Source organism: Moschus berezovskii, chromosome 2 (genome assembly GCF_049115385.1).
Source record: "Moschus berezovskii isolate FMDL1 chromosome 2, NW_MosBer_1.0, whole genome shotgun sequence".
NCBI classification, from domain to species: Eukaryota; Metazoa; Chordata; class Mammalia; order Artiodactyla; family Moschidae; genus Moschus; species Moschus berezovskii.
In genome coordinates, this window is record NC_142461.1 from 140,433,419 (window position 1) to 140,504,535 (window position 71,117).

Genomic DNA, 71,117 nt, shown 5'->3' on the forward strand with positions numbered 1-71,117 from the left:
GGATAATTTTGTAGTGTTTCTCGAATTGCGGCGGGAACAGGGGCTTCTTCTCGAGTTGCGAAGGGGACCGCAGGAACTCACTCCAGTTAATTCAGAGAAGTCAGGTCCCCTTTTGTCTTGGAAGGGGAACTTCTGGAATACTCTTGAGCCCTTTAATGGGAATAGGGCCTCTTGTCGAGTTGAGTCCATAAAGTGTGTTTTCCTCTCCACTGGGGACGGATGTTAGGGAGCTTTCTGAGTGGCATAAAGTGTGTCAAGTACCGTTTTGCCTTTCAAGCGGGAATGTGGGATTTCTCTTGAGATTCTGCAGCGCAAGATTACCTCATCTTGCATTAAGGGGATAATTTTGTGGTCTTTCTCGAGTTGCGGTGAGAAGCAGGGGGTACTTCTCAAGTTTTGACGGAGACCTCAGGAAGTCACTCGGGTTGCTTCAGGGAAGTCAAGTCACCTTTTGTGTTAGAAGGGGAACTTCCTGATTACTCTCGAGCCGTTAAATGGGAATATTGCTTCTTCTCGAATTGTGTCCATAAACTATGTTCTACTCTCCACTGAGGACGGATGGTAGGGAACATTCTGAGTCGAACAAAGGGAGTCAAGAACCCTTTTGCCTTGCAAGCGGGAATGTGAGATTTCTCTTGAGATTTTGACGTGCAAAATTTCCTCATCTCACATTGCGGTCAAACTTTTGTGGTGTTTCTCGAGTTGCGGCGGGTAGCAGGGAGTACCTCTCTGGTTGTGATGGGGAACTCTGGAACTCACTCGGGTTGCTTCAGGTAAGTCAAGTCCCCCTTTGTGTTGGAAGGGGAACTTCCGGATTACTCTGGAGCCCTTAAGTGGGATATTTCCTCTTCTCGATTTGAGTGCATATAGTGTGTTCTCCTCTCCATGGGAACGGGGTGAGGGAACTTTCTGAGTGCCATAAAGTGTGTCAAGTACCGTTTTGGTTTTAAAGAAGGAATGTGGGTTTTCTCTTGTGACTCTGCAACGCAAAATATCCTCATCTCCCATTGAGGGCAAAATTATCTGGTGTTTCTCGAATTGGGCTAGAAGCTGGGGATCCTACTCGAGTTGCGACGCGGACCTTAGGAACTCACTCGAGTTAATTCAGGGAAGTCAGGTCCCATTTCGTGCTGGAAGGAAAAATTCCGGATTACTTTCCAGCCCTTTAATAGGAATAGGGCCTCTTTTGAGTTGAGTCCATAAAGTGTGTTCTCCTCTCCACTGAGGACGGATGTTAGGGAACATTGAGTCGCCTAAAGGGAGTCTTCTACCCTTTTGCCTCTCAAGCGGGAATGTGGGATTTCTCTTGAGATTCTGCAGCGCAAAATTACCTCATCTCGCATTGAGGGGATAATTTTGTGATGTTTCTCGAATTGCGGTGGGAACTTGGGGTTCATATCGAGTTGCGAAGGGGACCTCAGGATCTCACTCCAGTTAATTCAGAGAAGTCAGGTCCCCTTTTGTGCTGGAAGGGGAACTTCTGGAATACTCTTGAGCCCTTTAATGAGAATAGGGCCTCTTGTCAAGTTGAGTCCATAAAGTGTGTTCTCCTATCCATTGGTGACGGATGTTAGGGAGCTTTCTGAGTGGCATAAAATGTGTGAAGTATCGTTTTCCTTTTCAAGCGGGAAAGTGGGATTTCTCTTGAGATTCTGCAGCGCAAAATTTCCTCATCACGCATTGAGGGGATAATTTTGTGGTGTTTTTCGAATTGTGGCGGGAAGCTGGCGGTAGTTCTTGAAGTACGAAGGAGACCTCAGGAACTCACTCGAGTTACTTCAGGGAAGTAAGGTCCCCTTTTGGGCTGGAAAGGGAACGTCCTTATTACTTTTGAGCCGTTTAAAGTGAATAGGGCCTCTTCTCGAGTTAAGTACATAAAGTGTGTTCTCCTCTCCAATGGGGACGGATGTTAGGGAAATTTCTGAGTCGCATAAAGGGAGTCAAGTACCCTTTTGCCTTTCCAGAGGGAATGTGGGATTTCTCTTGATATTCTACAGCGCAAAATTGCCTCATCTCGCATTGAGGGATTAGTTTTGTGGTGTTCCTCGAGTTGCGGATGGAAAAAGGGGGTACTTCTCGAGGTGCGATGGAAAACTCAGGAATTCGCTCGGGTTACTTCAGGGTAGTCAAGTCCCCTTTTGTGTTGGAAGGGGAACTTATGGATTAATATAGAACCGTTAAATGGGAATATTGACTCTTCTCGATTTGAGTCCATAAAGTTTGTTCGCCACTCCACTGAGGCCGGATGTTAGCTAACATTCTGACTCGCATTAAGGGAGTCAAGTACCCTTTTTCCTTTCAAGCGAAAATGTGGGATTTCTCTTGTGATTCTGCAGCGAGAAATTTCCTCATGTCGCATTGAGGGTATAATTTTGTGGTGTTTCTTGAATTGCAGCGGGAAGCTGTGGGTACATCTCGAGTTGCCAATGGGACCTCAGGAACTCACTAGAGTTACTTCAGTGATGTCAGATCCTCTTTTGTGTTGGAAGGGGAACTTCCGGATTACTCTAGAGGAGATAAATGGGTATATTGCCTCTTCGCCATTTGAGAGCATAGAGTTTGTTCTCCTCTCCACTGAGGACTGATGTTAGGGAACATTCTAATTCGCATAAAAGGGCGTCAAGTACCCTTTTGCCTTTCAAGCGGGAATGTGGGATTTGTCTTGAGATTTTGAAGTGCAAAATTTCCTCATCTCGCATTGAGGGGATAATTTTGTGCTATTTCTCGAATTGCGGCGGGAAGCTGGGGGTAGTTCTCGAGGTACTCACTCGAGTTCCTTCGGGGAAATCAGGTCCCCTTTTGTGCTGGAAGGGGAACTTCTGAATTACTCTTTAGCCCTTAATTGGAATAGGGCGTCTTCAGGCGTTGAATTCATAAAGTGTGTTCTCTTCTCCAAAGGGGACAGATGCTAGGGAACTTAATGAGTGGCATAAAGTGTTTCGAGTACCATTTTGCCTTTCATGCGGGAATGTGGGATTTCTCTTGCGATTTGTAGAGCAAAATTTCTTCATCTCGCTCTGAAGGAATAATTTTGTGGTTTATCTCGAGTTGCGGCGAGAAGCAGGGGGTACTTTTCGAGGTGCTTGGACCTCAGGAACTCGCTCGGGTTGCTTCAGGGAAGTCAACTCCCCTTTTGTGTTAGAAGAGGAACTTGCGGGTTACTCTCGTGCCGTTAAAAGGGAATATTGCCTCTTCTCGATTTGAGTCCATAAATTGTGTTCTCCACCCACTGAGGAAGGATGTTAGGGAACATTCTGTGTCGCACAAAGAGGGTCAAGTACCCTTTTGCCTTTCAAGACGGAATGTGGGATTTCTCTTGAGATTTTGCAGCGCAAAATTTCCTCATCTCTCATTGAGGGGATAATTTTGTGGTGTTTCTCGAATTGCGGCGGAAAGCTGTGGGTACATCTCGAGTTGTCAATGGGACCTCAGCAACTCACTAGAGTTACTTCAGGGAATTCAGGTCCGCTTTTGTGTTGTAAGTGGAACTTTTGGCTTACTCTCGAGGCGTTAATTGGGAATAGGGCCTCATCTCAATTGAGTCCATATGGTGTGTTCTGTCAATTAAGATTGATGTTAGTGAAATTTCTGAGTCGCATAAATTGTGTCAGGTACCCTTTTACCTTTCAAACAGGAATGTGGGATTTCTCTTGAGAATGCAGCCAAAATCTCCTCATCTCGCATTGAGGGGATAATTTTGTGGTGTTTCTCGAATTGCGGCGTGAAGCTGGGGGTATTTCTCGAGTGGCAATGGAGACCTCAGGAACTCACTCGAGTTATTTCAGGGAAATCAGCTCCTCTTTTGTGATGGAAGGTGAACTTCCGGATTACTCTCTAGCCCTTTAATAGGAATAGGGCCTCTTCTCGAGTTGAGTCTTTAAAGTGAGTTCTACTCTCCAATGGGAACGAGGTTAGGGAACTTTCTGAGTGGAATAAAGTGTGTCAAGTACGTTTTGGTTTTCAAGAGGGAATTTCAAGAGATCTCTTGAAATTCTGCAGCCCAAAGCTACCTCATCTCGCATTGAGGGGATTATTTTGTGTTGTTTCTCGAGTTGCTGTGGGAAGCAGGGGGTACTTCTCGAGATGCGATGGGTAGCTCAGGAACTCGCTCGTGTTGCTTCAGGGAAGTCAAATCCCCTTTTGTGTTGGAAGGGGAACTTCTGGATTACTCTCGAGCCGTTAAATGGGAATATTGCTTCTTCTCGAATTGAGTCCATAAACTATGTTCTACTCTCCACTGAGGACGGATGTTAGGGAACATTCTGAGTCGAATAAAGGGAGTCAAGAACCCTTTGCCTTTCAAGCGGGAATGTGAGATTTCTCTTGAGATTTTGCTGCGCAAAATTTCCTCATCTCGCATTGAGGTCAAACTTTTGTGGTGTTTCTCGAGTTGCGGCGGGAAGCAGGGAGTAATTCTCTGTTTGCGACGGGGAACTCTGGAACTCACTCGGTTTGCTTCAGGTAAGTCAAGTCCCCCTTTGTGTTGGAAGGGGAACTTCCGGATTACTCTCGAGCCCTTTAGTGGGATATTTCCTCTTCTCGATTTGAGTGCATAATGTGTGTTCTCCTCTCCATGGGAACCAGGTGAGGAAACTTTCTGAGTGCCATAAAGTGTGTCAAGTACCGTTTTGATTTTAAAGAGGGAATGTGGATTTTCTCTTTTGATTCTGCAGTACAAAATTTCCTCATCTCCCTTTGAGCGCAAAATTATCTGGTGTTTCTCGAATTGGGCGGGAAGCTGGGGATCCTACTCGAGTTGCGTCGCGGACCTCAGGAACTCACTCAAGTTATTTCAGGGAAGTCAGGTCCCATTTCGTGCTGGAAGGAAAAATTCCGGATTACTTTCCAGCCCTTTAATAGTAATAGGGCCTCTTTTGAGTTGAGTCCATAAAGTATGTTTTCCTCTCCACTGAGGACCGATGTTAGGGAATATTGAGTCGCCTAAAGGGGGTCTTCTAAACTTCTGTCTCTCAAGCGGAAATGTGGGATTTCTCTTGAGATTCTGCAACGCAAAATTGCCTCAACTCGCATTGAAGGGATAATTTTGTGGTGTTTCTCGAATTGCGGCGGGAACTGGGGCTTTCTCCAGTTGCGAAGGGGACCTCAGGAACTCACTCCAGTTAATTCAGAGAAGTCAGGTCCCCTTTTGTGCTGGAAGGGGAACTTCTGGAATACTCTTGAGCCCTTTCATGGTAATAGGGCCTCTTGTCGAGTTGAGTCCATAAAGTGTGTTCTCCTCTCCATTGGGGATGGATGTTAGGGAGCTTTCTGAGTGGCATAACGTGTGTGAAGTATCATTTTCCTTTTCAAGCGGGAATGTGGGATTTCTCTTGACATTCTGCAGTGCAAAATTTCCTCATCTCGCATTGAGGGGATAATTTTGTGATATTTCTTATTTGTGGCGGGTAGCAGGGGTTACTTATGCATTTGCAAAGGGAACGTTAGGAACTCTCTAGGGTTGCTTCAGGTAAGTCAAGTCCCCTTTTTTGTTGGAAAGGGAACTTCCGGGTTACTCTTGAGTCATTAAATGGGAATATTGCCTCTTTTCGATTTGAGTCCATAAGTTGTGTTCTCCTCTCCACTGAGGACAGATTTTAGGGAACATTCTGAGTCGCATAAAGGGAGTCCTTAAAGTGTGTTCAGCTCTCCCTTGGGGACGGATGTTAGGGAACTTTCTTAATGGCATAAAGTTTGTCAAGTACACTTTTGCCTTTCAAGCGGGAATGTGTGATTTCTCTTGAGATTGTGCAACTCAAAATTTCCTCATCTCGCATTGAAGGGAATAATTTTGAGGTGTTTCTGAAGTTGCGACTGGAAGCAGGGGTTACTTCTCGAAGTACGACGGGGACCTGAGGAACTCACTCGAGTTACTTCAGGGAAGTCAGGTCCCCTTTTGTGCTGGAAGGGTACTTCCCGATTACTCTCGAGCCGTTAAATGGGAATATTGCCTATTCTCGGTTTGAGTCCATAAATTGTGTTCTCCTCTTCACTGATGACGGATGTGAGGGAACATTCTGAGTCGCATAAAGGGAGTCAAATACCCTTTTGCCTTTCAAACGGGAATGTGGGATTTCTCTTGAGATACTGCAGGGTAAAATTTCCTCATCTCGAATTGAGGGAAAAATATTTTTTTGTTTCTCGAATTGTGGCGGGAAGCTGGTGGTACTTCTTGAGTTGCCAATGCGACCTCAGGAACTCACTAGAGTTACTTTGGGATGTCATGTCCCCTTTTGTTCTGGAAGGGGAACTTCCTGATTACTCTGGAGCCCTTTAATGGGAATAGGGACTCTTCTCGAGTTGAGTCCATATAGTGTGATCTCCTCTCCAATGGGGACCGAAGTTAGAAAACTTTGTGAGAGGCATAAAGTGTGTCAAGTACATCTTGCCTTTCAAGCTTCCATGTGGGATTTCTCTTGAGATTCTGCAGCGCAAATTACCTCATCTCGCATTGAGGGGATAATTTTGTGTTGTTTCTTTTGTTGCGGCGGGATGCTGGGGGTACTTATGGATTTGCAAAGTGATCGTCAGGAACTCACTCGTGTTGCTTCAGGGAAGTCAGGTCCCCCTTTGTTCTGGAAGGGGAACTGCCGGATTACTCTCTAGCCCTTTAATTGGAATAGGGCCTCTACTCGTGTTGAATCCATAAAGTGTGTTCTCCTCTCCAATGGGGACATATGTTAGGGAACTTTCTGAGTGGTATAAAGTGTGTCAAGTACCCTTTTGCCTTTCAAGCAGAAATGTGGGATTTCTCTTGAGATACTGCAGCGAAAATTACCTCATCCACCATTGACGGGATAATTTTCTGGTGTTTCTTGAGGTGCGGCTGGAAGCAGGGGTTGCTTCTCGAGTTGTGACGGGGACCTCAGGAACTCTCTCGGGTTGCTTCAGGGATGTCAGGTCCCCTTTTGTGCTGGAAGGGGAACTGCCAGATTACTGTCAAGCCGTTAAATGGGAATATTGCCTCTTCTCCATTTGAGTCCATAAACTGTGTTGCCCTCTCCACTGAGGACGGATGTTAGGGAACATTCTGAGTCGCATAAAGGAAGTCAAGTACACTTTTTCCTTTCAAGCGGGAATGTGGGATTTCTCTTGAGATTTTGCAGCTTAAAATTTGCTCATCTCGCATGAGGGGATAATTTTGTGGTGTTCTTTATTTGTGGCGCGAAGCCAGGGGTACTTCTGATTAGCGAATGGAACGTCAGAAACTCTCTATGGTTGCTTCAGGGAAGTCAAGTCCCCTTTTGTGTTCGAATGGGAACTTCCGGAACACTCTCGAGCCTTTAAATGGGAATATTACCTCCTCTCGATTTCAGTGCATAAATTGTGTTCTCCTCTCCTTGAGGACAGATGTTAAGGAACATTCTGAGTGGCCTAAAGCGAGTGAAGTACCCTTTTACTTTTCAAGCGGAAATGTGGGATTACTCTTGAGATTCTGCAGCACAAAATTTCCTCTTCTCGCCTTGAGGGGATAATTTTGTTGTATTTCTCGAATTGCAGCGGGAAGCTGGGGGTATTTCTCGAGGTGCGACGAGGACCTTAGGAACTCACTCGAGTTACTTCAGGGAAGTCCGGTCGCCTTTTGTGCTGAAAGGGGAACTTCCGGATTACTCTCTAGCCCTTTAATTGGAATAGGGCATCTTCACGAGTTGAATCCATAAAGTGTGTTCTCCTCTCCAATGGGGACCAATGTTAGGGAACATTCTGAGTGGCATAAATTGTGTCAAGTACCCTTTTGCCTTTCAAGCGGGAATGTGGAATTTTTCTTGAGATTGTGCAGCGCAAAATTTTTTCACCTCGCATTGAGGGAAAACTTTTGTGGTGTATCTCGAGTTGTGGCAAGAAGCAGGGGGTAGTTGTGAAGTTGCGCGGGGACCTCAGGAACTCGCTCGGGTTGCTTTAGGGAAGTCATGTCCCCTTTTGCGTTGGAAAGCGAACTTCCGGGTTACTCTCGAGCCTTTAAAAGGGAATATTGCCTCTTCTCGATTTGACTCCATAAAGTGTGTCTCCACCAAATGAGGACGGATGTTAGGGAACATTCTGAGTCGCATAAAGGGAGTCAAGTACCATTTTGCCTTTCAAGCGGGAATGTGGGATGTCTCTTGAGATTCTGCAGCGCAAAATTTCCTCATCTCGCATTGAGGGGATAATATTGTGGTGTTTCTCGAATTGCGGCGGTATTCTGCGGGTACTTCTCCAGGTGCTACAGAGACCTCAGGAACTAACTAGAGTTACTTGAGGGAAGTCAGGTTCCCTTTTTTGCTGGAAGGGGAACTTCCGGATTACTCTGGAGCACTTTAAAGGGAATAGGCCTCTTCTCGATTTGAGTCCACAAAATGCGTTCTTCTCTCCAATGGGGACAGATGATAGGGAACTTTCTGAATGGGATAAAGTGTGTAAAGTATCCTTTTGCCTTTCAAGCGGGAGTGTGGGATTTCTCTTGAGATTGTGCAGCGCAAAATTACCTCATCTCGCATTGAGGGGATAATTTTGTGGTTTTTCTGGAGTTTCGGCGGTAAGCAGGGGGTACTTCTCGAGTTTCAACTGAGACTTGAGGAACTCAATCGAGTTTCTTCAGGGAAGTCAGGTCCCCTTTTGTGCTGGAAAGAATCTTCCAGATTACTCTCGAGCCGTTAAATGGGAATATTCCCTCTTATCAGTTTGAGACCATAAAGTGTGTTCTCCTCTTCACTGAGGACGGATGTGTTGGAACATTCTGAGTCGCATAAATGGAGTCAAATACCCTTTTGCCTTTCAAGCGGGAATGTGGGATTTCTCTTGAGATTCTGTAGCGGAAATTTTCCTCATCTCGCTTTTAGGGGATAATTTTGTGGTGTTTCTCGAATTGCGGCGGGAAGCTGGGGGTACTTTTCGAGGTGCGAAGGGGACCTCAGGAAATCACTGGAGTTACTTCAGGGAAGTCAGGTCCCCTTTTGTGGCAGAAGGGAACTTCCGGATTACTCTCGAGCTGTTAAATGGGAATATTGCCTCTTCTCGATTTGAGTCCATAAAGTATGTTCTCCTCTCCTATGAGGACGGATGTTAGGGAACATTCTGAGTCACGTAAAGGGAGTCAAGTACAGTTATGCCTTTCAAGTGGGAATGTTGGATTTCTCTTGAGATTCTGCAGCGCAAAATTTCCTCATCTCGTATTTTGGGATAATTTTGTGATGTTTCTTTACTTGTGGCGGGAAGCCGGGGGTATTTCTGGATTTGCGAATTGAACGTCAGGATCTCTCTAGGGTTCCTTCAGGGAAGTCAAGTCCCCTTTTTTATTGAAAGGGGAACTTCCGGGTTACTCTAGAGTCATTAAATGGGAATATTGCCTCTTCTCGATTGGAGTCCATAAAGTGTGTTCTATCCACTGAGGACGGATGTTAGGGAACATTCTGAGTCGCCTAAAGGGAGTCAAGTACCCTTTTGCCTTTCAAGAGGGAATGTGGGATTTTTCTTCAAATTCTGCAGCGCAAAATTTTCTCATCACGCATTGAGGGGATAATATTTTGGTGTTTCTCAAATTGCGGCGGGAAACTGGGGGTACTATTAGAGGTGCGACAGGGACCTCAGGAACTCACTCGAGTTACTTCAGGGAAGTCAGGTCCCCTTTTGTGCTGGAAGGAGAAGGTCCGGATTACTTTTTAGCCCTTTAAAGGGAATAGGGCCTTTTCTCAAGTTGAGTCCATAAAGTGTGTTCTCCTCTCCAATGGGGACGGATGTTAGGGAACTTTCTGAGTGGCATAAAGTGTGGCAAGTACCCCTTTGTCTTTCAAGCGGTAATGTGGGATTTCTCTTGAGACTCTGCAGCGCAAAATTACCTCATCTCGCATTGAGGGGATAATTTTGTGGTGTTTCTTTATTTGTGGCGGGAAGACGGGGGTACATCTGGATTAGCGAAGGGAACGTCAGGAACTCTCTAGGGTTGCTTCAGGGAAGTCAAGTCCCCTTTTTTGTTGGAAGGGAAACTTCCGGGTCACTCTCGAGTCATTAAATGGAAATATTGCCTCTTCTCGATTTGAGTCCATAAGTTTGTTCTCCTCTCCACTGAAGACAGATGTTAGGGAACATTTTGAGTCGCCTCAAGGGAGTAAAGTACCCTTTTGCCTTTCAAGTGTGAATGTGTGATTTCTCTTGAGATTCTGCAGCGCATAATTTCCTCATCTCGCATTGAGGGGATAATTTTGAGGTGTTTCTTGAATTGCGGTGGGAAGCTGGGGGTAGTTCTCGAGTTGCGACACGGACCTCAGTAATTGACTGGAGTTACTTCATGGAATTCTGGCCCACTTTTGTGCTAGAAAGGGAACCTCCGGATTACTCTCAAGCCCTTAATAGGGAATATTGCCTCTTCTCGAGTTGAGTCCATAAAGTGTGTTCTCCTCTCCACTGAGGACGGATGTTAGGGAACAATCTGATTCGTAGAAAGGGAGTCAAGTACCCTCTTGCCTTTCAAGCGGGAATGTGAGATTTCTCTTGAGATTCTGCAGCGCTAAATTTCCTCATCTCGCATTGAGGAGATAATTTTGTGGTGTTTCTCCAATTGCGGCGGGAAGCTGGGGTTACTTTTGAAGTGCGACGGGGACCTCAGGAACTCACTCGAATTACTTCAGTGAAGTCAAGTCCCATTTTTTCCTGAAAGGGAAACTTCCAGATTACTCTTGAGCACTTTAAAGAGCATAGGCCTCTTCTCGATTTGAGTCCACAAAATATGTTCTCCTCTCCAATGGCGACAGATGATAGGGAACTTTCTGAATGGGATAAAGCGTCTAAGATCCGTTTTGCCATTCAAGCGGGAATGTGGGATTTCTCTTGAGATTCTGCATCGCAGATTTACCTCATCTCGCATTGAGGGTTTAATTTTGTGGTGTTTTTCGATTTGCGATGGGAACCTCAGGAGTTCGCTCAGGTTGCTTCAGGGAAGTCACGTTCCCTTTTGTGTTGGAAGGGGAAATTCCGGGTTACTCTGGAGATGTTAAATGGGAATGTTGCCTCTTCTCGATTTGAATCCGTAAATTGTGTTCTCCACTCCACTGAGGACGGATGTTAGGGAACATTCTGAGTCGCCTAAAGGGAGTCAAGTACACTTTTGCCTTTCAAGCGGGATTGTGGGATTTCTCTTGAGATTTTGCAGCGCAAAATTACCTCATCTCGCATTGAGGGCATAATTTCGTGGTGTTTCTGGAGATGCGGAGAGAAGCAGGGGGTACTTCTCGAGTTACGATGGGGACCTGAGGAACTCACTCGAGTTACTTCAGGGAAGTCAGGTCCCCTTTTGTGCTGGAAAGGGAACGTCCGGATTACTTTTGAGCCCTGTAAAGGGAATAGGGCCTCTTCTCTAGTTGAGTCCATAAAGTATGTTCTCCTCTCCCATGGGAACGGATATTAGGGAACTTTCTAAATGGCATAAAGTGTGCCAAGTACCCTTTTGCTTTTCAAGTGGAAATGTGGGATTTCTCTTAAGATTGTGCAGCGCAAAATTACCTCATCTCGCATTGAGGGGATAATTTGTGGTGTTTCTGGAGTGGCAGCTGGAAGCAGGGGGTACTTGTCCAGTTATGACAGGGACCTGAGGAACTCACTCAAGTTACTTCACGGAAATCAGGTCCCCTTTTGTGCTGGAAGGAAACTTCCGGATTACTCTCGAGCCGTAAAATGGGAATATTGCCTCTTTTCAGTTTGAGACCATAAAGTGTGTTCTAATCTCAATTGAGGACGGATGTGAGGGAACATTCTGAGTCGCATAAAGGGAGTCAAGTACCCTTTTGCCTTTCAAGCGGGAATGTAGGATTTCTCTTGAGATTCTGCAGCGGAAAATTTCCTCATCTCGGACTGAGTTGATAATTTTGTTGTGTTTCTTGAGTTAGGGGGAGAAGCAGGGGGAACTTCTCGAGTTGCCCCGGGACCTCAGGAACTCACTCCAATTGCTTCAGTGAAGTCAAGTCCCCTGTTGTGTTGGAAGGGGAACTTCCGGGTTACCTTCGAGCCTTTAAATGTGAATATGGCCTCTTCTCGATTTGAGTCCATAGAGTGTGGTCTCCATTCCAATGAAAACGGATGTTCTGAACATTCTGAGTCGCATAAAGGGAGTGAAGTACCCTTTTGCCTTTCAAGCGGGAATGTGGGATTTTTCTTGAGGTTTTGCAGCAAAAATTTACCACATCTCGCATTGAGGGGATATTTTTGTGGTGTTTCTGGAATTGAGGCGGGAAGCAGGGGGTACTTCTCGAGTTACGATGGGGACCTCAGGAACTCACTAGAGTTACATCAGGGAAGTCAGTTCCTCTTTTGTGCTGGAAGGGAACTTCCGGAATACTCTCGAGCCATTAAATGGGAATATTGCCTCTTCTCGATTTGAGTCCATAAAGTATGTTCTCCCCTCCACTGAGGATGGATGTTAGGGAACATTCTGAGTCGCATAAAGGGAGTCAAGTACCCTTTTCCCTTTCAAGCGGGAATGTGGGATATCTCTTGAGATTCTGCAGCACAAAATTACCTCATGTCGCATTGAGGGGTTAGTTTTGTAGTGTTTCTCCAATTGCGGCGGAAAAAAGGGGGTACTTCTCGATTTGCAAAGGAAACCTCAGGAACTCGCTCCAGTTGCCTCAGGGAATTCAAGACCCCTTTTGTGTTGGAAGGGGAACTTCTGGATTTCTCTGGAGTGGATAAATGGCTATATTGCCTCTTCTCCATTTGAGACCAAAAAGTGTGTTCTCCTCTCTACTGAGGACGGAAATTAGGGAACATTCTGATTCGTACAAAGGGAATCAAGTACCCTTTTGCATTTCAAGCTGGAATGTGGGATTTCCCTTGAGATTCTGCAGCGCAAAATTACCTCATCTCGCATTGAGGGGATAATTTTATGGTGCTTCTCGAATTGCGGCGTGAATCTGGGAATAATTATGGAGTTGTGACGCGGACCTAAGCAACTCAATGGAGTTATTTCAGGGAAGTCAGGTCCCATTTTGTGCTGGAAGGGGAACTTCCGGATTACTCTCTAGACGTTAAATGGGAATATTGCCTCTTTTCGATTTGAGTCCATATAGTGTGTTCTCCTCTCCACTGAGGACGGATGTTAGGGAACATTCTGAGTCACATAAGGGGAGTCAAGTACCCTTTTGCCTTTCAAGCGGGAATGTGGGATTTCTCTTGAGATTTTGCAGCGCAAAATTTCCTCATCTCGCACTGAGAGGATAATTTTGTGTTGTTTCTCGAATTGCGGCGGGAAGCTGGGGGAACTTCACGAGGTGCGACGGAGACCTCAGGAACTCATTCGGGTTGCTTCAGGGAAGTCAGGTCCCCTTTTGTGCTGGAAGGGGAACTTCCGGATTTCTCTCGAGCTCTTTAATCGGAATAGGGCGTCTTCATGCATTGAATCCATAAAGGGTGTTCTGCTCTCCAAAGGGGAAAGATGTTAGGGAACTTTCTGAGTGGCATAAATTGTGTCATATACCCTTTTGCATTTCAAGCGGGTATGTGGGATTTTTCTTGCGATTCTGCAGCGCAAAATTTCCTCATCTCGCTTTGAGGGAATAATTTTGTGGTTTATCTAGAGTTGCAGCGAGAAGCAGGGGGTACTTCTTGAGGTGCGCGAGGTCCTGAGGAACTCGCTCGGGTTGCTTCAGGAAGTCAACTCCCTTTTTGTGTTAGAAAGGAACCTTCCGGGTAACTCTCGAGCCGTTAAAAGGGTATATTGCCTCTTTCCAATTTGAGTCCATGAAATGTGTTCTCCACCCACTGAGGACGGATGTTAGGGAACATTCTGTGTCGCAAAAAGGGGGTCAAGTACCCTTTTGCCTTTCAAGCGGGAATGTGGGATTCCTCTTGAGATTCTGCAGCGCAAAATTTCCTCATCTCGCACTGAGGGGATAATATTGTGGTGTTTCTTGAATTGCGGCGGGAAGCTGCCGGTACTTCTCGAGGTGCGAAGGAGACCTCAGGAACTCACTCGAGTTACTTCAGGGAAGTCAGGTCCCCTTTTGGGCTCGAAAGGAAACGTCCGTATTACTTTTGAGCCCTTTAAACTGAATAGGGCCTCTTCTCGAGTTAAGTCCATAAAGTGTGTTCTCCTCTCCAATGGGAACGGATGTTCAGGAAATTTCTGAGTCGCATAAAGGGAGTCAAGTACCCTTTGGCCGGTCCAGCTGGAATGTGGGATTTCTCTTGATATTCTACAGCGCAAAATTACCTCATCTCGCACTGTGGGGTTAGTTAAGTGGTGTTCCTCGAGTTGCGGCGGGAAAAAGGGGGTACTTCTCGAGGTGCGTTGGAAAACTCAGTACCTCGCTCGAGTTGCTTCAGGGAAGTCAAGTCCCCTTTTGTGTTGGAAGGGGAACTTCTGGTTTAATATCGAACCGTTAAATGGGAATATTGCCTCTTCTCGATTTGAGTCCATAAATTTTGTTCCCCTCTCCACTGAGGCTGGATGTTACGGAACATTCTGAGTCGCATTAAGGGAGTCAAGTACCCTTTTTCCTTTCAAGCGAAAATGTGGGATTTCTCTTGAGATTCTGCAGTGAAAATTTCATCATCTCGCATTGAGGGGTTAATTTTGTGGTGTTTCTTGAATTGCAGCGGGAAGCTGTGGGTACATCTCGAGTTGCCAATGGGACCTCAGGAACTCACTAGAGTTACTTCAGGAAGTCAGGTCCCCTTTTGTGTTGGAAGTGAAACTTTTTGTTTACTCTCGAGTCGTTAAATGGGAATAGGGCCTCATCTCGAATTGAGTCCATAAGGAGTGTTCTCCTATCCAATTAAGATTGATGTTAGTGAAATTTCTGAGTCCCATAAAGGGTGTCAAATACCCTTTTACCTTTCAAACAGGAATGTGGGATTTCTCTTGAGAATGCAGCCAAAAATTTCCTCATCTCGCATTGAGGGGATAATTTTGTGGTGTTTCTCGAACTGAGGCATGAAGCTGGGGGTATTTCTCGAGATGCAACGGGGACCTAAGGAACTCACTCGAGTTACTTCAGGGAAATCAGCTCCTCTTTTGTGATGGAAGGTGAACTTCTGGATTACTCTCTAGCCCTTTAATGGGAATAGGGCCTCTTCTCGAGTTGAGTCCTTAAAGTGTGTTCTACTGTCTAATGGGAACGAGGTTAGGGTACTTTCTGAGTGGAATAAAGTGTGTCAAGTACGTTTTGGTTTTCAAGAGGGAATTTCAAGGGATTTCTCTTGAAATTCTGCAGCGCAAAGCTACCTCATCTCGCATTGAGGGGATTATTTTGTGGTGTTTCTCAAGTTGCTGTGGGAAGCAGGGGGTACTTCCCGAGATGCGACAGGGACCCCAGGAACTCGCTCGTTTTGCTTCAGGGAAGTCAAATCCCCTTTTGTGTTGGAAGGGGAACTTCCGGATTACTCTCGAGCCGTTAAATGGGAATATTGCTTCTTCTCGAATTGAGTCCATAAACTATGTTCTACTCTCCACTAAGGACTTATGTTAGGGAACATTCTGAGTCGAATAAAGGGAGTCAAGAACCCTTTTGCCTTGCAAGCAGGAATGTGAGATTTCTCTTGAGATTTTCCCGTGCAAAATTTCCTCATCTCGCATTGAGGTCATTCTTTTCTGGTGTTCCTCGAGTTGCAGCGGGAAGCAGGGAGTACTTCTCTGGTTACGACGGGGAACTCTGGAACTCACTCGGGTTGCTTCAGGTAAGTCAAGTCCCCCTTTGTGTTGGAAGGGGAACTTCCAGATTACTCTCGAGCCGTTAAGTGGGATATTTCCTCTTCTCGATTTGAGTGCATAAATTGTGTTCTCCTCTCCGTGGGAACGACATGAGGGAACTTTCTGAGTTCCAAAAAGTGTGTCAAGTACCGTTTTGGTTTTAAAGAGGGAATGTGGGTTTTCTCTTGTGATTCTGCAGCGGAAAATTTCCTCATCTCGCATTTAGGGCAAAATTATCTGGTGTTTCTCGAATTGGGCGGGAGGCTGCGGATACTTCTTGAGTTGCGACACGGACTGCAGGATCTCACTCGAGTTATTTCAGGGAAGTCAGGTCCCATTCCGTTCTGTAAGGAAAAATTCCAGATTATTTCCCAGCCCTTTAATAGGAATAGGGCCTCTTTTCAGTTGAGTCCATAAAGTGTGTTCTCCTCTCCACTGAGGACAGATGTTAGGGAATATTGAGTCGCCTAAAGGGGGTCTTCTAACCTGTTGCTTTTCAAGCGGGAATGTGGGATTTATCTTGAGATTCTGCAATGCAAATTTACCTCATCTCGCACTGAGGGGATAATTTTGTGGTGTTTCTCGAATTGCGGCGGGAACTGGGGCTTCTTCTCGAGTTTTGAAGGGGACCTCAGGAACTCACTCCAGGTAATTCAGAGAAGTCAGGTCCCCTTTTGTGCTGGAAGGGGAACTTCTGGAATACTCTTGAGCCCTTTAATGGGAATAGGGCCTCTTGTCGAGTTGAGTCCATAAAGTGTGTTATCCTCTCCACTGTGGACGGAAGTTAGGGAGCTTTCTGAGTGGTATAAAGTGTGTCAAGTACAATTTTGCCTTTCAAGCGGGAATGTGGGATTTCTCTTGAAATTCTGCAGCCCAAGATTACCTCATCTCGCATTGAGGGGATAATTTTGTGGTGTTTCTCGAGTTGCGGTGAGAAGCAGGAGGTACTTCTCAAGTTTCGACGGAGACCTCAGGAACTCACTCGGGTTGCTTCAGGGAAGTCAAGTCCCCTTTTGTGTTGGAAAGGGAACTTCCGGGTTACTCTCGAGCCGTTAAATAGGAATATTTCTTCTTCTCGAATTGAGTCCATAAACTATGTTCTACTCGCCACTGAGGACGGATGTTAGGGAACATTCTGAGTCGAATAAAGGGAGTCAAGAACCCTTTTGTCTTTCAATCGGGAATGTGAAATTTCTCTTGAGATTTTGCCGTGCAAAATTTCCTCATCTTGCATTGAGGTCATACTTTTGTCGTGTTTCTCGAGTTGCGGCGGGTAGCAGGGAGTACTTCTCTGGTTGCGACGGGGAACTCAGGAACTCACTCAGGTTGCTTCAGGTAAGTCAGGTCCCCCTTTGTGTTGGAAGGGGAACTTCCGGATTATTCTCGAGCCGTTTAGTGGGATATTTCCTCTTCTCGATTTGAGTGCATAAAGTGTGTTCTCCTCTCCGTGGGAACGAGGTGAGGGAACTTTCTGAGTGCCATAAAGTGTGTCAAGTACCGTTTTGGTTTTAAAGAGGGAATGTGGGTTTTCTCTTGTGATTCTGCAGCGCAAAATATCCTCATCTCCCATTGAGGGCAAATTTATCTGGTGTTTCTCGAATTGGGCGGGAAGCTGGAGATACTTCTCGAGTTGCGACCTGGACCTCAGGAACTCACTCGAGTTATTTCAGGGAAGTCAGGTCCCATTTCGTGCTGGAAGGAAAAATTCCGGAATACTTCCCAGCCCTTTAATAGGAATAGGGCCTCTTTTGAGTTGAGTCCATAAAGTGTGTTCTCCTCTCCACTGAGGACGGATGTTAGGGACCATTGAGTCGCCTAAAGGGGGTCTTCTACCCTTTTGCCTATCAAGCGGGAATGTGGGATTTCTCTTGAGATTCTGCAACGCAAAATTACCTCATCTCGCATTGAGGGGATAATTTTGTGGTGTTTCTCGAATTACGGCGGGAACTGGGTGTTCTTCTCCAGTTGCGAACGGGACCTCAGGAACTCGCTCGGGTTGGGTCAGTGAAGTCAAATCCCCTTTTGTGTTGGAAGGGGAACTTCCGGATTTCTCTCGAGCCGTTAAGTGGAAATATTGCTTCTTCTCGAATTCAGTAAATAAACTATGTTCTACTCTCCACTGAGGACGGATGTTAGGGAACATTCTGAGTCGAATAAAGGGAGTCAAGAACCCTTTTGCCTTGCAAGCGGGAATGTGAGATTTCTCTGGAGATTTTGCCACGCAAAATTTCCTCATCTTGCATTGAGGTCATACTTTTGTGGTGTTTCTCGAGTTGCGGCGGGAAGCAGGGAGTACTTCTCTGGTTGCGACGGGGAACTCTGGAACTCACTCGGGTTGCTTCAGGTAAGTCAAGTCCCCCTTTGTGTTGGAAGGGGAACTTCCGGATTTCTCTCGAGCTGTTAAGTGGGATATTTCCTCTTCTCGATTTGAGTGCATAAGGTGTGTTCTCCTCTCCATGGGAACGAGGTGAGGGAACTTTCTGAGTGCCATAAAGTGTGTCAAGTACCGTTTTGGTTTTAAAGAGGGAATGTGGGTTTTCTCTTGTGATTCTGCAGCGCAAAATGTCCTCATCTCCCATTGAGGGCAAAATTATCTGGTGATTCTCGAATTGGGCGGGAAGCTGCGGATACTTCTCGAGTTGTGACGCGGACTGCAGGAACTCACTCGAGTTATTTCGGGGATGTCAGGTCCCATTTCGTGCTGGAAGGAAAAATTCCGGATTATTTCCCAGCCCTTTAATAGGAATAGGGCCTCTTTTGAGTTGAGTCCATAAAATGTGCTCTCCTCTCCACTGAGGACGGATGTTGGGAAACATTGAGTCGCCTAAAGGTGGTCTTCTAACCTGTTTCCTTTCAAGCGGGAATGTGGGATTTCTCTTGAGATTCTGCAACGCAAATTTACCTCATCTCGCATTGAGGGGATAATTTTGTGGTGTTTCTCGAATTGCGGCGGAAACTGGGTCTTCTTCTCGAGTTGCGAAGTGGACCTCAGGAACTCACTCCAGTTAATTCAGAGAAGTCAGGTCCCCTTTTGTGCTGGAAGGGGAACTTCTGGAATACTCTTGAGCCTTTTAATGGGAATAGGTCCTCTTGTCGAGTTGATTTCATAAAGTGTGTTCTCCTCTCCATTGGGGACGAATGTTAGGGAGCTTTCTGAGTGGCATAAATTGTGTGAAGTATCGTTTTCCTTTTCAAGCGGGAATGTGGGATTTCTCTTGAGATTCTGCAGCGCAAAATTTCCTCATCTCGCATTGAGGGGATAATTTTGTGGTGTTTCTCGAATTGCGGTGGGAACCTGGCGGTACTTCTCGAGGTGCAAAGGAGACCTCAGGAACTCACTCGAGTTACTTCAGGGAAGTCAGGTCCCCTTTTGGGCTGGAAAGGGAATGTCCGTATTACTTTTGAGCCGTTTAAAGTGAATAAGGCCTCTTCTCGAGTTAAGTACATAAAGTGTGTTCTCCTCTCCAATGGGGACGGATGTTAGGGAAATTTCTGAGTCGCTAAAAGGGAGTCAAGTACCCTTTTGCCTTTCCAGCTGGAATGTAGGATTTCTCTTGATATTCTACAGTGCAAAATTACCTCATCTCGCATTGAGGGGTTAGTTTTGTGGTGTTACTCGAGTTGCAGCGGGAAAAAGGGTGTACTTCTTGAGGTGCAATGGAAAACTCAGGAACTCGCTCGGGTTCCTTCAGGGAAGTCAAGTCCCCTTTTGTGTTGGAAGGGGAACTTCTGGATTAATATCGAACCATAAATTGGAAATATTGACTCTTCTCGATTTGAGTCCATAAAGTTTGTTCGTCTCTCCACTGAGGCCGGATGTTAGCTAACATTCTGACTCGCATTAAGGGAGTCAATACCCTTTTTCCTTTCAAGCGAAAATGTAGGATTTCTCTTTTGATTCTGCAGTGAGAAATTTCCTCATCTCGCATTGAGTGTATAATTTTGTGGTGTTTCTTGAATTGTGGCGGGAAGCTGTGGGTACATCTCGAGTTGCCAATGGGACCTCAGGAACTCACTAGAGTTACTTCAGTGATGTCAGATCCCCTTTTGTGTTGGAAGGGGAACTTCCGGGTTACTCTCAAGGAGATAAATGGGTATATTGCCGCTTCACCATTTGAGACCATAAAGTGTGTTCTCCTCTCCACTGAGGACAGATGTTAGGGAACATTCTAATTCGCATAAAGGGCGTCAAATACCCTTTTGCCTTTCAAGCGGGCAAGTGGGATTTCTCTTGAGATTTTGCAGCGCAAAATTTCCTCATCTCGCATTGAGGGGATAATTTTGTGCTATTTCTCGAATTGCGGCGGGAAGCTGGGAGTACTCCTCAAGGTGCGACGGGACCTCAGGAACTCACTCGAGTTCCTTCGGGGAAATCAGGTCCCCTTTTGTGCTGGAAGGGGAACTTCTGGATTACTCTTTAGCCCTTAATTGGAATAGGGCGTCTTCAGGCGTTGAATTCATAAAGTGTGTTCTCTTCTCCAAAGGGGACAGATGTTAGGGAACTTTCTGAGTGACATTAAGTGTGTCGAGTACCATTTTGCCTTTCACGCGGGAATGTGGGATTTCTCTTGCCTTTCTGCAGAGCAAAATTTCCTCATCTCGCTTTGAAGGAATAATTTTGTGGTTTATCTCGAGTTGCGGAGAGAAGCAGGGGGTACTTTTCGAGGTGCTTGGACCTCAGGAACTCGCTCGGGTTGCTTCAGGGAAGTCAACTCCCCTTTTGTGTTAGAAGGGGAACTTGCGGGTTACTCTCACGCCGTTAAAAGGGAATATTGCCTCTTCTCAATTTGAGTCCATAAATTGTGTTCTCCACCCACTGAGGAAGGATGTTAGGGAACATTCTGTGTCGCACAAAGAGGGTCAAGTACCCTTTTGCCTTTCAAGCGGGAATGTGGGATTTCTCTTGAGATTCTGCAGCGCAAAATTTCCTCATCTCGCATTGAGGGGATAATTTTGTGGTGTTTCTCGAATTACGACGAGAAGCTGTGGGTATATCTCGAGTTGTCAATGGGACCTCAGGAACTCACTAGAGTTACTTCAAGGAAGTCAGCTCCCCTTTTGTGTTGTAGTGGAACTTTTGGTTTACTCTCGAGGCGTTAATTAGGAATAGGGCCTCATCTCAGTTGAGTCCATAAGATGTGTTCTATCCAATTAAGATTGATGTTAGTGAAATTTCTGAGTCACATAAAGGGTGTCAGGTACCCTTTTACTTTTCAAACAGGAATGTGGGATTTCTCTTGAGAATGCAGCCAAAAATTTCCTCATCTCGCATTGAGGGGATAATTTTGTGGTGTTTCCCGAATTGAGGCGTGAAGCTGTGGGTATTTCTTGAGTGGCAACGGGGACCTAAGTAACCCACTCGAGTTACTTCAGGGAAATCAGCTCCTCTTTTGTGATGGAAGGTGAACTTCCGGATTACTCTCTAGCCCTTTAATGGGAATAGGGCCTCTTCTCGAGTTGAGTCCTTAAAGTGAGTTCTACTCTCCAATGGGAACGAGGTTAGGGAACTTTCTGAGTGGAATAAAGTGTGTCAAGTACGTTTTGGTTTTCAAGAGGGAATTTCAAGGGATTTCTCTTGAAATTCTTCAGCGCAAATCTACCTCATCTCGCATTGAGGGGATTATTTTGTGTTGTTTCTCGAGGTGCTTTGGGAAGCAGGGGGTAGTTCTCGAGATGCGACGGGGACCTCAGGAACTCGCTCGTGTTGCTTCAGGGAAGTCAAATCCCCTTTTGTGTTGGAAGGGGAACTTCCGGATTACTCTCGAGCCGTTTAGTTTAATGGGAATATTGCTTCTTCTCGAATTGATCCATAAACTATGTTCTACTCTCCACTGAGGACGTATGTTAGGGAACATTCTGAGTCGAATAACGGGAGTCAAGAACCCTTTTGCCTTTCAAGCGGGAATGTGAGATTTCTCTTGAGATTTTGCCGCGCAAATTTTCCTCATCTCGCATTGAAGTCATACTTTTGGGGTGTTTCTCGAGTTGCGGCGGGAAGCAGGGAGTACTTCTCTGGTTGCGACGGGGAACTCTGGAACTCACTCGGGTTGCTTCAGGTAAGTCAAGTCCCCCTTTGTGTTGGAAGGGGAAAGTCCAGATTACTCTTGAGCCGTTAAATGGGAATATTGCTTCTTCTCGAACTGAGTCCATAAACTATGTTCTACTCTCCACTGAGGACGGATGTTAGGGAACATTCTGAGTCGAATAACGGGAGTCAAGAACCCTTTTGCCCTGCAAGCGGGAATGTGAGATTTCTCTTGAGATTTTGCCGCCCAAAATTTCCTCATCTCGCATTGCGGTCATACTTTTGTGGTGTTTCTCGTGTTGCGGCGGGAAACAGGGGTTACTTCTCGAAGTACAACGGGGACCTGAGGAACTCACTCGAGTTACTTCAGGGAAGTCAGGTCCCCTTTTGTGCTGGAAGGGTACTTCCCGATTACTCTCGAGCCGTTAAATGGGAATATTGCCTCTTCTCGGTTTGAGTCCATAAATTGCGTTCTCCTCTTCACTGATGACGGATGTGAGGGAACATTCTGAGTCGCATAAAGGGAGTCAAATACCCTTTTGCCTTTCAAACCGGAATGTGGGATTTCTCTTGAGATACTGCAGTGAAAATTTCCTCATCTCACATTGAGGGGAAAATATTTTTGTGTTTCTCGAATTGTGGGAGGAAGCTGGTGGTACTTCTTGAGTTGACAATGGGACCTCAGGAACTCACTAGAGTTACTTTGGGATGTCATGTCCCCTTTTGTTCTGGAAGGGGAACTTCCTGATTACTCTGGAGCCCTTTAATGGGAATAGGGACTCTTCTCGAGTTGAGTCCAAATAGTGTGATCTCCTCTCCAATGGGGACCGAAGTTAGAAAACTTTGTGAGAGGCATAAAATGTGTCTAGTACTCTTTTGCCTTTCAAGCTTCGATGTGGGATTTCTCTTGAAATTCTGCAGCGCAAAATTACCTCATCTCGCATTGAGGGGATAATTTTGTGGTGTTTCTTTTGTAGCGGCGGGATGCCGGGGGTACTTATGGATTTGAGAAGGGATCGTCAGGAACTCACTCGTGTTGCTTCAGGGAAGTCAGGTCCCCCTTTGTGCTGGAAGGGGAACTGCCGGATTACTCTCTAGCCCTTTAATTGGAATAGGGCCTCTACTCGTGTTGAATCCATAAAGTGTGTTCTCCTCTCCAATGGAGACATATGTTAGGGAACTTTCTGAGTGGTATAAAGTGTGTCAAGTACCCTTTTGCCTTTCAAGTGGGAATGTGGGATTTCCCTGAGATTCTGCAGCGAAAATTACCTCATCCACCATTGACGGGATAATTTTCTGGTGTTTCTCGAGGTGCGGCTGGAAGCAGGGGTTACTTCTCGAGTTGCCACGGGGACCTCAGGAACTCTCTCGGGTTGCTTCAGGGATGTCAGGTCCCCTTTTGTGCTGGAAGGGGAACTGCCGGATTACTCTAGAGCCATTAAATGGGAATATTGCCTCTTCTCCATTTGAGTCCATTAAGTGTGTTGCCCTCTCCACTGAGGATGGATGTTAGGGAACATTCTGTGTCGCATAAAGGAAGTCAAGTACACTTTTTCCTTTCAAGCGGGAATGTGGGATTTCTCTTGAAATTTTGCAGCTCAAAATTTGCTCATCTCGCTTTGAGGGTATAATTTTGTGGTGTTTCTTTATCTGTGGCGCGAAGCCAGGGGTACTTCTGATTAACGAATGGAACGTCAGAAACTCTCTAGGGTTGCTTCAGGGAAGTCAAGTCCCCTTTTGTGTTCGAATGGGAACTTCCGGAACACTCTCGAGCCTTTAAATGGGAATATTACCTCCTCTCGATTTCAGTGCATAAATTGTGTTCTCCTCTCCTTGAAGACAGATGTTAAGGAACATTCTGAGTGGCCTAAAGCGAGTGAAATACCCTTTTACTTTTCAAGCGGAAATGTGGGATTACTCTTGAGATTCTGCAGCACAAAATTTCCTCTTCTCGCCTTGAGGGGATAATTTTGTTGTATTACTCGAATTGCAGCAGGAAGCTGGGGGTATTTCTCGAGGTGCGACGAGGACCCTAAGAACTCACTCGAGTTACTTCTGGGAAATCCGGTCGCCTTTTGTGCTGAAAGGGGAACTTCCGGATTACTCTCTAGCCCTTTAATTGGAATAGGGCGTCTTCACGAGTTGAATCCATAAAATGTGTTCTCCTCTCCAATGGGGACCAATGTTAGGGAACATTCTGAGTGGCATAAATTGTGTCAAGTACCCTTTTGCCTTTCAAGGGGGAATGTGGGATTTTTCTTGAGAATGTGCAGCGCAAAATTTTTTCACCGCGCATTGAGGCAATACTTTTGTGGTGTATCTCGAGTTGTGGCAAGAAGAAGGGGGTAGTTATGAAGTTGCGTGGGCATCTCAGGAACTCGCTCGGGTTGCTTCTGGGAAGTCATGTCCCCTTTTTTGTTGGAAAGGGAACTTCCGATTACTCTCGAGCCTTTAAATGGGAATATTGCCTCTTCTCGATTTGAGTCCACAAAGTGTGTCTCCACCAAATGAGGACGGATGTTAGGGAACATTCTGAGTCGCATAAAAGGAGTCAAGTACCCTTAAGCCTTTCAAGTGGGAATGTGGGATTTGTCTTGAGATTCTGCAATGCAAAATTTTCTCATCTCGCATTGAGAGGATAATTTTGTGATGTTTCTTTAGTTGTGGCGGGAGGCTGGGGGTACTTCTGGATTTGCAAAGGGAACTTCAGGAACTCTCTAGGGTTGCTTAAGGGAAGTCAAGTCCCCTTTTGTGTTTGAAGGGGAACTTCCGGATTACTCTCGAGCCCTTAAATGGGAATATTGTCTCTTCTCGTTTTGAGTCCATAAACTGTGTTCTCCTCTTCATTGAGGACTGATATTAGGGAACATTCTGAGTCGCAGAAAGGGAGTCAAGTACCCTTTTGCCTTTCAAGCGGGAATGTGGGATTTCTCTTGAGATTTTGCAGCACAAAATTACCTCATGTCGCATTGAGGGGATAATATTTTGGTGTTTCTCGAATTGCGGTGGGAAACTGGGGGTACTTTTTCAGGTGCGATGGGGACCTCAGGAACTCACTCGAGTTACTTCAGGGAAGTCAGGTTCACTTTTTTCCTGGAAGGGGAACTTCCTGATTACTCTCGAACCCTTTAACGTGAATAGGCCTCTTCTCGATTTGAATGCAAAAAATGTGTTCTCCTCTCCAAATTGGACAGATGATAGGGAACTTTCTGAATAGGATAAAGTGTGTAAAGTACCCTTTTGCCTTTCACGCGGGAATGTGGGATTTCTCTTGAGATTCTTCAGCGCAAATTTACCTCATCTCACATTGAGGGAATAATTTTATGGTGTTTCTCGAGTTGCGGAGGGAAGCAGCGGGTAATATTCAATTTGCGATGGGAACCTCAGGAGTTCGCTCAGGTTGCTTCAGGGAAGTCACGTTCCCTTTTGTGTTGGACGGGGAAATTCCGGGTTACTCTGGAGATGTTAAACGGGAATATTGCCTCTTCTCGATTTGAGTGCATAAACTGTGTTCTCCACTCCACTGAGGACGGATGTTAGGGAACATTCTGAGTCGCCTAAAGCAAGTTAAGTACACTTTTGCCTTTCAAGTGGGATTGTGGGATTTCTCTTGAGATTGTGCAGCGTAAAATTATCTCATCTCGCATTGAGGGGATAATTTGTGGTGTTTCTGGAGTGGCGGCTGGAAGCCGGGGGTACTTCTCCAGTTATGACGGGGACCTGAGGAACTCACTCGAGTTACTTCGGGGAAGTCAGGTCCCCTTTTGTGCTGGAAGGAAACTTCCGGATTACTCTCGAGCCGTTAATTGGGAATATTGCCTCTTCTCGGTTTGAGACCATAAAGTGTGTTCTCCTCTTCACTGAGGACGGATGTGAGGGAACATTCTGAGTCGCATAAAGGCAGTCAAGTACCCTTTTGCCTTTCAAGCGGGAATGTGGGATTTCTCTTGAGATTCTGCAGCGCAAAATTTCCTCATCTCACATTGAGGAGATAATTTTGTGGTGTTTCTCCAATTGCAGCGGGAAGCTGGGGGTACTTTTTGAAGTGCGACGGGGACCTCAGGAAATCACTCGAGTTACTTCAGGGAAGTCAGGTCGCTTTTTTTACTGGAAGGGGAACTTCTGGATTACTCTCAAGCCCTTTAATTGAAATAGGGCCTCTTTCGTGTTGAATCCTAAAAGTGTGTTCTCCTCTCCAATGGGAATGGATGTTAGGGAACTTTCTGAGTGGCATAAAGTGTGTCAAGTACCCCTTTGTCTTTCAAGCGGTAATGTGGGATTTCTCTTGAGACTCTGCAGTGCAAAATTACCTCATCTCGCAATGAGGGGATAATTTTGTGGTGTTTCTTTATTTGTGGCGGGAAGCCAGGGGTACATCTGGGTTAGCGAAGGGAACGTCAGGAACTCTCTAGGGTTGCTTCAGGTAAGTCAAATCCCCTTTTGTGTTGGAAGGGGAACTTGCGGGTTACTCTCAAGCCACTAAATGGGAATATTGCCTCTTCTCAATTTGAGTCCATAAAGTGTGTTCTCCACCCACTGAGGACGGATGTTAGGGAACATTCTGAGTCGCATAAAGGGAGTCAAGTACCCTTTTGCCTTTCAAGCAGGAATGTGGGATTTCTCTTGAGATTCTGAAGCGCGTATTTTCCTCATCTCTCATTGAGGGGATAATTTTGAGGTGTTTCTCGAATTGCGGCGGGAAGCTGAGGTTACTTTTTGAGGTGCGACGGGGACCTCAGGAACTCACTCGAGTTACTTCAGGTAAGTCAGGTCCCCTTTTTTGCTGGAAGGGGAACTTCCGGATTACTCTCGAGCACTTTAAAGAGAATAGGCGTCTTCTGGATTTGAGTCCACAAAATGTGTTCTCCTCTCCAATGGGGACAGATGATAGGGAACTTTCTGAATGGGATAAAGTGTGTAAAGTACCCTTTTGCCTTTCAAGCGGGAATGTGGGATTTCCCTTGAGATTCTGCAGCAAAAAATTACTATATCTCGCATCTAGGGGATACTTTTGCGGTGTTTCTGGAGTTGAGGCGGGAAGCAGGGTGTACTTCTCGAGTTATGACGGGGACCTGAGGCACTCACTTGAGTTACTTCAGGGAAGTCGGTTCCCCTTTTGTGCTAGAAAGAGAACGTCCGGATTACTTTTGAGCCCTTTAAAGGGAATAGGGCCTCTTCTGGAGTTGAGTCCATAAAGTGTGTTCTCCTCTCCCATGGGGACGGATGTTAGGGACTTTCTTAATGGCATAAAGTGTGTCAAGTACACTTTTGCCTTTCATGCGGGAATGTGGGATTTCTCTTGAGATTGTGCAGCACAAAATTACCTCATTGAGCATTGAGGGGATAATTTTGTGGTGTTTCTGGAATTGCGGCGGGAAGCAGGGGGTACTTCTCGAGTTATGACTGTGACCTGAGGAACTCACTCAAGTTACTTCCGGGAAGTCAGGTCCCTTTTTGTGCTGGAAGGAAACTTCTGGATTACTCTGAGCGGTTACATGGGAATATTGAATTTTCTCGGTTTGAGACCATAAAGTGTCTTCTAATCTCCACTGAGGACGGATGTTAGGGAACATTCTGAGTCGCATAAAGGGAGTCAAGTACCAGTTTGCCTTTCAAGCGGAAATGTGGGATTTCTCTTGAGATTCTGCAGCGCAAATTTTCCTCATCTCGCATTGAGAGGATAACATAGTGTTGTTTCTGGAATTACTGCGGGAAGCTGGGGGTACTTCTTGAGTAATGACAGGGACCTCAGGAACACACTCGAGTTACTACAGGGAAGTCGGTTCCCCTTTTGTGCTGGAAGGGAACTTCCGGATTACTGTCGAGCCCTATAATGAGAATATTGCCTCTTCTAGATTTGAGTGCATAAAATGTGATCTCCTCTCCAATGGGGACAGATGATAGGGAACTTTCTGAATGCGAAAAACTGTGTAAAGTACACTTTTACCTTTCTAGCGGGAATGTGGGATTTCTCTTGAGATTCTGCAGGGCAAAATTACCTCATCTCGCAAAGTGGGGATAATTTTGTGGTGTTTATCGTGTTGCAGCGGGAAGCAGCGGGTACTTTTCGATTTGAGACGGGAACCTCAGGAACTTGCTCGGGTTCCTTCAGGGAAGTCAAGTCCCCATTTGTGTTGGAAGGGGAACTTCCGGGTTACTCTCGATCCGTTAAATGGGAATATTGTCTATTCTCGATTGAGTCCATAAAGTGTGTTCTCCACCCACTGAGGACGGATGTTAGGGAACATTCTGAGTCCCCTCAAGGGAGTCAAGTACTCTTTTGCCTTTCAAGAGGGAATGTGGGATTTCTCTTGAGATTCTGCAGGGAAAATTTCCTCATCTCGCACTTAGGGGATAACTTTGAGATGTTTCTCGAATTGCGGCGGGAAGCTGGGAGTAGTTCTCGAGTTGCGACTCGGACCTCAGCAACTGACTCAAGTTACTTCCTGGTATTCTGGTACCCTTTTGTGCTAGAAGGGGAACCTCCGGATTACTCTCAAACCCTTAATAGGGAATATTGCCTCTTGTCGATTTGAGTCCATAAAGTGTGTTCTTTCTCCACTGATGACGGATGTTAGGGAACATTCTGAGTTGCTTCAAGTGAGTCAAGTACCCTTTTGCCTTTCAAGCGGGAATGTGGGATTTCTCTTGAGATTCTGCAGCAAAAAATTACCTCATCTCGCATGAGGGGATAATTTTGTGGTGTTTCTCGAGTTGCGGTGGAAAGCAGGGGGTACTTCTCGAGTTATGACGGGGACCTGAGGAACTCACTCGAGTTACTTCAGGGAAGTCAGGTCCCCTTTTGAGCTGGAAGGGGAACTTCTGGATTACTCCCGAGCCCTTTAATGGCAATAGGCCTCTTCTCCAGTTGAGTCCAGAAAATTTGATCTCCTCTCCAATGGGCCAGATGTTAGGGAACATTCTGAATCACATAAAGGGAGTTTAGTACCCTTTTGCCTTTCAAGCGGGAATGTGGGATTTCTCTTGAGATTCTGCAGCACAAAATTACCTCAATATACATAGAGGGGATAATTTTGTGATGTTTCTCGAGCTGTGGCTGGAAAAACGTGGTACTTTTCTGTTTGCGACGGGTACCTCAGGAACTCCCTTGAATTGCTTCAGGGAAGTCAAGTCCCCTTTTGTGTTGGAAGGGGAACGTCCGGGTTACTCTCGAGATGTTTAATCAGAATATTGTCTTTTGTCCATTTATCCATAAAGTGTGTTCTCCACTCCACTGAGGACGGATGTTAAGGAACATTGTGAGTCGCATGAAGGGAGTCAGTACCCTTTTGCCTTTCAAGCGGGAATGTGAGATTTCTCTTGAGATTGTGCAGGGTAAAATTACCTCATCTCCATTGAGGGCATAATTTAGTGGTGTTTCTCGAGTTGAGGAGAGAAGCAGGGGGTACTTTTTGATTTTCGATGGGGACCTCAGGAACTCACTCGAGTTACTTCAGGGAAGTCAGGTCCCCTTTTGTGCTGGAAAGGGAACGTCCGGATTACTTTTGAGACCTTTAAAGGGAATAGAGCGTCTTCTTGAGTTGAGTCCTTAAAGTGTGTTCTGCTCTCCCATGGGGACGGATGTTAGGGAACTTTCTTAATGGCATAAAGTATGTCAAGTACACTTTTGCCTTTCAAGCGGGAATGTGGAATTTCTCCTGGGATTGTGCAGCGCAAAAATACCTCATCTCGCATTGAGGGGATAATTTTGTAGTGTTTCTGGAGTTGTGGCGGGAAGCAGGCGTACATCTCGAGTAATCACGGGGACCTGAGGAACTCACTCAAGTTACTTCAGGGAAGTCAGGTCCCCTTTTGTGCTGGAAGGAAACTTCCGGATTACTCTCGAGCCGTTAAATGGGAATATTGCCTCTTCTCGGTTTGAGATCATAAAGTGTGTTCTCCTCTTCACTGAGGACGGATGTGAGGGAACATTCTGAGTCGCATAAAGGCGGTCAAGTAACCTTTTGCCTTTCAAGCGGGAATGTGGGATTTCTCTTGAGATTCTGCAGCACAAAATACCCTCATCTCGCATTGAGGAGATAATTTTGTGGTGTTTCTCCATTGCGGCGGGAAGCTTGGGGTACTTTTTGAGGTGCGACGGGGACCTCAGGAACTCACTCGAGTTACTTCAGGGAAGTCAGGTCCCCTTTTTTGTTTAAGGGAAACTTCCGGATTACTCTCTAGCACACTAAAGGGAATAGGGCTCTTCTCGATTTGAGTCCACATAATGTGTTCTCCTCTCCAATGCTGACAGATGATAGGGAACTTTCTGAATGGGATAAAGTGTCTGAAGTACCCTTTTGCCTTTCAAGTGGGAATGTGGGATTTCTCTTGAGATTCTGCAGCGCAAATTTACCTCATCTCGCCTTGAGGGGATAATTTTGTGGTGTTTCTCGAGGTGGGGCGGGAAGCAGCGGGTACTTTTCGATTTGTGATGGGAACCTCAGGTGTTCGCTCAGGTTGCTTCAGGGAAGTCACGTTCCCTTTTGTGTGGGAAGGGGAAATTCTGGGTTACTCTGGAGATGTTAAATGGGAATATTGCCTCTTCTCGATTTGAGTCCATAAATTGTGTTCTCCGCTCCACTGAGGATGGATGATAGGGAACATTCTGAGTCGCCTAAAGGGAGTCAAGTACACTTTTGCCTTTCAAGCGGGATTGTGGGATTTCTCTTGAGATTCTGCAGCGCATAATTTCCTCATCTCGCATTGAGGGGATAATTTTGAGGTGTTTCTCGAATTGCGGCGGGAAGCTGGGGGAACTTTTTGAGGTGCGACGGGGACCTCAGGAACTCACTCGAGTTACTTCAGGGAAGTCAGGTCCCCTTTTTTGCTGGAAGGGGAACTTCCGGATTACTCTCGAGCACTTTAAAAGGAATAGGCCTCTTCTCAATTTGAGTCCACAAAATGTGTTCTCCTCTCCAATGGGGACAGATGATAGGGAACTTTCTGAATGGGATAAAGTGTGTAAAGTACCCTTTTGCCTTTCAAGAGGGAATGTGGGATTTCCCTTGAGATTCTGCAGCAAAAAATTACTACATCTCGCATCTAGGGGATACTTTTGTGGTGTTTCTGGAGTTGAGGCGGGAAGAAGGGCGTACTTCTCAAGTTACGACGGGGACCGGAGGAACTCACTCGAGTTACTTCAGGGAAGTCAGGTCCCCTTTTGTGCTAGAAAGGGAACGTCCGGATTACTTTTGAGCCCTTTAAATGGAATAGGGCCTCTTCTGGAGTTGAGTCCGTAAAGTGTGTTCTCCTCTCCAATGGGGACGGCTGTGTGAGGGAACTTTGTGAGTCGAATAAAGGGTGTCAAGTACCTTTTTGCCTTTCAAGAGGGAATGTGGTATTTCTCTTGAGATTCTGCATCGCAAAATTTCCTCCTCTCGCATTGAGGGGATCATTTTGTGGTGTTTCTCGAGTTGGGGCGGGAAGCTGGGGGTACTTTTCGAGTTGCAACGGGGACCTCAGGAACTCGCTGGGGTTACTTCAGGAAGTCAGGTCCCCTGTGTTGTTAGAAGGGGAACTTTCGCTTTGCTCTCGAGCCCTTAAATGTGAACAGGGGCTCATCTCTAATTGAGTCCATAAAGTGTGTTCTCCTCTCCACGTGGACGGCTGTGTGAGGGAACTTTCTGAGTCGAATAAAGGGTGTCAAGTACCTTTTTGCCTTTCAAGAGGGAATGTGGTATTTCTCTTGAGATTCTGCATCGCTAAATTTCCATTATACAGAATTAAGTAAGCCAGAAAGAAAAATACCAATACAGTATACTAACGTATATATAAGGTATTTAGAAAGATGCAAATGATAACCCTGTATATGATACAACAAAAGAGACACAGATGTATAGAACAGTCGTTGGGACTCTATGGGAGAGGGTGAGGGCGGGAGGATTTGGGAGAATGGCATTGAAACACGTATGTTGTCATATGTGAAACGAATCCCTAGGTCAGGGTCAATGAATGTTATAGGATGCTCGAGGTTGGTATGCGGGGATGACACTGAGGGAAGATAAAGGGAGGAGGGAGGTGGGAGGGGGGTTCAGGAGGGGGAACTTATGTAAACCCGGGGCGAATTCATGTCAATGTATGGCAAAAACAACCAATATAATATTGTAAAATAATTTGCTTCCAAAAAAAAATTAATTAATTACCAAAAAAAAAAATTTCGTCCTCTCGCATTGAGGGGATAATTTTGTGGTGTTTCTCGAATTGCGGCGGGAAGCTGGGGGTACTTCTCGAGTTGCGACAGGGACCTCAGGAACTTGCTGGGGTTGCTTCAGCGAAGTCAGGTCCCCTTTGTTGTTGGAAGGGGAACTTCCGGATTGCTCTCGAGCCCTTAAATGTGAACAGGGGCTCATCTCGAATTGAGTCCATAAATTGTGTTCTCCTCTCCAATGTGTAGGGCTGTGTGAGGGAACTTTCTGAGTCGAACAAAGGGTGTCAAGTACCTTTTTGGCTTTCAGGAGGGAATGTGGTATTTCTCTTGAGCTTCTGCATCAAAAAATCTCCTCCTCTCGCATTGAGGGGATCATTTTGTAGTGTTTCTCGAGTTGCAGCGGGAAGCTGGGGGTACTTCTCGAGTTTCGATGGGGACCTCAGGAACTCGCTCGGGTTTCTTCAGGGAAATCAGGTCCCCTTTGTTGTTGGAAGGGGAACTTACCCTTTGCTGTCGAGCCCTTAAATGTGAACAGGGGCTCATCTCGAATTGAGTCCATAAAGTGTGTTCTCCTCTCCAAGTGAACGGCTGTGTGAGGGAACTTTCTGAGTCGAATAAAGGGTGTCAAGTACCTTTTTGGTTTTCAAGAGGGAATGTGGTATTTCTCTTGAGATTCTGCATTGCAAAATTACCTCCTCTCACATTGAAGGGATCATTTTGTCGTGTTTCTCGTGTTGTGGCAGGAAGCTGGGGGTACTTCTCGAGATGCGACGGGGACCTCAGGAATTCGCTCGGGTTGCTTCAGGGAAGTCAGGTCCCCTTTGGTGTTTCAAGGGGAATTTCCGGTTTGCTCTCTTGCCCTTAAATGTGAACAGGGGCTCTTCTCAAATTTAGTCCTTAAAGTGTGTTCTCCTCTCCAATGGGTAGGGCTGTGTGAGGGAACTTTCTGAGTCGAGTAAAGGGTGTCAAGTACCTTTTTGCCTTTCCAGAGGGAATGTGGTATTTCTCTTGAGCGTCTGCATCGAAAAATCTCCTCCTCTCGCATTGAGGTGATCATTTTGTCGTGTTTCTCGAGTTGCGGTGGGAAGCTGGGGTTACTTCTCGAGTTGCGACGGGGACCTCAGGATCTCAGTAGGGTTGCTTCAGGGAGTTCCGGTCCCCTTTGGTGTTGGAAGGGGAACTTCCGGATTGCTCTCGAGCCCATAAATGTGAACAGGGGCTCATTTCGATTTGTGTCCATAAATTGTGTTCTCCTCTCCAATGGGTAGGGCTGTGTTAGGGAACTTTCTGAGTCGAACAAAGGATGTCAAGTACCTTTTTGCTTTTCAAGAGGGAATGTGATATTTCTCTTGAACTTCTGCATCGAAAAATCTCCTCCTCTCGCATTGAGGGGATCATTTTGTGGTGTTTCTCGAGTTGCGGCGGGAAGCTGGGGATACTTCTCGAGTTGCGATGGGGACCTCAGGAACTCAGTAGGGTTGCTTCAGGGAAGTCAGGTCCCCTTTGGTGCTGGAAGGGGAACTTCCGCTTTGCTGTCGATCCCTTAAATGTGAACAGGGTCTCATCTCGAATTGAGTCCATAAAGTCTGATCTCCTCTCCAAGTGGACGGCTGTGTGAGGGAACTTTCTGAGTCAAATAAAGGGTGTCAAGTACCTTTTTGCCTTTCAAGAGGGAATGTGGTATTTCTCTTGATATTCTGCATCGCAAAATTTCCTCTTCTCGCATTGAGGGGATAATTTTGAGGTGTTTCTCGAGTTGCGGCGGCAAGCTGGGTGTACTTCTCGAGTTGCGACGGGCACCTCAGAAACTCAGTCGTGTTGCATTAGGGTAGTCAGGTCCCCTCTGGTGTTGGAAGTGGAACTTCCGGATTGCTCTCGAACCCTTAAATGTGAAGAGGGGCTCATCTCGAATTGATTCCCAAAAATGTGTTCTCCTCTCCAATGGATAGGGCTTGTGAGGGAACTTTGTGAGTCGAATAAAGGGTGTCAAGTATATTTTTACCTTTTAAAAGGGAATGTGGTAATTTTCTTGAGATTCTGCATCGCAAAATATCCTCCTCTCGCATCGAGGGGATAATTTTGGAGTGTTTCTCGAGTTGCGGCAGAAAGCTGTGGGTACTTCTCGAGTTGCGACGGGGACCTCAGGAAGTCACTCGGGTTGCTACAGGGAACTCAGGTCACCTTTGGTGTTGGAAGGGAAACTTCCGGTTTTCTCTCGAGCTCTTAAATGTGATAGGGCCTCATCTTGAACTAAGTCAATAAACAGTGTTCTCCTCGCCAATGATTAGGGCTGTGTAAGGGAACTTTCTGAGTTGAATAAAGGGTGTCAAGTACCTTTTTGCCTTTCAAGAGGGAATGTGGTATTTCTCTTGAGCTTCTGCATTGAAAAATTTCCTTCTCTCGCATTGAGGGAATAATTTTGTGGTGCTTTTCGAGTTGCGGCGGGAAGTGGGGGTACTTCTCGAATTACGTCTGGGACCTCAGGAACTCTCTGGGGTTGCTTCAGGGAAGTCACGCCACCTTTGGTGTTAGAAAGGTTACTTCCTTTTTAATCTCGAGCTCTTAGATGTGAACAGGGGCTCATCTGGATTTGTGTCCATAAAATGTGTCCGCCTCTCCAAGTGGACGGCTGTGTGAGGGAACTTTCTGAGTCGAATAAAGGGTGTCAAGTACCTTTTAGCCTTTCAAGAGGGAATGTAGTATATCTCTTGAGATTCTGCATCGCAAAATTTCCTCTTCTCACATTGAGGGGATAATTTTGTGGTGTTTCTCGAGTTGCGGCGGGAAGCTGGGGGTACTTCTCGAGTTGCGACGGGGACCTCAGGAACTCGCTGGGGTTGCTTCAGGGAAGTCAGGTCCCCTTTGGTGTTGGAAGAGGAATTTCCGCTTTGCTCTCGAGCCCTTAAATGTGAACAGGGGTTCATATCGAATTGAGTCCTTAAACTGTTTTCTCCTCTCCAATGGGTAGGGCTGTGTGAGGGAACTTTCTGAGTCCAATAAAGTTGTCAAGTACCTTTTTGCGTTCAAGAGGGAGTGTGGAATTATTCTTGAGCTTCTGCATCGAAAAATTTCCTCCTCTCGCATTGAGTGTATAATTTTGTGGTGTTTCTCGAGTTGTGGCGGGAAGCTGGGGTTACTTCTCGAGTTGCGACGGGGACCTCAGGAACTCGCTGGGGTTGCTTCAGGGAAGTCAGGTCCCCTTTGGTTTTGGAAGAGGAATTTCCGCTTTGCTCTCGAGCCCTTAAATGTGAACAGGGGTTCATATCGAATTGAGTCCTTAAACTGTTTTCTCCTCTCCAATGGGTAGGGCTGTGTGAGGGAACTTTCTGAGTCCAATAAAGTTGTCAAGTACCTTTTTGCGTTCAAGAGGGAGTGTGGAATTATTCTTGAGCTTCTGCATCGAAAAATTTCCTCCTCTCGCATTGAGTGTATAATTTTGTGGTGTTTCTCGAGTTGTGGCGGGAAGCTGGGGTTACTTCTCGAGTTGCGACGGGGACCTCAGGAACTCGCTCAGGTTGCTTCAGGGAAGTCAGTTCCCATTTGGTGTTGTAAGGGGAACTTCTGCTTTGCTCTCGAGCCCTTAGATGTGAACAGGGGCTCATCTCGAATTGAGTCCATAAAGTGTGTTCTCCTCTCCAATGGGTGGGGCTGTGTGAGGGAACTTTCTGAGTGGAATAAACGGTGTCAAGTACCTTTTTCCTTTCAAGAGGGTATGTGGTATTTCTCTTGAGCTTCTTCATTGAAAAATATAGTTCTCTCCCATTGAGGGGATAATTTTGCTTGTTTCTCGAGTTGCGGCAGAAAGCTGGTGGTACTTCTCGAGTTGCGACAGGGACCTCAGGAACTCTCTAGGATTGCTTCAGGGAAGTAAATTCCCCTTCGGTGTTGGAAGGGGAATTTCCGCTTTGCTCTCGATCCCTTAAATGTGAACATGGGCTCATCTCGAATTGAGTCCATATAGTGTGTTCTCCTCTCCAATGGGTAGGGCTTTGTGAGGGAACTTTCTGAGTCGAATAAAGGGTGTCAAGTACCTTTTTGCCTTTCAAGAGGCAATGTTATATTTCTCTTGAGATTCTGCATCTCAAATTTCCTCCTCTCGCATTGAGGGGATAATTTTGTGGTGTTACACGAGTTGAGGCGGGAAGGTTGGGGTACTTCTCGAGTTGTGACGGGGACCTCAGGAATTCGCTGGGGTTGCTTCAGGAAAGTCAGGTCCCCTTTGGTTTTGGAAGGGGAACTTCCACTTTACTCTCGAGCCCTTAAATGTGAACAGTGGCTCATCTCGAATTGAGCCCATAAAGTGTGTTCTCCTCTCCAATGGACGGCTGTGTGAGGGAACTTTCTGAGTCGAATAAAGGGTGTCAAGTACCTTTTTGCCTTTCAAGAGGAATGTGGTATTTCTCTTGAGATTCTGCATCGCAAAATTTCGTCTTCTCACATTGAGGGGATAATTTTATGGTGTTTCTCAAGTTGCGGCGGGAAGCTGGGGGTACTTCTCGAGTTGCGACGGAGACCTTAGGAACTCGTTTGGGTTGCTTCAGGGAAGTGAGGTCCCCTTTGGTGTTGGAAGGGGAACTTCCGCTTTGCTCTCGAGCCCTTAAATTTGAACAGGGGCTCATCTCGAATTGAGTCCATAAAGTGTGTTCTCTACTCCAAGTGGACGGCTGTGTGAGGGAACTTTCTGAGTCGAATAAAGGGTGTCAAGTAACTTTTTGCCTTTCAAGAGGGAATGTGATATTTCTCTTGAGAATCTGCATCGCAAAATTTCCTCTTCATACTTTAGGGGATCATTTTGTGGTGTTTCTCGAGTTGCGGCGGGAAGCTGGGGGTACTTCTCGAGTTGCGACGGGGACCTCAGGAACTCGCTCGGGTTGCTTCAGGGAAATCAGGTCCCCATTTGTGTTGGAAGGGGAACTTCCACTTTGCTGTCGAGCCCTTAAATGTGAATAGGGGCTCATCTTGAATTGAGTCCATAAAGTGTGTTCTCCTCTCCAAGTAGACAGCTGTGTGAGGGAAATTTCTGAGTCGAATAAAGGGTTTCAAGTACATTTTTGGCTTTCAAGAGGAATGTGGTATTTCTCTTGAGATTCTGCATCGCAAAATTTCCTCTTCTCACATTGAAGGGATAATTTTATGGTGTTTCTCGAATTGCGGCGGGAAGCTTGGGGTACTTCTCGGTTGCGACAGAGACCTCAGGAACTCGCTTGAGTTGCTTCAATGAAGTCAGGTCCCCTTTGGTGTTGGAAGGGGAACTTCCGCATTGCTCTCGAGCCCTTAAATGTGAACAGGGGCTCATCTCGAATAGAGTCCATAAAGTGTGTTCTCCTGTCCAATGTGTAGGGCTGTGTGAGGGAACTTTGTGAGTCGAATAAAGGTTGTCAAGTACCTTTTAGCCTTTCAAGAGGGCATGTGTTATTTCTCTTGAGCATCTGCATTGAAAAATCTCCTCCTCTCGCATTGAGGGGATAATTTTGGAGTGTTTCTCGAGTTGCGGCGGGAAGCTGGGGGTACTTCTCGAGTTGCGACGGGGACCTCAGGAACTCGCTCGGGTTGCTTCAGGGAAATCAGGTCCCCTTTGGTGTTGGAAGGGGAACTTCCGCTTTGCTGTCGAGACCTTAAATGTGAACAGGGGCTCATCTCGAATTGAGTCCATAAAGTGTGTTCTCCTCTCCAAGTAGACAGCTGTGTGACGGAACTTTCTGAGTTGAATAAAGGGTTTCAAGTACATTTTTGGCTTTCAAGAGGAATGTGGTATTTCTCTTGAGATTCTGCATCGCAAAATTTCCTCTTCTCACATTGAGGGGATAATTTTATGTTGTTTCTCGAATTGTGGCGGGAAGCTGGGGGTACTTCTCGTTTGCGACAGAGACCTCAGGAACTCGCTCGGGTTGCTTCAATGAAGTCAGGTCCCCTTTGGAGTTGGAAAGGGAACTTCTGCATTGCTCTCAAGCTCTTAAATGTTAACAGGGTCTCATCTCGAATTGAGTCCATAAAGTGTGTTCTCCTCTCCAAAGGGGACGGCTGTGTGAGGGAACTTTGTGAGTCGAATAAAGGGTGTCAAGTACCTTTTTGCCTTTCAAGAGGGAATGTGGTATTTCTCTTGAGCTTCTGCCTCGAAAAATATAGTTCTCTCGCATTGAGGGGATAATTTTGAGGTGTTTCTCGAGTTGCGGCGGGAAACTGGGGGTACTTATCGACTTGCGACGGGGACCTCAGGAACTCGCTCGGGTTTCTTCAGGGAAGTAAGTTCCCCTTTGGTGTTGGAAGGGGAATATCCGCTATGCTCTCGAGCCCTTAAATGTGAACAGGGTCTCATCTCGAATTGAGTCCATAAAGTGTGTTCTCTCCAATGGGTAGGGCTTTGTGAGTGTAATTTCTGAGTAGAATAAAGGGTGTCAAGTACATTTTTGCCTTTCAAGAGGGAATGTGGTATTTCTCTTGAGATTCTGCATCGCAAAATTTCCTCATCTCGCATTGAGGGCATAATTTTGTTGTGTCTCAAGTTTCGGCTTGGATCTGGGGGTACTTCTCGAGTTGCAGCGTGGACCTCAAGAACTCTTTCGTGTTGCTTCAGGGAAGTCAGGTCCCCTTTTTTTGAAAGTGGAACTTCCGGATTACTCTCGAGCCCTTAAATGGGAATAGGTCCTCTTCTAGATTTGAGTCCATAAAGTGTGTTCTCCGCTCCAATAAGTTCGGGTGTTAGGAAACTCTCTGAATCGCGTAAAGTGTGTCAAGTGCCCTTTTGCCTTTCAAGTGGGAATGTGGGATTTCTATTTAATTGTGCAGTGCAAAATTTCCTCATCTCACATTGAGCGGATAATTTTTTGGTGTTTCCCCTTTTGAGGCGGGAAGCTGGGGGTATTTCTCGAGTTGCGACGGGGACTTCAGGAACTCGCTTGTGTTGCTTCAGGGAAGTTAGTCACCCTTTTTTACTGGAACGGGAATTTCGGGATTACTCTCGAGCCGTTAAATGGGAATAGGGCCTCTTCCCAAGTTGAGTCCATAAATTGTGTTCTCCTCTCCAATGGGGATGGCTGTGTGAGGGAATTTTCTGAGTCGTATAAAGGGTGTCAAATACAGTTTTGCCTTTCCAGAGGAAAGTGGGATTTCTCTTGAATTGTGCAGCGGAATATTTTCCTGATCTTGCATTGAGGGGATAATTTTGTGGTGTTTCTAGAGTTGCAGTGGGAAGCTGGTTGAACTTCTCACGTAGCGAAGAGGACCTCAGGAATTCTCTCTGGCTGCTTCAAGGAAGTCAGGAACCCTTTGGTGTTGGAAGGGGAATTTCGGGATTACTGCTGAGCCTTTAAATGGGAATAGGGCCTCTTCTCGAGTTAAGTCGATAAAGTGTGTTCTCCTCTTCAATGGGGACGACTGTTTGAGGGAATTTTTTGAGCCTCACCCGGCTGTGCAAATGGGAGAAATACCAGCCCCACCCGCGCAGACACGAGAGATGCCGGCGCAGGCGGCTGAGACACCAGAGACACGGGCCTTGCCGGCGCAGACGCGAGAGAGCCCTTCCGCACCCGCGCAGACGGGAAAGAACCCGGCCCCGCAAGCGCAGACTCGAGAGACCCCGGCACCGCCCGCTCAGAGGCAGAGGCCTGGGCCCCGTTCCCTCAGACGCTATTCTTCCTGGTGCCGCCCGCGCAGACGCAAGAGAAGCCGGCCCCGCCTGCGCAGATGCCAGAGACCCTTGTCCCGCCCGCGTAGACGCGAGAGAATCCGGCCCCGCCCGCGCAGACTCGAGAGAAGCCGGCCCTGGCGCAACCGGCCATGTAGAGATGCTCAGCGGTGAGGAGCTACCCCATGCCTGAGGCTAGGGCAGGTGGCCGAGAGGAGGTACCCCACCTCCAATAGGCGGTGGCTGTGCGGGGGATGGCCTAGAGGAGGTACTCACGTTCAAGGTCAGGAGGGGCGACCTTGAGGACATACCACTCATCCAAGGTAAGGTGCAGCAGCTGTGCTTTCTTGGGGCAGCTGTGAAGAGATATCCCACACCCAAGGTAAGAGAAAATCAAATCAGATGGTAGGTATTGCGAGGGGGCTTCAGATGGCAGACACACTGAAATCATAATCACAGGAATCTACTCCATCTGATCACGTGGACCACAGCCGAATGTGGTCCACTGGAGAAGGGAATGGCAAACCACTTCAGTATATTTGCATTGAGAACCCCATGAACAGTATCAAAGGGCAAAATGACAGGATACTGAATGAGGAATTCCCCAGGTCTGTAGGTGCCCAGTATGCTACTGGAGATCAGTGGAGAAATAACTCTAGAAGGAATGAAGGGATGGAGCAAAAGCAAAACCAGTACCCAGTTGTGAATGTGACCGGTGATAGAAGCAAGGTCTGGTGCTGTAAAGAGCAATATTGCATAGGAACCTGGAATGTAAGGTCCAGGAATCAAGGCAAATTGGAAGTGGTCAAACAGGAGATGGCAAGAGTGAACGTCGACATTCTAGGAATCAGTGAATTAAAATGGACTGGAATGGGTGAATTTAACTCGGATGACCATTATATCTACTACTGTGGGCAGGAATCCCTTAGAAGAAATGGAGTAGCCATCATGGTCAACAAAAGAGTCCGAAATGCAGTACTTGGATGCAATCTTAAAAATGACAGGATGATTTCTGTTCGTTTCCAAGGCAAACCATTCAATATTACAGTAATCCAGGCCTATGCCCCAACCAGTAATGCTGAAGAAGCCGAAGTTAATCGGTTCTTTGAAGACCTACAAGACCTTTTAGAACTAACACCCAAAAAAGATGTCCTTTTCATTCTAGGGGACTGGAATGCAAAAGTAGGAAGTCAAGAAACACCTGGAGTAACTGGCAAATTTGGCCTTGGAGCACGGAATGAAGCAGGGCAAAGGCTAATAGAGTTTTGTCAAGAGAATGCACTGGTCATAGCAAACACCCTCTTCCAACAACACAAGAGAAGACTCTACACATGGACATCACCAGATGGTCAACACCGAAATCAGATTGATTATATTCTTTGCAACCAAAGATGGAGAAGCTGTATACAGTTAGCGAAAACAAGACCAGGAGCTGACTGTGGCTCAGATCATGAACTCCTTATTGCGAAGTTCAGACTTAAATTGAAGAAAGTAGGGAAAACCAATAGACCATTCAGATATGACCTCAATCAAATCCCTTATGATTATGCAGTGGAAGTGAGAAATAGATTTAAGGGACTAGATCTGATTGATAGAGTGCCTGATGAACTCTGGACGGAGGTTCGTGACATTGTACAGGAGACAGGGACCAAGACCATCCCCATGGAAAAGAAATGCAAAAGAGCGAAATGGCTGTCTGAGGAGGCCTTACAAATAGCTGTAAAAAGAAGAGAGGCGAAAAGCAAAGGAGAAAAGGAAAGATATAAGCATCTGAATGCAGAGTTCCAAAGAATAGCAAGGAGAGATAAGAAAGCCTTCCTCAGTGATCAATGCAAAGAAATAGAGGAAAACAACAGAATAGGAAAAACAAGAGACCTCTTCAAGAAAATTAGAGATTCCAAGGGAACTTTTCATGCAAAGATGGGCTCGATAAAGGACAGAAATGGTATGGACCTAACAGAAGCAGAAGATATTAAGAAGAGGTGGCAGGAATACACAGAAGAACTGTACAGAGAAGATCTTCACGACCAAGATAGTCACAATAACGTGATCACTGACCTAGAGCCAGACATCTTGGAATGTGAAGTCAAGTGGGCCTTAGAAAGCATCACTAGGAACAAAGCTAGTGGAGGTGATGGAATTCCAGTTGAGCTATTTCAAGTCTTGAAAGATGATGCTGTGAAAGTGCTGCACTCAATATGCCAGCAGATTTGGAAAACTCAGCAGTGGCCACAGGACTGGAAGAGGTCAGTCTTCATTCCAGTCCCAAAGAAAGGGAATGCCAAAGAATGCTCAAACTACCGCACAATTGCACTCATCTCACACGCTAGTAAAGTCATGCTCAAAATTCTCCAAGCCAGGCTTCAGCAGTATGTAAACCGTGAACTCCCAGATGTTCAAGCAGGTTTTAGAAAAGGCAGAGGCACCAGAGATCAAATTGCCAACATCCGCTGGATCATGGAGAAAGCAAGAGAGTTTCAGAAAAATATCTATTTCTGCTTCATTGACTATGCCAAAGCCTTTGACTGTGTGGATCACAATAAACTGTGGAACATTCTGAAAGAGATGGGAATCCCAGACCACCTGACCTGCCTCTTGAGAAACCTGTATGCAGGTCAGGAAGCAACAGTTAGAACCAGTCATGGAACAACAGACTGGTTCCAAATAGGAAAAGGTGTACGTCAAGGTTGTATATTGTCACCTTGCTTATTTAACTTATATGCAGAGTACATCATGAGGAACGCTGGGCTGGAAGAAGCACAAGCTGGAATCAAGATTGCTGGGAGAAATATCAATAACCTCAGATATGCAGATGACACTACCCTTATGGCAGAAAGTGAAGAGGAACTCAAAAGCCTCTTGATGAAAGTGAAAGAGGAGAGTGAAAAGGTTGGCTTGAAGCTCAACATTCAGAAAACAAAGATCATGGCATCTGGTCCCATCACTTCATGGGAAATAGATGGAAAAACAGTGGAAACAGTGTCAGACTTTGTTTTTTTGGGCTCCAAAATCACTGCAGATGCTGATTGCAGCCATGAAATTAAAAGACGCTTGCTCCTTGGAAGGAAAGTTATGACCAACCTTGATAGTATATTAAAAAGCAGAGACATTACTTTGCCGACCAAGGTCCGTCTAGTCAAGGCAATGGTTTTTCCCGTGGTCATGTATGGATGTGAGAGTTGGACTGTGAAGAAAGGTGATCGCCGAAGAATCGATGCTTTTGAACTGTGGTGTTGGAGAAGACTCTTGAGAGTCCCTTATACTGCAAGGAGATCCAACCAGTCCATTCTAAAGGAGATCAATCCTGGATGTTCATTGGAGGGACTGATGCTAAAGCTGAAACTCCAGTACTTTGGCCACCTCATGAGACGAGTTGACTCACTGGAAAAGACTCTGATGCTGGGAAAGGTTGGGGGCGGGAGGAGAAGGGGACGACGGAGAATGAGATGGCTGGATGGCATCACCGACTCTGTGGACATGAGTTTGAGTGAACTCCGGGAGTTGGTGATGGACAGGGAGGCCTGGCGTGCTGTGATTCATGGGGTCGCGGAGAGTCGGACACGACTGAGCGACTGAACTGAACTGAACTGAACTGACTGTGGGCAGAAATCCCTTAGAAGAAATGGAGTAGCCATCATGGTCAACAAGGGCTCCGAAATGCAGTACTTGGATGCAATCTTAAAAATGACAGAATGATTTCTGTTCGTTTCCAAGGCAAACCATTCAACATTACAGTAATCCAGGCCTATGCCGCAACCACTAATGCTGAAGAAGCCGAAGTTGAACGGTTCTATGGAGACCTACAAGACCTTTTAGAACTAACACCCAGAAAAAAGATGTCCTTTTCATTATAGGGGACTGGAATGCAAAAGTAGGAAGTCAAGAAACACCTGGAGTAACAGGCAAATTTGGCCTTGGAGCACGGAATGAAGCAGGGCCAAGTCTAATAGAGTTTTGTCAAGAGAACGCACTGGTCATAGCAAACTCCCTCTTCCAACAACGCAAGAAAAGACTCTACACGTGGACATCACCAGATGGTCAACACCAAAATTAGATTGATTATATTCTTTGCAGCCAAAGTCAGAGAAGCTGTATACACTTAGCAAAAACAAGACCAGGAGCTGACTGTGGCTCAGATCATGAACTCCTTATTGCCAAATTCAGACTTAAATTGAAGAAAGTAGGGAAAACCCCTAGACCATTCATATATGACTTCAATCAAATCCCTTATGATTATACAGTGGAAGTGAGAAATAGATTTAAGGCACTAGATCTGATAGATAGAGTGCCTGATGAACTCTGGATGGAGGTTCGTGACATTGTACAGGAGACAGGGACCAAGAGCATCCCCATGGAAAAGAAATGCAAAAAAAGCAAAATGGCTGCCTGAGGGGGCCTTACAAATAGATGTGAAAAGAAGAGAATCGAAAAGCAAAGGAGAAAGGGAAAGATATAAGCATTAGAATGCAGAGTACCAAAGAATAGCAAGGAGAGATAAGAAAGCCTTCCTCAGTGATCAATGCAAAGAAATAGAGGAAAACAACAGAATAGGAAATACAAGAGATCTCTTCAAGAACATGAGAGATTCCAAGGGAACATTTCATGCAAAGATGGGCTCGATAAAGGACAGAAATGGTATGGACCTAACAGAAGCAGAAGATATTAAGAAGAGGTGGCAAGAATACACAGACGAACTGCACAAAAAAGATCTTCACGACCAGGATAGTCACGAAAATATGATCACTGGCCTAGAGCCAGACATCTTGGAATGTGAAGTCAAGTGTGCCTTAGAAAGCAACACTACGAACAAAGCTAGTGGAAGTGATGGAATTCCAGTTGAGCTCTTTCAAATCTTGAAAGATGATGCTGTGAAAGTGCTGCACTCAATATGCCAACAAATTTGGAAAACTCAGCAGTGGCCACAGGACTGGAAAAGGTCAGTCTTCATTCCAATCCCAAAGAAAGGCAATGCCAAAGAATGCTCAAACTACCGCACAATTGCACTCATCTCACACGCTAGTACAGTCATGCTCAAAATTCTCCAAGCCAGGCTTCAGCAATATGTGATCCGTGAACTCCCAGATGTTCAAGCAGGTTTTAGAAAAGGCAGAGGCACCAGAGATCAAATTGCCAACATCCGCTGGATCATGGAGAAAGCGAGAGAGTTCCAGAAAAACATCTATTTCTGCTTCATTGACTATGCCAAAGCCTTTGACTGTGTGGATCACAATAAACTGTGGAAGATTCTGAAAGAGATGGGAATACCAGACCACCTGACCTGCCTCTTGAGAAACCTGTATGCAGGTCAGGAAGCAACAGTCAGAACTGCTCATGGAACAACAGACTGGTTCCAAATAGGAAAAGAAGTACGTCAAGCCTGTATATTGTAATCTTACTTATTTAACTTATATGCAGAGTACATCATGAGAAATGCTGGGCTGGAAGAAGAACAACTGGAATCAAGATTGCTGGGAGAAATATCAATAACCGCAGATATGCAGATGACACCACCTTTAGGGCAGAAAGTGAGGAGGAACTCAAAAGCCTCTTGATGAAAGTGAAAGAGAGAGTGAAAAGGTAGGCTTGAAGCTCAACATTCAGAAAACAAAGGTGATGGAATCTGGTCCCAACACTTCACGGGAAATAGATGGAAAAACAGTGGAAACAGTGTCACACTTTATTTTTGGGGGCTCCAAAATCACTGCAGATGCTGATTAAAGCCATGAAATTAAAAGGCGATTACTCCTTGGAAGGAAAGTTATGATCAACCTTGATAGTATATTAAAAAGCAGAGACATCACTTTGCCAAGAAAGCTCCATCTAGTCAAAGCTATGGTTTTTCCCGTGGTCATGTATGGATGTGAGAGTTGGACTGTGAAGATAGCTGATCGCCGAAGAACTGATGCTTTCGAACTGTGGTATTGGAGAAGACTCTTGAGAGTCCCTTGGACTGCAAGAAGATCCAACCAGTCCATTCTAAGGGAGGTCAATCGTCGGTGGTCATTGAAAGGACTGATGCTCAAGCTGAAACTGCAATACTTCGGCCACCTCATGCGATGAGTTAACTCACTGGAAAAGATTCTGATGCTAGGAGAGGTTGGGGGCTGGAGGAAAAGGGGACGACAGAGAATGAGATAGCTGGATAGCATCACCGACTCTTGGCCATGAGTTTGAGTGAACTCCGGGAGTTGGTGTAGGACAGGGAGGCCTAGCGTACAGTGATTCATGGGGTCTAGGAGAGTCGGACACGACTGAGCGACTGAACTGAACTGAACTGAATAAAGTGTGTCAAATACCCTTTTCCATTTCAGGCGGGAATGTGGGATTTCTCTTGAAATTCTGTAGCGCAAAATTTCTTCATCTCGCATTGAGGGGATAATTTTGTGGTGTTTCTCGAATTGCGGAGGGAAGCTGGGGCGAATGGGACCTCAGGAACTCACTCGAGTTACTTCAGGGAAGTCAGGTCCCCGTTTGTGCTAGAAGGGGAACTTCCGGATTATTCTCGAGCCGTTAAATGGGAATATTGCCTCTTCTCGATTTGAGTCCTTAAAGTGTGTTCTCCTCTCCACTGAGGACGGATGTTAGGGACCATTCTGATTCGCCTAAAGGGAGTCAAATACCCTTTTGCCTTTCAAGCGGGAATGTGGGATTTCTCTTGAGATTCTGCAGTGCAAAATTTCCTGATCTCGCATGGAGGGGATAATTATGTGCTGTTACACGAATTGGGCTGGGAAGCTGGGGGTGATTCTCCAGTTGCGACGAGGACCTCTGGAACACACTCGGATTACTTCAGGGAAGTCAGGTCCCCTTTTGTGCTGGAAGGGGAACTTCCGGATTGGTCTCGAGCCCTTTAATTGGAATAGGGCCTCCTCTCGATTTGAGTCCATAAATTGTGTTCTCCTCTCCAATGGGGACGGATGTAAGGGAACTTACTGAGTGGCATAAAGTGTGTCAAGTACCCTTTTGCCTTTCAAGCGGGAATATGGGATTTCTCTTGAGATTCTGCAGCGCAAAATTACCTCATCTCGCATTGAGGGGATAATTTTGGGGTGTTTCTCGAGTTGCAGAGGGAAGCAGGGGGTACTTCTCGAGTTGCAACGGGGACCTCAGGAACTCGCTCGGGTTGCTTCAGCGAAGTCAAGTCCCCTTTTGTGTTGGAAGGGGAACTTCCAGATTACTCTCGAGCCGTTAAATGGGAACATTGCCTCTTCTCAATTTGAGTCCGGAGAGTGTGTTCTCCTCTGCACTGAGGACGGATGTTAGGGACCATTCTGAGTCGCCTAAAGGGAGTCAAGTACACTGTTGCCTTTCAAGCAGGAATGTGGGATTTCTCTTGAGATTCTGCAGGGCAAAATTTCCTCATCTCGCATGGAGGGGATAATTTTTTGGTGTATCATGCATTGGGTTGGGAAGCTGAGGTTATTTCTGCAGTTCCGACGAGTACCTCTGGAACACACTCGAGTTACTTCAGGGAAGTCTGGTCCCATTTTGTGCTGGAAGGGGAACTTCCGTATTACTCTCGAACCCTTTAATGTGAATAGGGCCTCTTCTCGAATAGAGTCCATAAAGTGTGTTCTCCTCCCAATGGGGACGGCTGTGTGAGGGAACTTTCTGAGTCGAATAAAGGGTGTCAAGTACCTTTTTGCCTTTCAAGAGGGAATGTGGTATTTCTCTTGAGATTCTTCATCGCAAAATTTTCTCATCTCGCATTGAGGGGATAATTTGTTTCTCGAGTTGTGGCGGGAAACTAGGGGTGCTTCTCGAGTTACTACGGGTACCTCAGGATCTCGCTCGGGTTGCTTCCCATAATTTAGGTCCCCTTTGGTGTTTGAAGGGGCACTTTCGGTTAACTCTCGAGCCCTTAAATGTGATCAGGGGCTCATCTCAAATTGAATCCATAATGTGTGTTCTCCTTTCCAATGGGGACGGCTGTGTAAGGGAACTTTCTGAGTCGAATAAAGGTTGTCAAGTATAATTTTCTTTTCAAGAGGGAACGTGGTATATCTCTTGAGATTCTGCATCGCAAAGTTTCCTCATCTCTCATTGAGGGGATAATTTTTGTTGTTTCTCGAGTTGCGGCGGGAAGCTTGGGGTGCTTCTCGTGTTGCGACGGGGACCTTAGGAACTCGCGGGAGTTGCTTCAGGGAAGTCAGGTCCCCTTTGTTGTTGGAAGGGGAACTACCGGTTCCCTCTCGAGCCCTTAAATGTGAACAGGGTCTCATCTCGAATTGAGTCCGTAAAGTGTGTTCTCCTCTCCAAAGGGACGGCTGTGTGAGGGAACTTTCTGAGTCGAATAAAGGGTGTCAAGTACATTTTTCCCTTTGAAGAGGGTATATGGTATTTCTCTTGAGATTCTGCATCGCAAAATTTCCTCATCTCGCATTGAGGGGATAATTTTTGGGGTGTTTCTCAAGTTGCGGCGGGAAGCTGGGGGTGCTTCTCGAATTGCGACGGGGACCTCAGGAACTCACTGGGGTTGCTTCAGGGAAGTCAGGTCCCCTTTGGTGTTGGAAGGTGAACTTCGGGTTTACTCTCTAGCCGTTAAATGGGAATATTAGCTCTTCTCGATTTCAGTCTATGAAGTGTGTTCCCCTCTCCACGAGGACGGATGTTAGGGACCATTCTGAGTCGCCTAAAGGGTGTCACGTACCCTTTTGCCTCAAGCTAGAATGTGGGATTTCTCTTGAGATTCTTCAGGGCAAAATTACCTCATGTCACATTGAGAGCATAATTTTGTGGAGTTTCTCGAGTTGAGGCCGGAAGCAGTTTGTATGTCTCGAGTTGGAACGGGGAACTCAGGAACTCCCTCGGGTGGCTTCAGGGAAGTCAAGTCCCCTTTTTGTTGGAAGGGGAATTTCCGGATTACTCACGAGCTGTTAAATTGGAATATTGCCTCTTCTCGATTTAAGTCCATAAATTGTGTTATCCTCTCCACTGAGGATGGATATTAGGGATCATTCTGAGTCGCCTAAAGGGAATCAAAACCCTTTTGCCTTTCAAGCGGGAATGTGGGATTTCTCTTGAGATTATGCAGCACAAAATTTCCTATTGTCTCATTGAGGGGATAATATTGTGGTGTTTCTCGTCTTGCAGAGGGAAGCTAGGGGTACTTCTCGAGTTGCGAAGGGGACCTCAGGAAATCATTCGAGTTACTGCAGGGAAGCCAGGTCCCCTTTTGTGCTGGAAGGGAAACTTCTGGATTACTCTCGAGCCCATTAACGGGAATAGGGCCTATTCTCTATTTGAGTCCATAAGGTGTGTTCTCCTCTGCAATGGGGACAGATGTTAGGGAACTTTCTGAGTGGCATAAAGTGTGTCAAGTACCCTTTTGCCTTTCAAGCGGGAATGCAGGAATTGTCCTAAGATTATGTATCGCAAAATTACCTCATCTCGCATTGAGGGGATAATTTTGTGGTGTTTCTCGAGTTTCGGCGGGAAGCAGGGGGTACTTCTCGAGTTGCGACGGGGACCTCAGAAACTCTTTCAGGATGATTCAGGGAGGGCAGGTCCCCTTTTGAGTTGGAAGGGGAACTTCCGGTTTACTCTCGAGCCGTTAATTGGGGATAGGACCTCATCTCAAATTGAGTCCATAAGGTGTGTTCTCCTCTCCAATGGGAACTGACATTAGTGAAATTTCTGAGTCACATAAAGGGAGTCAAGTACCCTTTTACCTTTCAAGAGTGAATATGGTATTTCTCTTGCGATTCTGCAGCGTATATTTTCCTCATCTCGCATTAGGGGATAATTTTTAGTGTTTCTCAGTTGTGAAGTGAAGATGTGGGTACTTCTCAAGTTTCGACGGGGACCTCAGGAAGTCGCTTGGGTTTCATCAGGGAAGTCAGGTCCCCTTTGGTGTTGGAATGGGAACTTCCGGTTTACTCTCCAACCGTTAAATGGGAATAGGGTCTCATCTCGAACTGAGTCCAGAAAGTGTGTACTCCTCTCCAATGGGGACTGATGTTAGTGAAATTTCTGAATCGTATAAAGGGTGTCAAGTACCCTTTTGCCTTTCAAGAGGGAATGTGGTATTTCTCTTGAGATTCTGTATGGCAAAATTCCCTCATCTCGCATTGAGGGGATAATTTTGGGGTGTTTCTCGAGTTGCGGCGGGAAGCTGGGGGTACTTCTCGAGTTGCGACGGGGACCTCAGGAACTCGCTCAGGTTGCTTCAGGGAAGTCAGGTCCCCTTTGTTTTTGGAAGGGAAACTTCCGGTTTGCTCTCGGGCCCTTAAATGTGAACAGGGGCTCATGTCGAATTGAGTCCATAAAGGGTGTTCTCTTCTCCAATGGGGACGGTAGTTTGAGGGAACTTTCTGATTCGAATAAAGGGTGTCAAGTAACTTTTTGCCTTTCAAGGGGGAATGTGGTATTTCTCTTGAGACTCTTCATCGCAAAATTTCCTCATCTCGCATTGAGGGGACAATTTTGTGGTGTTCTCGAGTTGCGGCAGAAGCTGGGGTTACGTCTCGAGTTGTGACTTGGACCTCAGGAACTCGCTCGGGTCGCTTCAGTTAAGTCAGATCCCCTTAAGTGTTGAAAGGAGAAAATCCAGTTTGCTCTCGAGCCCTTAAATGTGAACAGGGGCTCATCTCGAATTGAGTCCATAAAGTGTGTTCTCCTCTCCAATGGGGATGGCAGTGTGAGTGATTTTTCTGAGTCGAATAAAGGGTGTCAAGGAACTTTTTGCCTTTCAGGAGGGAATGTGGTATTTCTCTTGAGATTCTTCATCGCACAATTTCCTCCTCTCGCATTGAGGGATAATTTTCTGGTGTTTCTCGAGTTGCGGCGGGAAGATGGAGTGCTTCTCGAGTTGTGACAGGCACCTCAGGAACTCGCTCGGGTTGCTTCAGGGAAGTCAGATCCTCTTTGGTGTTTCAAGGGAACTTCCGGTTTACTTTAGAGCCCTTTAATGTGAACAGGGGCTCATTCTAATTGATTACATAAAGTGTGTTCTCCTCTTCAATGGGGACGGCTGTGTGAGGGAATATTGAGTCGAATGAAGGGTGTCAAGTACCCTTTTGGCTTTCAAGAGCGAAGGTGGTATTTCTCTTTAGATTCTGCATCGCATAATTTCCTCCACTCGCACTGAGGTGATAATTTTGTGGTGGTTCTCGAGTTGTGACGGGAAGCTGCGGGTGCTTCTCGAGTTGTGACAGGGACCTCAGGTACTCGCTCGGGTTGCTTCAGGGAAGTCAGGTCCAGTTTGGGTTGGAAGGGGGAACTTCCGGTTTCCTCTCGAGCCCTTAAATGTGAACAGGGTCTCATCTCGAATTGAGTCCATAAAGTGTGTTCTCTCTCCAATGGGGACGGCTGTGTGAGGGAACTTTCTGAGTCGAATAAACGGTGTCACCTTTTTGCCTTTCAAAAGGGAATGTGGTATTTCTCTTGAGATTCTGCTTCGCAAATTATCCTCATCTCGCATGGAGGGGATAATTTTGTGGTGTTTCTCGAGTTGTGACGGGAAGCTGCGGGTGCTTCTCGAGTTGTGACGGGGACGTCAGAAACTCGCTCGGGTTGCTTCAGGGAACTCAGGTCCACTTTGGCTTGGAAGGGGAAACTTCCAGTTTCCTCTCGAGCCCTTAAATTTGAACAGAGGCTCATCTCGAATTGAGTCCATAAAGTGTGTTCTCCTCTCCAAAGGCGACGGCTGTGTGAGGGAACTTTCTGAGCGAATAAAGGGTGTCAAGTTCCTTTTTGCCTTTCAAGAGGGTATGTGGTATTTCTCTTAAGCTTCTGCATCCCAAAATTTCCTCTTCTCGCATTGAGGGGTTTAATTTTGTGGTGTTTTTTGGGTTGCGGCGGGAAGATGTGGTGTTTCTCGAGTTGCAACGGGGACCTCAGGAAATCGCTCGTGTTGCTTCAGGGAAGTCAGGTCCTCTTTGGTGTAGGAAAGAGAACTTCTGGTTGACTCTCGAGCCGTTTAATGGGAATACGAACTCATCTCCAATTGAGTCCATCAAGTATGTTCTGCTCTCCAAAGGGGACTGATGTGAGTGAAATTTCTGAGTCGCAAAAAAGGTTTCAAGTACACTTTTTTCTTTCAAGAGTGAATGTGGTATTTCCCTTGGGATTCTGAATCACAAAATTTCCTCATCTCGCATTGAGGGGATAATTTTGTGGTGTTTCTCGATTTGCGGCGGGAAGCTTGGTGTGCTTCTCGAGCTGCGACTGGGAACTCAGGAACTCTCTCGGGTTGTTTCAGGGAAGTCAGGTCCCCTTTGGTGATGGAAGGGCAACTTCCGGTTTACTCTCGAGCCCTTAAATGTGAACAGGGGCTCATCTCGAATTGAGTCCATAAAGTGTGTTCTCCTCTCCAAAGGGGACGGCTGTGTGAGGGAACTTTCTGAGTCGAATAAAGGGTGTCAAGTACCTTTTTGTCTTTCAAGAGGAAATGTGGTATTTCTCTTGAGATTCTGAATCGCAAAATTTCCTCCTCTCGCATTGAGGGGATAATTTTGTTGTGTTTCTCTAGTTGCGGCGGGAAGCTGGGGGTACTTCTCAAGTAGGGAAGGGGACCTAAGGAACTGGCTCGGGTTGCTTCATGGAAGTCAAGTCCCCTTTGGTGTTGGAAGGGGAACTTCCGCTTTACTCTCGAGCCCTTAATTGTGAACAGGGGCTCATCTCGAATTGAGTCCATAAAGTGGTTTCTCCTCTCCAAATGGACGGCTGTGTGAGGGAACTTTCTGAGTCGAATAAATGGTGTCAAGTACCTTTTAGCCTTTCAAGAGGGATTGTTGTCTTTCTCTTCTGATTCTGCATCGCAAAATTTCCTCATTTCGCATTGAGGGGATAATTTTGTGGTGTTTCTCGTGTTACGGCGGGAAGCTGAGGGTACTTTTCGAGTTGTGACGGGCACCTCAGGAACTCGCTCGAGTTGCTTCAGGAAAGTCAAGTCCCCTTTTGTGTTGAAAGGGGAACTTCCGGATTACTCTGGAGCCCTTAAATAGGAATATTGCCTCTTCTCGACTTGAGTCCATAAAGTGTGTTCTCCTCTCCAATGAGGAAGGTTTCAGGGGCCATTCTGAGTCGCCTAAAGGGATTCAAGTACCCTTGTGCCTTTCAAGCGGGAATGTGGGATTTCTCTTTAGATTCTGCAGCAAAAATTTACCTCATCTCGCATTGAGAGCATAATTCTGTGGTGTTTCTCGAGTTGATGCCTGAAGCAGTGTTTACTTCTCAAGTTTCGACGTGGAAGTCAGGACTCGCTCCATTTGCTTCAGGGAAGTCAAGTCCCCTTTTGTGTTCAAAGGGGAACTTCCGGATTACTCTGGAGCCCTTTAAATGGAATAGGGCCTCTTCGCGAGTTGAGTCTTTAAAGTGTGTATGCCTCTCCAATGGGGACGGATGTTAGGGAACTTTCTGAGGGGCTTAAAGTGTGTCAATTTCCCTTTTGCCTTTCAAGCGGGAATGTGCGATTTCTCTTGAGATTCTGCAGCGCAAAATTTCCTCATCTCGCATTGAGGGGATAATTTTGTGGTGTTTCTCGAGTTGCGGCGGGAAGCTGGGGGTACTTCTGGAGTTGCAACGGGGACCTCAGGAATTCACTGGAGTTACTTCAGGGAAGTCCGTTCACCTTTTATGCTGGAAGGGGAACTTCCGGATTACTCTGGAGCCCTTTAAATGGAATAGGGCCTCTTCTCCAGTTGAGTCCATAAAGTGAGTTCTCCTGTCCAATGGGGATGTATGTTAGGGAACTTTCTGAGGGGCATAAGAGTGTCAAGTTCCCTTTTGCCTTTCAAGTGGGAATGTGGTATTTCTCTTGAGATTCTGCAGCGCAAAATTTCCTCATCTCGCATTGAGGGGGTACTTTTGTGGTGTTTCTCGAATTGCGGCGGGAAGCTGGGGGTACTTCTCCAGTTGCGGCGGGGACCTCAGGAACTCGCTCGGGTTGCTTCAGGGAAGTCAAGTCCCCTTTTGTGTTGAAAGGGGAACTTCCGGATTACTCTCGAGCCGTTAAATAAGAATATTGCCGCTTCTCGACTTGAATCCATAAAGTGTGTACTCCTCTCCAATGAGGACGGTTTTAGGGGCCATTCTGAGTCGCCTAAAGGGAGTCAAGTACCCTTGTGCCTTTCAAGCGGGAATGTAGGATTTCTCTTGAGATTCTGCAGCAAAAATTTACCTCATCTCGCATTGAGAGCATAATTCTGTGGTGTTTCTCGAGTTGCTTCGGGAAGCAGGGTTTACCTCTCGAGTTTCGAGGGGGAATTCAGAACTAGCTCGGGTTGCTTCAGGGATGTAAATTCCCCTTTTTTGTTGGAAGTGGAACTTCCGGATTACTCTCGAGCTGTTAAATGGGAATATAGCCTCTTCTCGATTTGAGTCCATAAAGTGTGTTCTCCTCTCCACTGAGGAGGGATGTTAGGAACCATTCGGATTCGCCTCAAGGGAGCCAAGTACACTTTTGCCTTTCAAGTGGGAATGTGGGATTTCTCTTGAAATTCTGCAGCGCAAAATTTCCTCATGTTGCCTTGAGGGGATAATTTTGTGGAGTTTCTCGAATTGCTGCGGGAAGATGGGGGTACAACTTGAGGTGCCACGGGGACTTCAGGAACTCACTCGAGTTACTTCAGGGAAGTCAGGTCCCCTTTTGTGCTGGAAGGGGAATTTCCGGGTTACTCTGGAGCCTTTAAATGGGAATATTGCCTCTTCTCGATTTGAGTCCATAAAGTGTGTTCTCCTCTGCACTGAGGACAGATGTTAGGGAACATTCTGAGTCATATAAAGGGAGTCAAGTACACTTTTGCCTTTCAAGCGGGAATTTGCGATTTCTCTTGAGATTCTGCAGCGCAAAATTTCCTCATATCGCATTGAGGGGATAATTTTGTGGTGTTTCTCGAGTTGCCTCGTGAAGCTGGGCTTACTTCTCGAGTTGCCACCGGGACATCAGGAACTCGCTCGGGTTGCTTCAGGGCAGTCAAGTCCCCTTTGTTGTTGGAAGGGGAAATTCCGGTTTGCTCTCGAGCCCTTAAATGTGAACAGGGGCTCATCTCGAATTGAGTCTATAAAGTGTGTTCTCCTCTCCAATGGGGATGGCTGTTTGGGGGAACTTTCTGAGTCGAATAAAGGGTGTCATGAACCTTTTTGCCTCTCAAGAGGGAATGTGATATTTCTCTTGAGCTTCTGCATCGCAAAATTTCCTCCTCTCGCATTGAGGGGATAATTTTGTGGTGTTTCTCAAGTTGCGGCGGGAAGCTGTGGGTACTTCTCGAGTAGCGACGGGGACCTCAGGAGCTCGCTTGGTTGGCTTCAGGGAAGTCAGGTCCCCTTTGGTGTTGGAAGGGGAACTACCGGTTTGCCCCTGAGCCCTTAAATGTGAACAGGGGCTCATCTCGAATTGAGTCCATAAAGTGTGTTCTCTTCTCCAATGGGGACGGCTGTGTGAGGGAACTTTCTGAGTCAAGTAAAGGGTTTCAAGTACCTTTTTGCCTTTCAAGAGGGAATGTGTTATTTCTCTTGAGCTTCTGCATCGCAAAATTTCCTCCTCTCGCATTGAGGGGATAACTTTGTGGTGTTTCTCGAATTGAGGCGGGAAGATGGGGGTACTTCTGCAGTTGCGACGGGGACCACAGGAACTCACTCCAGTTAATTCAGGGAAGTCAAGTCCCCTTTTGTGTTTAAAGGGGAACTTCCGGATTACTCGGGAGCCCTTTAAATGGAATAGGGCCTCTTCGCGAGTTGAGTCCATAAAGTGTGCTCTTCTCTCCAATGGGGACGGATGTTAGGGAACTTTCTGAGTGGCATAAAGTGTGTCAAGTATGCTTTTGCCTTTCAGCGGGAATGTGGGACTTCTCTTGAGATTCTGCAGCTCAAAATTTTCTCATCTCTCATTGAGGGGATAATTTTGTGGTGTTTCTCGAGTTGTGGAGGGAAGCAGGGGTACTTCTCTAGTTGCGGCGGGGACCTCAGGAACTCGCTCCGGTTGCTTCAGGGAAGTCAAGTACTCTTTTGTGTTTGAAGGGGAAATTCTTGATTACTCAGGAGCCTTTAAATGGGAATATTGCCTCTTCTCGAATTGATTCAATGAAGTGTGCACTCATCTCCACTGAGGACTAATGTTAGGGAACATTCTGAGTCGCATAAACGGAGTCAAGTACCCTTTTGCCTTTCAAGCGGGAATGTGGGACTTCTCTTGAGATTCTGCAGCGAAAATTTTCCTCATCTCGCATTGAGGGGATAATTTGTGGTGTTTCTCGAGGTGCGGCGGGAAGCAGGGGGTACTTCTCGAGTTGCGGCGGGACCTCAGGAACTCGCTGGGGTTGCTTCAGGGAAGTCAAGTCTCCTTTTGTGCTGGAAGGGGAAATTCCGGATTACTCTCGAGCCGTTAAAAGGGAATATTGCCTCTTCTCCATTTGAGTCCATAAAGTATGTTCTCCTCTCCACTGAGAATGGATGTTACGGAATATTCTGAGTCACATAAAGGGAGGCAAGTATCCTTTTGCCTTTCAAGCGGTAATGTGGTATTTCTCTTGAGATTCTGCAGCGCAAAATTTCCACATCTTGCATTGAGGGGATAATTTTGTGGTGTTTCTCGATTTGCGGCGGGAAGCTGGGGTTACTTCTGGAGTTGCGACTGGGACCTAAGGAACTCACTCGAGTTACATCAGGGAAGTCAGGTCCCCTTTTGTGCTGGAAGGGGAACTTCCGGATTACTCTCAAGCCCTTGAATGGGAATACGGCCTCTTCTCCAGTTGAGTCCATAAAGTGTGTTCTCCACTCCAGTGGGGACGGATGTTAGGGAACATTCTGAGAGACATAAAGTGTGTCAAGTACGCTTTTGCCTTTCAAGGTTAATGTGGATTTTCTCTTGAGAATCTGCAGCACAAAATTTCCTCATCTCGCATTGAGGGGATAATTCAGTGGTGTTTCTCGAGTTGTGGTGGGAAGCAGTGTGCACTTCTCTATCTACTGCGGGGACCTCAGGAACTTGCTCGGGTTGCTTCAGGGAAGTCAAGTCCCCTTTTGTGATGGAAGGAGAAATTCCGGATTACTCTGGAGCTGTTAAATGGGAATAATGCCTCTTCTCGATTTGAGTCCTTAAAGTGTGTTTTCCTCTCCACTGAGGAAGGATGGTAGGGAACATTCTGAGTCGCCTAAAGGGAGTCAAGTACCCTTTTTCCATTCAAGCGGGAATGTGGGATTTCTCTTGACGTTCTGCAGCGCAAAATTTCCTCATCTCGCATTGAGGGGATAATTTTGTGGTGTTTCTCGAGGTGCGGCGGGAAGCAGGGGGTACTTCTCGAGTTGCAGCGGGGACCTCAGGAACTCGCTCGGGTTGCTTCAGGGAAGTCAAATCCCCTTTTAAGTTGGAAGGGGAAATTCCGGATTACTCTCGAGATGTTAAAAGGGAATATTGCCTCTTCTCCATTTGAGTCCATAAAGTATGTTCTCCTCTCCCCTGAGAATGGATATTACGGAATATTCTGAGTCGCATAAAGGGAGTCAAGTACCCTTTTGCCTTTCAAGCGGGAATTGGGATTCCTCTTGAGATTCTGCAGTGCAAAATTTCCTCATCTCGCATTGAGGGGATAATTTTGTGGTGTTTCTCGAATTGCGGCGGGAAGCTGGGGGTACTTCTCGAGTTTCGGCGGAGACCTCAGGAACTCATTCAAGTTACTTCAGGGAAGTCAGGTCCCCTTTTGTGCTGGAAGGGGAACTTCCAGATTACTCTGGAGCCCTTAAATAGGAATATTGCCTCTTCTCGACTTGAGTCCATAAAGTGTGTTCTCCTCTCCAATGAGGACGGTTTTAGGGGCCATTCTGAGTCGCCTAAAGGGATTCAAGTACCCTTGTGCCTTTCAAGCGGGAATGTGGGATTTCTCTTTAGATTCTTCAGTGCAAAATTACCTCATCTCTCATTGAGGGGATAATATTTTGGTGTTTCTTGAGTTGCAGTGGGAAGCAGGGGGTACATTTCGAATTGCGAAGGGGACCTCAGGAACTCACTCTGGTTTCTTCAGGGAAGTCAAGTCCCCTTTTGTGTTGAAAGGGGAACTTCCTGATTTCTCTCAAGCCGTTAAATGGAATATTGCCTCTTCTCGATTTGAGTCCATAAAGTGTGTTCTCCTCTCAAATGAGGATGGTTTTAGGGGCCATTCTTAGTCGCCTAAAGAGAGTCAAGTACACTTTTGCCTTTCAAGCAGGAATGTCGTATTTCTCTTGAGATTCTTCAGCGCACAATTTCCTCATCTCCCATTGATGGGATAATTTTGTGGTGTTTCTCGAGTTGCGGCGGGAAGCTGGGGGTGCTTCTCGAGTTGTGACGGGGACCTCAGGAACTCGCTGGGTTTGTTTCAGGGAAGTCAGGTCCCCTTTGGTGTTGTAAGGGGAACTTCCGGTTTCCTCTCAAGCCCTTAAATGTGCACAGGGGCTCATCTCGAATTGAGTCCATAAAGTGTGTTCCCCTCTCCAAAGGGGACGGCTGTGTGAGGGAACTTTCTGAGTCGAATAAAGGGTGTCAAGTACCTTTTTGCCTTTCAAGAGGGAATGTGGTATTTCTCTTGAGATTCTGCATCGCAAAATTTCCTCCTTTCGCATTGAGGGGATAAATTTGGGGTGCTTCTTGAGTTGCGACTCTGACCTAAGGAATTCGCTCGGGGTGCTTCACGGAAGTTATGTCCCCTTTGGTGTTGAAAGGGGAACTTCCGGGTTCCCCTCGAGCCCTTTAATGTGAACAGGGGCTCATCTCGAATTGAGTACATAAAGTGTGTTCTCGTCTCCAAAGGGGATGGATGTGTGAGGGAACTTTCTGAGTCGAACGAAGGGTTTCAAGTACCTTTTTGCCTTTCAAGAGGGAATGTGGTATTTCTCTTCATATTCTGCAGGGCAAAATTACCTCATCTCCCATTGAGGGGATAATTTTGTTGTGTTTCTCGAGTTGCGGCGGGAAGCAGGGTTACTTCTACATTTTCGACTGGGACCTCAGGAACTCACTTGAGTTACTTCAGTGAATTCAGGTTCCCTTTTGTGCTGGAAAGGGAACGTCCGGATTACTTTTGAGCCCTTTAAAGGGAATAGGGCTTCTTCTCGTGTTGAGTCCATAAAATGTGTTCTCCTTTCCAATGGGCATGGATGTTAGGGAACTTTCTTAATGGCATAAAGTGTGTCAAGTAGGCTTTTGCCTTTCAAGCGGGGATGTGGTATTGCTTTTGAGATTGTGCAGCGCAAAATTATCTCATCTAGCATTGAGGTAATAATTTTGTGGTGTTACTGGAGTTGCGGCAGGAAGCAAGGGGTACTTCTCGAGTTACAAGTGGTACCTGAGGAACTCACTCGAGTTACTTCAGGGAAGTCAAGTCCCCTTTTTTGCTGGAAGGCAACTTCCGGATTACTTTCGAGCTGTTAAATGGGAATATGGTCTCTTCTCAATTTGAGTCCATAAAGTGTGATCTCCTCTCCACTGAGGACGGATGTTAGGGAACATTCTGAGTCACATAAAGGGAGTCAAGTACCCTTTGCCATTCAAGCGGGAATGTGGAATTTCTCTTGAGATTCTGCAGCAAAAAATTACCTCATCTCGCATTGAGGGGTTAATTTTGTGGTGTTTCTGGTGTTGCGGCGGGAAACAGGGAGTACTTCTCGAGTTGCGAGTTGCGAGGGGGACCTCAGGAACTCGCTCGGGTTGCTTCAGCGTAGTCAAGTCCCCTTTTGTGTTGGATGGGGAACTTCCAGATTACTCTCGAGCAGTTATTTGGAATATTGCCTCTTCTTGATTTCAGTACATAAAATGTATTCTCCTCTCCACTGAGGATGGATGTAAGGGAACATTCTGAGTCGCATAAAGGGTATCAAGTACCCTTTTTCCTTTCAACCGGGAATGTGGAATTTCAATTGAGATTTTGCAGCGCAAAATTACCTCATCTCCCAGTGTGGGGATAATTTTGTTCTGTTTCTTTAGTTGCTGCGGGAACCCGAGGGTACTTCTGGATATGGGAAGAGAACGTCAGGAACTCGCTAGGTTGCTTCAGGGAAGTCAAGTCCTCTTTTGTCTTGGACGTGGAACTTCCGGGTTTTTCTCGAGCCATTAAACGGGAATATTGCCTCTTTGCTATTTGAGTCAATACAGTGTGTTCCCCTCTCCACAGAGTTCGGATGTTAGGGAACATTGTGAGTCGCATAAATGGAGTCAAGTACCCTTTGGCCTTTCAAGCAGGAATGTGGAATTTCTCTTGAGATCCTGCAGCGCAAAATTTCCTCATCTCGCATTGAGGGCATAAATTTGTGGTATTTCTCTAATTGTGGTGGGAAGCTGGGTGTGCTACCTGAGTTGCTACGGGGAAGTCAGGAACTCACTTGAGTTATTTCAGAGAAGTCTGGTCGCCTTTTCTGCTGGAAGGGGAACTTCTGGAATACTCTCTAGCCCTTTAATTGGAATAGGGCCTCTTCTGGTGTTGAATCCATAAAGTGTGTTCTCCTCTCCAATGGGGAAGGATGTTAGAGAACTTTCTGAGTGGCATAAACTGTGTCAAGTACCTTTTGCCTTTCAAGCGGGAATGTGGCATTTCTCTTGAGATTCTGCTTTGCAAAATTACCTCATTTCGCATTGAGGGGATAATTTTGTTCTGTTTCTCCAGTTGCGGCGGGAAGCCGGGGTTACTTCTGGAGTTGCGCCGGGATCTCAAGAAGTCGCTCTGGTTGCTTCAGGGAAGTCAAGTCCCCTATTGTGTTGGAAGTGGAACTTCCGGGTTACTCTCGAGCCATTAAATGGGAATATTGCCTCTCTTCGATTTGAGTTCATAAAGTGTGCTCTCCACTCCACTGAGGACGGATGTTAGGGAACATTCTGAGTCGCCTAAAGGGAGTCAAGTACCCTTTTGCCTTTCAAGCGGGAATGTGGGAATTCTCTTGATATTCTGCAGCGCAAAATTACCTCATCTCGCATTGAGGGGATAATTTTGTGGTGTTTCTCGAGTTGCGGTGGGAAGCAACGGGTACTTTTCGATATGCGACGGGAACCTCAGGAACTCCCTCGAATTGCTTCAGGGAAGTCAAGTCCCCTTTTGTGTTGGAAGTGGAATGTCTAGGTTACTCTCTAGATGTTAAATCGGAATATTGCCTCTTCTAAATTTGAGTACATAAACTGTGTTCTCCGCTCCACTGATGACGGATGTTAGGGAACATTCTGAGTCGCATAAAGGGAGTCAAGTACCCTTTTGCCTTTCAAGCTGGAATGTGGCATTTCTCTTGAGATTCTGCTTTGCAAAATTACCTCATTTCGCATTGAGGGGATAATTTTTTTCTGTTTCTTCAGTTGCGGCGGGAAGCCGGGGGTACATCTGGAGTTGCGCCGGGATCTCAAGAAGTCGCTCTGGTTGCTTCAGGGAAGTCAAGTCCCCTTTTGTGTTGGAAGGGGAACCCTCGGATTACTCTCAAGCCGTTAAATGAGAATATTGCCTCTTCTCGATTTCAGTCAATAAAGTGTGTTCTCGTCTCCATTGAGGACGGATGTTAGGGAACATTCTGATTCGCATAATGGGAGTCAAGTACCCTTTTTCTTTTCAAGCAGGAATGTGGGATTTCTCTTGAGATCCTGCAGCACAAAATTTCCTCATCTCGCATTGAGGGAATAAATTTGTAGTATTTCTCTAATTGTGGTGAAAAGTTGGGGGTACTACTGGAGTTAAAACAGGGAAGTCAGGAACTCACTGAGTTATTTCAGAGAAGTCTGGTCGCCTTTTCTTTAGAAGGGGAACTTCCGGATTACTCTCGAGCCCTTTAAATGGAATAGGCCTCTTCTCGATTTGAGTCCATAAAATGTGTTCTCCTCTCCAATGGGGACAGATGATAGGGAACTTTCTGAATGGGATAAAGTGTGTCAAGTACCCTTTTGCCTTTCAAGCGGGAATGTGGGATTTCTCTTGAGATTCTGCAGCGCAAAATTACCTCATTTCGCATTGAGGGGATAATTTTCTGGTGTTTCACGAGTTGCGGCGGGAAGCAGCGGGTACTTTTCGACTTGCGGTGGGAACCTCAGGAACTCGCTCGAATTGCTTCAAGGAAGTCAAGTCTCCTTTTGTGTTGGAAGGAGAACGTCCGCGTTACTCTCTAGATGTTAAATTGGAATATTGCCTCTTCTAAATTTGAGTCCATAAAGTGTGTTCTCCACTCCACTTAGGACGGATGTTAGGGAACATTCTGAGTCGCCTAAACGGAGTCAAGTACCCTTTTGCCTTTCAAGCGGGAATGTGGGAATTCTCTTGATATTCTGCAGCGCAAATTTTCCTCATCTCGCATTGAGGGGATAATATTGTGGTTGTTCTCGAATTGCGGCGGGAAGCTGGGGTTACTAATCTAGGTGCGATGGGGACCTCAGGGACTCACTCGAGTTACTTCAGGGAAGTAAGTTCCCCTTTTGTGCTGGAAAGGGAACTTCCGGATTACTCTCGAGCCTTTTACTTGAAATAGGCCTCTTCTCGATTTGAGTCCATAAAATGTGTTCTCCTCTCCAACGGAGATGGATGATAGGGAACTTTCTGAATGGGATAAAGTGTGTAAAGTACCCTTTTGCCTTTCAAGCTGCAATGTGGGAATCTCTTGAGATTGTGCAGCGCAAAATTACCTCATCTCGCATTGAGGGAATAATTTTGTGGTTTTTCTGGAGTTGCGTCGGGAAGCAGGGGGTACTTCGCGAGTTAAGACAGGGACCTGAGGAACTCACTCGAGTTACTTCGTGGAAGTCAGGTCCCCTTTTGTGCTGGAAGGAAACTTCCGAATTACCTTCAAGCCATTAATTGGGAATATTGCCTCTTCTCGGTTTGAGTCCATAAAGTGGGTTCTCCTCTCCACTGAGGACGGATGTTAGGGAACATTCTGAGACGCATAAAGGGAGTCAAGTACCCTTTTGCCTTTCAAGCGGGAATGTGGGATTTCTCTTGAGATTCTGTAGCGCAAAATTACCTCATCTCGCATTGACGGGCTAATTCTGTGGTGTTTCTCCAGTTGCGTTGGGAAGCAGCGGGTAATTTTCGATTTGCATCGGGAACCTCAGGAACTCGCTCCAATTGCTCAGCGATTTCAAGTCGCCCTTTGTGTTGGAAGGGGAACTTCCGGGTTACTCTCTAGAAGTTAAATGGGAATATTGCCTCTTCAAGATTTGAGTCCATAAAGTGTGTTCTCCACTCCACTGAGGACGGATGTTAGGGAAAATTCTGAGTCGCATAAAGTGTATCTATTACCCTTTTGCCTTTCAAGCAGGAATCCGGGATTTCTCTTGAGATCCTGCAGCGCAAAATTTCCTCATCTCTCTTTGAGGGCATAATATTGTGGTATTTCTCGAATTATGGCAGGAAGCTGGGGGTTCTACTGGAGTTGCGACGGGGACCTAAGGAACTCACTTAAGTTATTTCAGAGATGTCAGGTCACGTTTTGTGCTGGAAGGGGAACTTCGGGTTTACTCTCTAGCCCTTTAATTGGAATAGGGCCTCTTCTGGTGTTGAATCCATAAAGTGTGTTCTCCTCTCCAATGGGGACGGATGTTAGGGAAATTTCTGAGTGGCATAAAGTGTGTCAAGTACCCTTTGGCTTTTCAAGCTGAATGTGGGATTTCTCTTGAGATTCTGCTTCGCAAAATTACCTCATCTCCCAGTGAGGGGATAATTTTGTTCTGTTTCTTTAGTTGCTGCGGGAACCCGAGGGTACTTCTGGATATGGGAAGGGAACGTCAGGAACTCGCTCTGGTTGCTTCAGGGAAGTCAAGTCCTCTTTTGTGTTGTAAGGGGAACTTCCGGGTTCTTCTCGAGCCATTTTATGGGAATATTGCCTCTTCTCTATTTCAGTCAATACAGTCTGTTCCCCTCTCCACAGAGTTCGGATGTTAGGGAACATTGTGAGTCGCATAAATGGAGTCAAGTACCCTTTTGCCTTTCAAGCAGGAATGTGGGATTTCTCTTGAGATCCTCAGCGCAAAATTTCCTCATCTCGCATTGAAGGCATAAATTTGTGGTATTTATCTAATTGTGGTGGGAAGCTGGGGGTAATACCGGAGTTGCTTCGGGGACGTCAGGAACTCACTTGAGCTATTTCAGAGAAGTCTGGTCGCCTTTTCTGCTGGAAGGGGAACTTCCGGAATACTCTCTAGCACTTTAATTGGAATAGGGCCTCTTCTGGTGTTGAATCCATAAAGTGTGTTCTCATCTCCAATGGGGATGGATGTTAGAGAACTTTCTGAGTGGCATAAAGTGTGTCAAGTACCCTTTTGCCTTTCAAGCGGGAATGTGGGATTTCTCTTGAGATTCTGCTTCGCAAAATTACCTCATCTCCCAGTGAGAGGATAATTTTGTTCTGTTTCTTTAGTTACGGCGGGAACCCGGGGGTACTTCTGGATATGGGAAGGGAACGTCAGGAACTCGCTCTGGTTGCTTCAGGGAAGTCAAGTCCCCTTTTGTGTTGGAAGGGGAACTTCTGGATTTATCTCAAGCCTTTAAATGGGAATATTGCCTCTTCTCGATTTGAGTCCATAAATTGTGTTCCCCTCTGCACTGAGAACGGATGATAAGGAATATTCTGAGTCGCATAAATGGAGTCAAGTACCCTTTTTCCTTTCAAGCCGGAATGTGGGATTTCTCTTGAGATTCTGCAGCTCAAAATTTCCTCATCTCGCATTGAGGGGATAATTTTGTGGTATTTCTCGAATTGCGGCGGTAAGCTGGGGGTACTACTTGAGTTGCAACGGGGACCTCAGGAACTCGCTCGGGTTGCTTCAGGGAAGTCAGGTCCCCTTTTGTGCTGGAAGGTTAACTTCCGGATTACTCTCTAGCCCTTTAATTGGAATAGGGCCCCTTCTTGTGGTGATTCCATAAAATGTGTTCTCCTCTCCAATGGGGAGGGATGTTAGGGAAATTTCTGAGTGGCGTAAAGTGTGTCAAGTACCCTTTTACCTTTCAAGTGGGAAATTGGGATTTCTCTTGAGATTCTGCAGCACAAAATTTCCTCATGTCGCATTGAGTGGATAATTTTGTGGTGTTTCTCGAGTTGCGGCCGGAAGCAGGGAGTACCTCTTGAGTTCCGACGTGGACGTCAGGAATTCGCTCCGGTTGCTTCAGGGAATTCAAGATCCCTTTTGTGTTGGAAGGGGAACTTTCGGATTATTCTCAAGTCGTTAAATGAGAATATTGCCTCTTCCCGATTTCAGTCGATAAATTGTGTTCTCCTCTCCACTGAGGACGGATGTTAGGGAACATTCTGATTTGCATAACGGGAGTCATGTACCCTTTTTCTTTTCAAGCGGGAATGTGGGTTTTCTCTTGAGATTCTGCAGCGAAAATTACCTCATCCACCAATGAAGGGATAATTCTGTGGTGTTTCTCGAGTTGCAGCTGTAAGCAGGGGGAACTTCTCGAGTTGCGACGGGGACCTCAGGAACTCGCTCGGGTTACTTCAGGGAAGTCAAGTCCCCTTTTGTTTTGGAAGGGTAACTTCCGGATTACTCTCGAGCCGTTAAATGGGAATATTGCCTCCTCTAGATTTCAGTGCATAAAGTGTGTTCTCCTCTCCTAGAGGACGGATGTTAGGTAAGATTCTGAGTCGCCTACAGCGAGTCACGTACCCTTTTACTTTTCTAGAGGGAATGTGGGATTTCTCTTGAGATTCTGCAGCGCAAAATTACTTCATCTCGCATTGAGGGGTTAATTTTGTGGTCTTTCTAGAGTTGCGGCGGTAAACAGGGAGTACTTCTCGAGTTGCGACGGGGACCTCAGGAACTCGCTTAGGTTGCTTCAGGGAAGTCAGGTCCCCTTTGGTGTTGGAAGGGGAACTTCCGGATTAATCTCGAGTCTTCAAAGGGAATAGGCTCATCTTGAATGAGTCCATAAAGTGTGTTCTCCTGTTCAATGGGGACGGCTTTGTGAGGGAAATTTATTAGTCGCATAAAGGTTGTCAAGTACCCTTTAGATTTTCTGGCAGTAATGTTGAATTTCTCCTGAATTGTGCAGTGCAAAATTTCCTCACCTCACATTGAGCGGATAATTTTGTGGTGTTTCTCCTCTTGAGGCGGGAAGCTGGGGGTACCTCTCGAGTTGTGACGGGGACCTCAGGAATTCGCTCTTGTTGCTTCAGGGTAGTTAGGTTCCCTTTAGTGATGGAAGGGGAATTTTGGGGTTACTCTCGACACGTTGAATGGGAATAGGGCCTCTTCCCAAGTTGAGTCCATAAATTTTGTTCTCCTCTCCAATGGGGACACCTGTGTGAGGGAAGTTTCTGAGTCGCATAAAGGGTGTCAAGTACAGTTTTGCCTTTCCAGCCGGAACGTGAGATTTCTCTTGAATTGTGCAGCGCATAATTTCCTGATCTCGCATTGAGAGGAAAATTTTGTTGTGTTTCTCAAGTTGCGGCGGGAAGATGGTGGAATTTCTGGAGTAGTGAACAGGACGTCAGGAATTCACTCTGGTTGCTTCAGGGAAGTCAGGTCCCCTTTTGTGTTGAAAGGGGAATTTCGGGATTACTCTCGAGCCGTTAAATGGGAATAGGGCCTCTTCTCGAGTTAAGTCCATAAAGTGTGTTCTCCTCTCCAATGGGGACGACTGTGTGAGGGAATTTTCTGAGTCTCACCCGGCGGCACAGACTCGAGAGATGCCATCCCCTCCTGCGCAGATGCAAGAGAATCCTTCCCTGCCTGTTGAGACGCGAGAGACCTAGGCCCCGCACGGGCAGTCGCGAGAGAACCCGGCTGTGCCCGTGCAGACCGAAAAGACTCCAGCCCCTTCCAGCCAGACACGAGAGACGCCGGCCCTGGCGCAACCGACCATGCAAAGATGCACGGCCATGAGGAGTTACCCCACGCCTGAGGCCAGGACAGGCGGCCAAGAGGAGGTACCCCACGTCCAATAGGTTCAGGGGAGGGCTGAGAGGAGCTACTCACATTCAAGCTCAGGAGGCGCAGCCTTGAGGACATACCCCTCATCCAAGGTAAGGTGCAGCAGCTGCGCTCTCTGGAGCAGCTGTGAAGAGATATCCCACACCCAAGGTAAGAGAAACTCAAATCAGATGGTAGGTATTGTGAGGGGGCATCAGAGGGCAGACACACTTAAATCATCATCACAGGAATCTAGTCAATCTGATCACATGGACCACAGTCTAACGTGGTCCACTGGAGAAGGGAATGGCAAACCACTTCAGTATACTTGCCTTGAGAACCCCATGAACAGTATCAAAGGGCAAAATGACAGGATACTGAATGAGGAATTCCCCAGGTCGGTAGGTGCCCAGTATGCTACTGGAGATCAGTGGAGAAATAACTCTAGAAGGAAAGAAGGGATAGAGCAAAAGCAAAACCAGTACCCAGTTGTGGATGTGACTGGTGATAAAAGCAAGGTCTAGTGCTGTAAAGAGCAATATTGCATAGGAACCTGGAATGTTAGGTCCATGAATCAAGGCAAATTGGAAGTGGTCAAACAGGAGATGGCAAGAGTAAACATAGACATCCTAGGAATCAGTGAATTAAAATGGACTGGAATGTGTGAATTTAACTCGGATGACCATTATATCTACTACTGTGGGCAGGAATCCCTTAGAAGAAATGGAGTAGCAATCATGGTCAACAAAAGAGTCCGAAATGCAGTACTTGGATGCAATCTTAAAAACGACAGAATGATTTATGTTCGTTTCCAAGGCAAACCATTCAACATTACAGTAATCCAGGCCTATGCCCCAACCAGTAACACTGAAGAAGCCGAAGTTGAACGTTTCTATGAAGACCTACAAGACCTTTTGGAACTAACACCCAGAAAAGATATCCTTTTCATTATAGGGGACTGGAATGCAAAAGTAGGAAGCCAAGTAACACCTGGAGTAACAGGCAAATTTGGCCTTGGAGCACGGAATGAAGCAGGGCCAAGTCTAATAGAGTTTTGTCAAGAGAACTCACTGGTCGTAGCAAACACCCTCTTCCAGCAACACAAGACAAGACTCTACACGTGGACATTACCAGATGGTCAACACCAAAATCAGATTGATTGTATTCTTTGCAGCCAAAGATGGAGAAGCTGTATACAGTTAGCAAAAACAAGACCAGGAGCTGACTGTGGCTCAGATCATGAACTCCTTATTGCCAAATTCAGACTTAAATTGAAGAAAGTAGGGAAAACCCCTAGACCATTCAGATAGGACCTAAATCAAATCCCTTATGATTATACAGTGGAAGTGAGAAATAGATTTAAGGGACTAGATCTGATAGATAGAGTGCCTGCTGAACTCTGGACGGAGGTTCGTGACATTGTAGAGGAGACAGGGACCAAGAGTATCCCCATGGAAAAGAAATGCAAAAATAGCAAAATGGTTGTCTGAGGGGGCCTTCCAAATAGCTGTGAAAAGAAGAGAATCGAAAAGCAAAGGAGAAAGGGAAAGATATATGCATTAGAATTCAGAGTTTCAAAGAATAGCAAGGAGAGATAAGAAAGCCTTCCTCAATGATCTATGCAAAGAAATAGAGGAAAACAACAGAATAGGAAAAGCAAGAGATCTCTTCAAGAATATGAGAGATTCCAAGGGAACATTTCATGCAAAGATGTGCTCGATAAAGGACAGAAATGGTATGGACCTAACAGAAGAAGAAGATATTAAGAAGAGGTGGCAAGAATACACAGAAGAACTGTACAAAAAAGATCTTCCCGACCAGGATAGTCACGAAAATGTGATCACTGACCTAGAGCCAGACATCTTGGAATGTGAAGTCAAGTGTGCTTTAGAAAGCATCACTACGAACAAAGCTAGTGGAAGTGATGGAATTCCAGTTGAGCTCTTTCAAATCTTGAAAGATGATGCTGTGAAAGTGCTGCACTCAATATGCCAACAAATTTGGAAAACTCAGCAGTGGCCACAGGACTGGAAGAGGTCAGTCTTCATTCCAATCCCAAAGAAAGGCAATGCCAAAGAATGCTCAAACTACCGCACAATTGCACTCATCTCACACGCTAGTAAAGTCATGCTCAAAATTCTCCAAGCCAGGCTTCAGCAGTATTTGATCTGTGAAATCCCAGATGTTCAAGCAGGTTTTAGAAAAGGGAGAGGCACCAGAGATCAAATTGACAACATCCGCTGGATCATGGAGAAAGCAAGAGAGTTCCAGAAAAACATCTATTTCTGCTTCATTGACTATGTCAAAGCCTTTGACGGTGTGGATCACAATAAACTGTGAAAGATTCTGAAAGAGATGGGAATCCCAGACCACCTGAGCTGCCTCTTTAGAAACCTGTATGCAGGTCAGGAAGCAATATTCAGAATTGTACATGGAACAACAGACTGGTTCCAAATAGGAAAAGGAGTACGTCAAGGCTGTATATTGTCACCTTGCTTATTTAACTTATATGCAGAGTACATCATGAGAAATGCTGAGCTGGAAGAAAACAAGCTGGAATCAAGATTGCTGGGAGAAATATCAATAACCTCATATATGCAGATGACACCACCCTTAGGGCAGAAAATGAAGAGGAACTCAAAAGCCTCTTGATGAAATTGAAAGAGGAGAGTGAAAATGTTGGCTTGAAGCTCAACATTCAGAAAACAAAGATCATGGAATCTGGCTTGGCGAACAGTGATTCATTGAGTCACGGAGAGTAGGACACGACTGAGCGACTGAACTGAACTGAAGTGAATAAACTGTGTCAAGTACCCTTTTGACTTTCAGGCGGGAATGAGGAATTTCTCTTGATTGAGCAGTGCAAAATTTCCTCATCTCGCCTTGAGGGGATAATTTTGTGGTGTTTCTCAAGATGCAACGGGAAACTGGGGATTACTTCTCGAGTTGTCATGGGGACCTAAGGAACTCGCTCGGGTTGCTTCAGGGAAGTCAGGAACCCTTTCGTGTTGGAAGGGGAACTTCGGGATTACTTCCGAGCCGTTATAGGGAATAGGGCCTCTTCTCGAGTTGAGTTCGTAAAGTGTGTTCTCCTCTCCAATGGGGACGGCTGTTTAAGGGAACTTACTGAGGCGCATAAACGGTGTCAAGTAACCTCTTGCATTTCAATGGGAAATGTGGGATTTCTCTTGAATTGTGCAGCGCAAAATTTCCTCATCTCGCATTGAGGGCATAATTTTGTGGTGTTTCACGACTTGCAGTGGGAAACTGGGGGTTTTCTCCTGTTGCGACGGGGACCTCAGGAACTCGCTCGGGTTGCTTCAGGGAAGTCAGGTCCCTCTTTTGGTTGGAAGGGAATATTCTGGATTACTCTCGAGCCGTTAAAGCGAATACGGCCTCTTCTAGAGTTGAGTCCATAAATGTGTTCTCCTCTCCAATGGGTTCGTCTGTTTGAGGGAAGTTTCTGGGTCACATAAAGGGAGTCAAGTACCATTTTGCCTTTCAAGTGGGAATGTGGATTTTCCCTTCAGATTCTGCAGTGCAAAATTTCCTCATCTCGCATTCAGGGAATAATTTTGTGGTGTTTCTCGAGTTGTAGCCGAAAGCTGGGCGGTACTTATGGACTCGATTTGAGTCCATAAAGTGTGTTCTCCTCTCTACTGAGGATGGACGTTAGGGAACATTCTGAGTCGCATAAATGCAGTCAAGTACTCTTTGCCTTTCAGTCGTAAATGTGGGGTTTCCCTTGAGATTCTGCAGCGCAAAATTTCCTCATCTTGCATTGAGGGGATAATTTTGTGGTGTTTATCGAATTGCGGCGGGAAGCTGGGGGTACTTCTCAAGTTGCGATGGGGACCTCAGGATTTCACTCGAGTTACTTCAGGGAAGTCAGGTCCCCTTTTGTGCTGGATGGGGAACTTCCGGATTACTCTCGAGCCCTTTAATGGGAATAGGGCCTCTTCTGGAGTTGAGTCCATAAAGTGTGTTCTCCGCTCCAATAAGTACGGATGTTAGGAAACTATCTGAATCACATAAAGTGTGTCAAGTGCCCTTTTGCCTTTCAAGCGGGAATGTCGGATTTCTCCTGAGGTTCTGCAGCGCAAAATTACCTCATCTGGCATTGTGGGGATAATTTTGTGTTGTTTCTCGAGTTGCGGCGGGAAGCAGGGCGTATTTCTCGAGTTGCCACGGGGACCTCAGGAACTCGCTTGGGTTTCTTCCAGGAAGTTAACTCACCTTTTGTTTTGGGAGGGGAGCTTCCGGATTACTGTCGAGCCGTTCAATGGGAATATTGACTCTTCTCGATTTGAGTCCATAAAGTGTGTTCTCCTCTCCAATGAGGACGGATGTTAGGGACCATTCTGATTCGCCTAATGGGAGTCAAGTAGCCTTTTGCCTTTCAACCGTGAATGTGGGAAATCTCTTGAGATTCTGCAGCGCAAATTTTCCTTATCTCGCATTGAATGGATAATTTTGAGATGTTTCTCTTATTGTGGCGGGAAGCTGGGGGTACTTCTACAGTTGCGACGGGGACCTCACAAACTCACTCGAGTTACTTTAGCTAAGTCAGGTCCCCTTTTGTGCTGGAAGGGGAACATACAGATTACTCTCGAGCCCTTTAATGGGAATAGGACCTCTTCTTGAGTTGAGTCCATAAAGTGTATTATCCTCTCCACTGGGGACGGATGTTAGGGAACTTTGTGAGTGGCATAAAGTGTGTCAAGTACCCTTTTGCCTTTCAAGCAGGAATGTGGTGTTTCACTTGAGATTCTGCAGCGCAAAATTTTCTCATCTCCCATTGAGGGAATAATTTTGTGGTGTATCTCGTGTTGTGGCGAGAAGCAGGGGGTACTTCTCGAGATGCAACGGGACCTG